At 30.4% G+C, this 72,089-nt stretch overlaps 2 protein-coding genes across 2 annotated transcripts; one reads left to right on the forward strand and one right to left on the reverse strand.

Annotated features, from left to right (window-relative positions):
- The first annotated feature begins 3,538 nt into the window (after positions 1–3,538).
- LOC129615642 (sarcosine dehydrogenase, mitochondrial-like) lies at positions 3,539–12,885 on the forward strand. The gene is made up of 3 exons (XM_055530958.1): positions 3,539–3,819; positions 3,882–4,024; positions 11,902–12,885. The coding sequence occupies exons 1-3, from the start codon at positions 3,616–3,618 to the stop codon at positions 12,818–12,820; spliced, it is 1,266 nt and encodes a 421-aa protein (XP_055386933.1). The 5' UTR covers positions 3,539–3,615; the 3' UTR covers positions 12,821–12,885.
- Positions 12,886–22,840: 9,955 nt separating this feature from the next.
- On the reverse strand, positions 22,841–23,707 carry LOC129615644 (uncharacterized). Its single transcript, XM_055530960.1, has 2 exons — positions 23,305–23,707; positions 22,841–23,046 (listed from the first exon to the last, which is right to left on the reverse strand). Exons 1-2 carry the CDS (start codon positions 23,705–23,707, stop codon positions 22,841–22,843), a joined length of 609 nt encoding a protein of 202 aa, XP_055386935.1.
- Between the last annotated feature and the right edge of the window lie 48,382 nt (positions 23,708–72,089).

The following is a 72,089-nucleotide window of genomic DNA, read 5'->3' on the forward strand; positions in this document are numbered from 1 at the left end:
GATGAAAAATTGTTATTTAAACCAGTTATAATTTGAAAATGTGCTGTAACATTATTTGCACTATTATTTAACACATTTAATGATAAGCTTACTTACAGTAATTATACTTAATATAGCCACTCTCTTCGTTCCTGACTAAAATACTACCATTTCTTACCCATAAAAATTCATATACATTTCTTTTCGCTTCTAATCTCATAACATTATTTCAGCTGTTAAATACTTTCAGTTTGTCAGTTATGGATATATCATTTTTGTTATGTCTTACATTTTCTCCATACATAACATCTGCTGTTAATTTTATTTAATTTCTAATTTTTTTCAATACGATTATTTTTGTATCAAACGATATGAATTTTACACAGACAATATTTTATGCATATCTTTTTTATTTTTAACTTTTTTATATGCATAACATAACTTTTTTTATGCACATTACAAAAAGTCAAAGCCTTAACCATAAACTCCTACAATGTACAACTCAGGTTAATATTTTTATAGCATGTAGAGACTATAGCATTTCTTTAGTCCATATATAAATTTCGTACGGAAAGTCTGTGTCGCTGAGCGGTAAAATAATTTACTTGCCGTTTAAATTTAATTTAAATTTAGTGAATAAAATTAAAATATCATGAATTTAATCGTTTTTATTTTTCAAACATCCCAAATCACCATGTACATTTCTGATTTATTCAAAAATACCTAATATAAGAATATATTTTTTAATTTTCAATACACAGCACCACATGTATGTATTAGTAAATTGTATATTGCCAATTCTTACAAAAAGATTCTATACAACGGTCTTCGTGTAGTTGTACAAAAATTTTGCGTGCCCTTCATCTGCAAACAAAAAAAATTTTGTTTTGTTTAGTTTCTTTTTACGTACATAATATGTGGGCTGTGTCAATCACTCTGGTTGTGAACTAATTGAACTTAATTATTATAAACAAATAAACACATTTGTGTACAGGGTATATTATGCAAGACTCAAAATCATCACATTACAAAACACTATCGTATCATATACACAAATTTTGTGTTTATTATCTTTTGTATTATATTAGACTAATGATACGATAATAATGTTACACTGGCAGCATTTATAAAATCCTGTCTATATTTTTTTTCAATAGGTGTCTATATATATCAATATAATTTATTACATCTATTCACACTTTTATTACACATCTATATATACTTTTACGAATCTGATCATATATCTACGTCTATATACACATTTATTTCCAATAGATGTACATATATCAGTTTGGTTCTAGAAAAAGCATGCAACAATTGACCAAGTATAGAGAATAACAAATATTGTGGAAAGAACAAATATTGTAAAATTTAAGAAATTAATACCTTTGCAATTCGTGGACTTACTTGAATCATACTTATCTGACAGGCTTTTATGTAGATATCGATAGATGTAGACATCGATAGATGTAGATATATGAATAGATGCTACAGGACTACGAGTACTTTACACTAAGGGAAATTAGGGCTGATGAGCCTCAAGGTAGTATTCTGGGTTCTATATTATACCTGTTTTATACAAGCGACTTGCCAATTTAGAAGGTAAAACTTTGTCTACATTTGCCGACGACGATATACCAATATTGAATCAAATGTTGAAGAATCGACAAAAACGTTCCAGGAAGCAAGTAACGCTATAAGAAAATAGACAATATACATGGAAAAAAAAGCTAACTGAATCTGTACATGTGAATTTCAGAAACAAAATTTTATTAAACTCACCACAATTGAGTTTGAATGGTGTTAAAGCATCAATCCAAAACATGGCGGAATACCTATGACTTTGGGTGTCAATAATTACTGATGCAAAAATCTAAATCTGGAGTTCGAGCTGGCCATGATAATGGCCTATTTCATCCGATCCACTTTTCATGATAACGTTCATTTAACAACTTTTGTACATTTCTTCCGCAATGAGCTATCGTGTTGCAATCGTGTTGATGGACTGCTGTATTGCGTACAGCCAATGGTATTTCACAGAGTATGATTTGAAACATTTCATTTAAAAATTGCTGATAGTTTTTGGCACTAACTATGTCTGGAAATATATGTGGTCCAACAAAAGTGTTGCCAATCATCCCAACCAATGCTATGAATCGTGTTTGAGATGATGACATTCTGCTACTGTGTATGTTACTCCATTCTTGTATATTGTAGAAATTTGTCAATCCAGTTCTAGAAAATTGTGCATTATCAGTCCAAAATAAGGAATCCATATAGTTTGGTGTGATTTCACCGTTTATAAGGACACAACGACAAAATTCAACATTTCGAAGGATATCTGTTGGTAGTAGTTTAATGGATGAACAGAAGTGTAACCGATTTAAAATTACACAAACTTTATGTTGCCACGTACTTGGTATGCAATGAGTCTTATATGAACATTGGAGTTGCGTCGAGTTAACGGTAAAATTTCATCAATGATTAATTAACTGTATCTTGCATTCTAAATGGATTGCTAAATGGATATTAAAAACATCTTGAATCAGGAAATCTTCTTGAATAATCTCATACAATTAAACTCTCGCATCATTAAAAAATCCAAAAATGAAGTTCATATCTATGATAGCTCCTGATATGCACTAGAATTCATAATTTAAAAAATGTCTAAACGCTTTTAAACGTAAATACTAAACTTTTATTTTCACAATTTTTTTACTTTTATAGGCTCTTGCAAAAGATCAGCACGGAACCTAATACAGCCGGTACAAATAAATTGCACCTGTTAATGTAACCTATTTGTACCCGCTGACTTTGATTTAGTTTATTTAACTTGTATAATTTTTAACTAGAATAAAATAACGATTTTTCCTGGAAACCGTCCAGTTTTCAATCGAATTAAAATGAAAACAGGGTATCGTGCAAGAAAAATTGTAAGAAATAATTTGAAAACCAACTAAAAATTTTTCAAAGCATGCAAAAGAAAAATTTAAATAGAGTAAATGTTTTAGAAATTGGCCACTTTGCGAAAAATTTGGCAAAAAATTTTTTTTCTTTTTTTTTACTTATTTCCTTATAAGTTTTTGAGTCACGCTTCAAATAACGCGCTGTCTTATAATCAGTAAAATAAAGAGTTACTTTCCAGCTTTCTATTGCATAATAATTTTTTCAAATCAGTTAATAAATGTGGAAGTTATAGCCATTTAAGTCAGTACATCTTTTTGTCAAAACCAAAAAATTTTGACTGGGATTTTGAGGGTTACATACTTTCCTCCACGCACGAATTACATTTCTCTACTAAATTTATTTATTTTGCGGAAAATATATGTACAATAGAATTAAATTATAACGATATTAAGAATAAATTATACTATATGTATGTAATAGCTTCTGCTGCGTAACAGGCTCGTTAAACTTATAAGCAAAACACTAAAATTAATAAGTTCTGCAGCCAATCTTTATATAATTTATATGATATACATGCCTAATCTATTAGGAAAGTAGGAAATAATTTTTGTATTTAATAATCGCGCTATTGTATTTAGTTGGTGTAATATAATAAAGAAAATACGCAATATAGATACAAGTATTTCACATTATGTGTAATTGTATTGAATTTTATTTAAAACTACGCATATGAATATACATAGGTTAGAAAATAATGCGTTTATGGAGGAGAAACAGGGATGGGAGCGACCTGGATTTTTCTTGCGAAAACGGTCTGATGTTTCACACTATGATTGGTACGGAAGCTACAATTTTTTAAGATGCCACAGCTCGACTTACGAAAAATATCTTAATGGAAATTTGAAATATCAGTTTTCTGATCACTATGACATAGTAAGTATAAAACAAAACTATGACAGTTTTCAAATAAACTGTGAGGTTTTTTTTTATTATAGATACGAAACGAAGCACTAACATGTAGAAAACATGCAGTTGTATTTAATATGAGTTATTTTGGAAAAATGTACCTGACAGGCCCCGATGCAGAAAAAGCTGCAGAATGGCTCTTCACTTCTAGTATCAAAAATAAGGAGAACAAGTAAGTTTTTGCGAATAAAGTGATAGCCGTTTCACAATTTACATTATATTTAGCTTACAAAAATTTAATTTTTATACACGTAGGAATTATTTGTGTAGAAAGTGTAGGCAATATATGATTGCCAAAAAATTTTTGAAAAAAGTGCTTATTAGTTTCACTGTGTTTGTCTCTCCGTCTGCCCGTGTCTGTTCACAAATTTTCTACACCCTTGAAGATAGAAACCTAAAATTTTATATGTACATAGATCTTTACTGGAAACAAAATTAGAATAAACATAATTTTTACCTATCTCCCCCCCTCTAAAAGTTATACCCCCCAAAAATCCTAAAATTGCCATTTTTCAACTATTCACTGCAGTAGATCTATTCACATTACTTGAACTTTAAAAAAACAAAATGGCCGTTAAAATTTACCGTTACGTAAAATCCATTTTTTTTGCAAATTTTTGATGTTGTTTTTCTCCTAGAGGCCATGTTGGGGAAGCCTGAAATTTTAGTAGCTTTTAGGCACTAACAAATAGTTAATTTCGTTACAAGAAAATGTTTTTTTATCTCACTCCCCTCTCAAGTTATCGCCTTTTAAAATTTGTAAAATTTGAATTATGACGCCTTATATTTCCGAAACCGCAAGTTTTTTCAAATTCATATAAGCGCAGAAAGCTAACTGTTAATTCCATGACATTAAAAAATATAATTATTTTTCCTAACTCATGCAATTAACCCTTAAAATCGAGCATTATGTTAACTCCTCTTTCAATTAATTTTTGCTTTATTTCAAAAACTGCATAAACTGTTCATCCTAAATATATGCAATCATTGAAATTGTCTCGTATGTGAATGAAAATAATTTTAATAGTGTGGTAAGTATACATCGGTTGTTTTTCAAAGCAATATTTTCACTTGTTGAAGGGAAAAGTGCTACAATACAAACCATTGGTTTGACCCAACTTTATTTATAATGCATTTTTAAAGGCGCATTAAAGCATTTTAAGCTTTTAATTACATTAAAAAAATTTGAGCGTTAAAGTAAAAAAAATATTATACTTTATAAAAATTTTCACAAATAATAAAAATAAATTTTAAAAAGACAAAAAAATATTAAAAAAGTAATTTTATATCGCAATAAATATAATTATTTTAATCTTGTCTTATCTTTTTAAAGTCTTGGCCGAACTGGTAACTCAAGTTGTGTTTTTGCTTGTAAATTCAAAAATAAAGTTTAACTATTACATTTACAAAAGTTATTAACATTTCAAGTCATGTAAGCAAAATTTTTAATTGATTTGAGTGCAGCCGATTTCCAGTCAAGTAAAATTTATATAAACACAAAATATGCTTTAAGTATGTACGCTTGAAGAAGCTATATAGAATGGATTATATCATAAACTCCTATAATGTACAAAACATGTTAATATTTTTATGTTGGTGTCTATAAAATAAGGTTTTAGTGGTTGTACAAAAAATGAGGCTGTAGAATTTCTGCAGTCCACATTTAAATTTCGTACGGGAAGGCTGCGTCACAGAGCAGTAAAATAATTTATTTGATATTTAAAATTTAATTTAAATTTAGTGAATAATCACATTAATTTTTTGTGTTATTAAATAAAATGAAGATTTATAATTTATATAAATAAAAACAAATTAGTAAATTTGTTTACCTTCATATAAATAGAAATGCCCCGAAAGTGCTACGTCGAAGGATGCAGAAGCAATAGTCTACGAGAAGAGGAAAACGTAAGAGCTATATCTATATTTATTTTACAAAAGAACAAACTGATGACTTCGCGGGATAACTAGACACAAGCATTAAACGAAGTATTTTTAATTTGTAAGAGCATTAAATTTTATTCTGTGGAAAATGCCTGTGGAAAATATAATTGAATCAATTACCTATTAGTATTAAGATTTTAACAATTTAAATAAGTAAGTAATATAATCTCTAATAAAAGAAAATTAAATAATTTAGGTAAATACATAGGTACTAGGGGCCCCTGTGGTTTGCTTATAAGCAGCATTATCTGTTGTAAAAACAGGATTGTGGCAATCAATTTTAAAATAAGTTTAGAAAAATTTGTACATATTATGGCATACATATGCAGGTATATACTTGTATATGCATAAATATCATATTGGTTTGAATACTAATGATAAATAAAAGTAATGGAAATATTTTTAATTTAATAAATTTTAAGATGTAATATGTGTCACTGTTAATTACATAGATATGATTAAAATTCAATTTAAGAATTAGTTAACAATTAAGAACGAAAAATTTCCTTATAAACAACGTTATCTGTTAAAATATTTCCATCATTTGTTTGTTATCCATTTTTTAAAAAGAAAAGAATCCGCAATTGGAAATAGTACCTTTCACGTTAAACTTTAAAACCAAAGTGAATGTGAATTAATAAAAAATCAATGCCTCTTTTCTTTATACAGACCTGGCTTGGCTACTTACTCAATTGAAATTTCGCAAGCACACGAAGAATAATTGCCTTAGTACGTAACATTATTCGTGTTCTTATATCTCTCATAATTTTTAGTTTTATTTTTTTTAATTCCATTCCATGTTAAATACAACAACAAAAAATTATTTTACTCTTACTTAACTCATTTAAAATATTTCGCTTCCTTTTGCTTTTTATTTTTGTTTATGGTAGTAAAGCAAAAAAACAAAAAAAATATTACTACCCTTTTTTTATTCTCTTTCGCTTTTCGCTTTTCATTTTTTGTTTTTGTTTTACAGTATGTATAATCAATTGAGTAATGCTTCTACCCAGTATTCTCTTTTGCTATTTTCATTTTTTTGTTTTTGTTATTTATTAGATTATATGTATACCTGTTCATGAACTGGAAAAATCTTGTAAAATATAATATAGATTTATATAAATAAAAACAAATTAGTAAATTTGTTTACCTTCATATAAATAGAAATGCCCCGAAAGTGCTACGTCGAAGGATGCAGAAGCAATAGTCTACGAGAAGAGGAAAACGTAAGAGCTATATCTATATTTATTTTACAAAAGAACAAACTGATGACTTCGCGGGATAACTAGACACAAGCATTAAACGAAGTATTTTTAATTTGTAAGAGCATTAAATTTTATTCTGTGGAAAATGCCTGTGGAAAATATAATTGAATCAATTACCTATTAGTATTAAGATTTTAACAATTTAAATAAGTAAGTAATATAATCTCTAATAAAAGAAAATTAAATAATTTAGGTAAATACATAGGTACTAGGGGCCCCTGTGGTTTGCTTATAAGCAGCATTATCTGTTGTAAAAACAGGATTGTGGCAATCAATTTTAAAATAAGTTTAGAAAAATTTGTACATATTATGGCATACATATGCAGGTATATACTTGTATATGCATAAATATCATATTGGTTTGAATACTAATGATAAATAAAAGTAATGGAAATATTTTTAATTTAATAAATTTTAAGATGTAATATGTGTCACTGTTAATTACATAGATATGATTAAAATTCAATTTAAGAATTAGTTAACAATTAAGAACGAAAAATTTCCTTATAAACAACGTTATCTGTTAAAATATTTCCATCATTTGTTTGTTATCCATTTTTTAAAAAGAAAAGAATCCGCAATTGGAAATAGTACCTTTCACGTTAAACTTTAAAACCAAAGTGAATGTGAATTAATAAAAAATCAATGCCTCTTTTCTTTATACAGACCTGGCTTGGCTACTTACTCAATTGAAATTTCGCAAGCACACGAAGAATAATTGCCTTAGTACGTAACATTATTCGTGTTCTTATATCTCTCATAATTTTTAGTTTTATTTTTTTTAATTCCATTCCATGTTAAATACAACAACAAAAAATTATTTTACTCTTACTTAACTCATTTAAAATATTTCGCTTCCTTTTGCTTTTTATTTTTGTTTATGGTAGTAAAGCAAAAAAACAAAAAAAATATTACTACCCTTTTTTTATTCTCTTTCGCTTTTCGCTTTTCATTTTTTGTTTTTGTTTTACAGTATGTATAATCAATTGAGTAATGCTTCTACCCAGTATTCTCTTTTGCTATTTTCATTTTTTTGTTTTTGTTATTTATTAGATTATATGTATACCTGTTCATGAACTGGAAAAATCTTGTAAAATATAATATAGATATTGAAGTGATAAGATTTATAGGTTTTCTCATCAAATATTACTACTTTTAAGAAAAATGAATAAAAATTTTATTTTTTTATGTAAATATGTTAAGTAGGTAATAAACAAAGTGAATTTAAAAGTTTTTTCTTAAAAACAATTGTCAAATAATACATAAATAGGTAGTAATATTAAAATTATTTCTGCTAATATTTTTTAACAATCTCATAAATGCAAGTATGTAACATTTTTTGGTATAGATAACATTTGACCCAATTGAAATAACCCAGCAAATCCATTGTAATTATTTAATGATTATAAAGATAATATGATGGAAAATTTTATTCATTTTCGCTTAAATGAAGATGCTGCTTTTACAAATTGTATAATTTCGCTTCGGCATTTATGTGAAAATATAGGATTTGATCTCTTTTCTATACAGCCAATACCGAATTCCGAACTACTCGTTTATGCCAAGTTCACTGTAATACCAGCTGCTATTTCTAACAATGATGCTCATGATTTCTGGGAAAACCTAAACGATGCCCAACTGACAGCGGCTTTAAGTATTTGGTCATCTGTTGTCGGAACAAACTTTTTTATACAACGCTTTAATTCAAAAACTCACCCAAAATAATAAAAATACGTTAAGTATTGCGGCTAATTTTCTACCACATGGCATGACTTATCACTCTGCCTTTTCTTTGCAGTTAAACCTTGGAACTCCTAAGTTTCCTCAGTTATCAAAAAAAGAGACAATTTCTGACATCATTCGATTGTTCGATATGGGACAAAGCACTTATGGCACACGCAATTGCTTTGGAAATAGTTACCCTGATTTTTCGCGATTTATTGAAAAATGGTTTCCCTTTGGCAGTAAACTTATAATTTTAGGCGGGGATTTCCGACAAGTACTTCCAGTTGTTCGAGGTGGGAATTTCGCAACTGCTGTAAACACTTCAATCAAAAGTCGTCCCTTTTGGAGACACTTTAAAAAATACTTTGTGAATACATAAGAGCAAAAACCGATCAAAAATTTTCCAGGTGGCTTCCTTTAATTGATGACGGTGTATGCGTTTTGGATTAAAAAGGAAAAAACTCAATATTCAGTAAATATTCCAAACAAATATTTATCAGAAAATATAATAAATGACATATTTGGTGAAGAATTTACTTCGAACGATATAGAATCCAAATCTGAGAGCGCGATTCCTTGACCCAAAAATATTGATGTTCGTCAAATAGACGAAGCAGTACTAAATAAACTTATTGGACAAGAGGTGAACTTTTATTCTATAGATTCAATAAAAAGTGATAAAGATACTGAAAATAATAATTCAGACGTTGGTTTCCCAACAGAATTTTTAAATCCACCCGACCTTCCATTTCACATTTTAAAATTAAAAAAAGGCTCTATTGTAATGCTAATGCGAAAGGAATTAAAATGGTTTATGCAAAGGGACAAGATTGGTTGTAACAGACACAAAAAAAAAATTTAATTAAAGTACGCATTTTTGCTGGAATACAAAAAGGCGCCACTCATTTTAACTCTATGTTATAGAATTTCTTTGGACACTTCTAACGATCCAGCCCCGCCTTTTTGTTTAGTAAGACACCAATTTTTTGCGTATGTAATAACAATTAATAAAGTCCAGGGGCAAGCATTTGAAAAAGTTTGTGTATGTCTTCCAGCAGCTTCTAGGGCAAAAGAGTCCAGTGGATTAAAAGTAAAAATAGGCAAGAGAAATTTGCTGAAGGCAATACAGTAAAAGGCAATGTGATGTACCCAAAAATATTTTTTTAATTATACATGTATATCCATCCGAATTTTACTTATTTCGTTTATTTCTTGAATTAATCATTTATATACATTCATTTCTTAATATTGTTGCAATCACATTGAATATATATGGCTTGAGTGCGATTCGCACTAGGGGCTTCTAGTATGTATATGTACAATATAACAATATGTGAAATTATAATATCTATCGCTTTCATATATTCGAATGTTTTCCCCTAACTTTTATGAAATAAAATATTATGGAAAATAAATTTTGTTTGTATAAAAGTAATGAAATTATTACCTCACTAAATTTAATTTTATTTCATTTTTCTATATTATATTGATACACTCGTTTGTTTACAATACTTTGTTTCTTTCGTGCCTGTACTGCTCTTATTTCCATCTATTTCGTAATAAAAATGGAGAATTTTGAGAATAGTGGAAAACTAACGCTTCGCTTAAAATGTCAAAGAATAAAAATAAGGGTCTATGTATTGGCACATAGCAATGCACTTATATATGAGACAACCTGTATAAATTTCTTAGTGGTATAGTTGAAGGCATAAACGATTTCTTTATAAATGTTACAGAAAAAAGTAATATATCTAACGATCCAATTGTCTACAGAAGAATTTTATTGAATATTATAGAACTACAGAAGAACTTTATTGAATTGAGTTTTTTATAATGCCGTTTCAAAATATGCAGAAAGCGATGAGCGACAATTAAAATTTTCAATTCAGGAAGACTTAAAATGAATAAACGAATGAGTTAAAAAACATCATCTATTAATTAATATAAAAACAGGACTAAAATCCTGGGCTTCGAAAATAGGAGCATCAATAACAATGTCTTGTTTCTTGTTTCTATTTTTTGTTCTTACATCTTATCAAATACAATATACCTTAACCCACTTTGGATAGAGCTCCCCAATCGATCCCAAACATATCTTATTCTAAATAGAATGTTTAACATTCACAATTATAATACAAGGAATAACTCCAATTTTTATTGGAGTCTGTTCAATACAAGCAATCAGAGAAATAATTGTCTAATTGCCATTGTTTGAAGTTATATAACGACTTGACGTCAGATATGAATAATATTTATAGTATAGCAAAGTTCAAAAAGGAAATAACAAATTTTATATTGAGCTAAAATACATAGTATTTAAAAAGAAGTTATTTAGTTTTTTTTATTTGTTTACTTTTTTTAATTTTTTTCATTCGGGTTTTAAATATTTTCAAATCAATGTATTAACATTTTATCAAATCGTAAAATTTACAATTTTATTAGCTTTTAAGATGTAAATATGATATTATTTTTTCACACTAAAGCTTAGTTTTTAATTTACATATAGTGTAAGTTAATTTGTATACTATCTCTAATTTAATTTTTTTTGGATCATATCGGCTAAGCTGGAATCAAGGATTATTAATTTTTCAATGAATGTATTTCTGTATATATGTATATTTATTTTAAGAAATATATACATCATTAAAAACCACATTTTTAGTAATAGTAGAAAAAATTTTTTAATAATTTCATTTTTTTTGTTTCTTTTTACGTACGTTATTTTATCTTCCTTTCCGTTCACTCTTTAAAAAGAAATAAAAATAGAAAAATTTTTTATATGTTATACATAATTCATTCAAACTCGTTTAAGATAAACTCTGTGTGCGAAACTAATATATTTTTTGTTCTGTCGAAAATTTTACTTTGAATGGATTATGTATAGTTTTCGCTTAACCTCAATGGGTTATTTGTCATGATTATTGATTTGTTCAATTTTCCAAAATTATTATGAATTTATTGCATTTTAGAAAAATTACACTGAATATATACATATTTAACGCAACTTTATTTTACTGAAACAATTTCAAGTTTATCGAAATTCTACATTCTATATGTACACATTTCTACATTCTATATATATCTACATCTAAGTACTTTCAATAAACTTTTTTATTTATAGGATAATCTACACATGTGCTTTGAATGACGAGGGAGGTGTGGAAGCTGATTTAACTTTTTGTAAAATTAAAAGTTTTTCGAAAAATTTTAACGAGAACCAAACGAAAGGAAATTGTATATATATTGTTTGTGGAGGAGCTTCAGCAAATTACACATATCATTTTCTTGATTCGGAAATTAAGAAAAAAAATTTTAAAGCTTTTTTACACAATGTTACGGAAGATATTGGAATCTTATCAATCCAAGGTCCGAAATCTCTTTCTATACTACAAAAAATTGTAGATGCCGATATTTCAGACTCATGTTTCCCCAAAAATACATGGATTTTTGGAAACATCAAAACAAGAACACGAAAACTAAAAATAAAAATACTAAGAGTAAGCTTTGTAGGAGAGTTGGGTTTTGAATTGCATATACCTCAAAGTTATTGTTCAGAAATTTATAAATATTTAATGCGGATTGGAAAACAATTTGGTTTAAAAAATGCTGGTTATCGTGCTTTATATTCATTGAGTAGTGAGAAAGGTTATCATTTATGGGGTTTTGATTTAAGACCAGATGACACGCCCGTTGAGGCGAATTTAGCATTCACTTGTAAACGAGAAATTCCATACAGGGGAAAGAAAGTTGTTGACGAACAAAGAAAAACTGGAGTTAAAAAGAAACTAATTTACTTAACTTTAGATGAGCATATACCACTATGGGGCTTGGAAGGTGTATACAGGAATGGCAACCCTATTGGATTTTTACGAAGAGGAGAGTATGCGTATACATTGGGGAAGTCAATAGGACAATTATATTTGGAAAGAAGAGATGGACTTAAAATTGACGATGAATACATAAACGCAGGACATTACGAAATAGATTCAATGGGAAGATTTTTGGAAGCAACTTGTCACCTAAAGAGTCCTCTTAATTAAATTGAAATAAATAAAATAGTGTTAGAATTAGGTTATTGGTTGTAATAAAATTTTTTAAAATTTAATTTTAAAATAACTGGGTGTATTATCTGCAGATATACGAAATAACAAAATAGAAAAAAATTATTCTAATAACGGCTTATTTCTTTGATTTTGAGCCCAATAATTTCAATTTATGTGTTGAGATAATTTTGGACACAAAACATCAAGATTTTGGTTTGCTGAAGTAATGGTCTCAGATATAAACACATTATATGTATTTGTTTTCTTATTAAACGTTAATTTAGATGTTTCAGTACATATTAGAAGTTCAAGTCAACATATGCAACAACATGATACACGCTAAGTCTGAAGCATATGACGCATACGATAACATAAAAGGTGCATTTCATCTCAATGTCCAGACGTTCAGACAATATTTTTAACCAATCAAAGTGTTTAATTATATAATTATTCATTTCTTCAAGTTGAAGAATTTAACTTTTGGCTGAAAACTGAAGAAAGGGCTCTAAGAACCTAAAAGAAGCTGTAAAAACTTAGTCATACACAAAATCTGTATTTTTTCTAATATTGCAAAATAAAATAGTGCTATCCATAAATTTTCTCTCTTCAAATTTTCTAAGTCTAACTTAAAACGTTATACATGATCAAGGAATCCAATAGTTATGTGCTTTAAACTATGGAAGAGTAGTTACGTGCGAATACTAACTACTCGTTATTACAAAACTCGTTACTTCGAGGATTCGAAGTAAGTGGTTCCTCGTAGATCAAAAATACTTGTTACTCAGTACTCGCACATAATCTTTGGTATTGTCACATAATGTAAATAGTATTAATTAGTATTATTATACCCGTGCGAACGTGTGTTCGAAGGGTATACTAAATTTGCCTTACCGTTTGTAACGCTATGAAATAATGGTCTGAGATAGACTCAAGTGTATGTTTTTGATCAGCGTCGAATTCTGAGTTGATTAAGTTGTGACTGTCCGTCCGTCAGAGCGATAATTAATTGAGCTAATTTCACCAATTTTTCACAAAGGATTTATGGTAGTAAGTGCCAGAACCCTTTTTAAATTAGACATGATCGAGGTACTGGTTCGGGTAGCTGCCATACAACTTCAAAATTTATTTAGCTATATCCCAGAAACTAAAAAAGATGTTATATTGAAATTTCCACAAACGAATATATTGGTAGGATCTATGTGTCTCATAAAAGTCGTTGAAATTATTTGGCTTCTTCTGATACCTGCCATACAACATCAAAAGTTATTTGGCTATATCTCAGAAACTATATAAGCTGTGATATTGAAATTTCACACAAACAAATATATTAGTAGAACCAATACGTTTAGTAAAATGCGTTGAAATTGCTTGGCTTTTTCTGGTAGCTGCAATACAACTTCAATAGGAGTTTGGCACACACAGTATTTTGAAAAACACAGTACAGAAATTTTGCATAAATTAATATGGTAGGTAATACGGCAACTTAAAGTCATAGTCTGTCTCATAGTCAGTTATGGCGTATTTATTCGCATATAGGATAACCAATTCATACGGGTATTACAGATTTCAACTCTATTTTTTGTTCTATTATTTTTTCAACTCTATTTTTTCAATTCTCGTTTTTGTTATATAATTAATGAGATAATCAGAATGTGACAGATTCATACTAAAATTGATTCATGTGTTGTTGTATAGGTGTGGTTATTATATTATAATGTTAATTAAAAGGTTCTAAGAAATGGAAAATTTTTTTTGGGCAATGTCGGGCGGGTCTGTATTCAGGAATATGTTTTTTAAGTTATGTTTGTCCAACTTCTCTGGCTCCCAAGATACAAAATTTTCTTACAGAACCTTGCAAATAATTTTTCTAGCATTTAGAAACGAGTGAAAGGTAATGAGTATTGATCAGTAAAATAACGAGTATTACAAAGTATATTACAAAGAATATTACAAAGTAGCTGGATGGCACATTCCTACTGAATACTACAAAATAGACAAAAAAAATTGTATGTTTCATGAACAATATAAGACTATTTATGTATTTTATATTTACTTCAAACGTAAAATAATGAAAAAATAATAATTCTCTTTCAAACAATACGTTATCTTTCGGTTCACAAATCCAAATTTCGGAGTTAATTATTGTCAGTAAAATCGAATATATTAATATTTACCTGCATATACATACATACTTACTCTGAGGCGACGAAATGCAAACAAGACTTCTTATTTCCTCAACTCCTTTTTTGTTTTAAAAAGTATTTCAGGCTTTTCATCATAAATTTTGACGCTATATTATTATAATTTTTAGATAAATTAAAAAGAAATTTAGGTTGTTTGACTTATTATCAAGGATGATATTAGATCGCATATAGTGGTGTCAAATAACTATTAATTAAAGCAAATAACGTTTTTTATTTAAAATGTAACTATTCGTAAAAAGTCAACTACCTATACAAAGAAGTAATAGCAAAAACTTTCAATAGAATATTTTGTGCAAACAAAATTAAATTACCACTTCTTGATTTTTAAAATTCTATATATTACTCGCCGAGCGCACACAAAATTTTATTTATATTTCAGTTACCAAAAAAATTCAATAGACAATATTATAATATATTATTAACTTAACCGTTTAACAAAATCGAAAGTGAGAAAATGTTTAAAGCATAATTATTATTTTTTTTTACAAAAAACAGAGGTTGGTTACTATAGCACAACGGTACACAAAAACGGCCCTTTGAAGAGTTTTGAGTTCATTTGAAATTTTGGGAGAAGTTCTCAATCATATTGAGAGAAAAGTAATGCGAACTTGATATCTGATTCTTTACGATTTTTTTTAATCTTATAAAGTTGGGTTAAACCCATGCTTTTTAAAGTAATTTGTGAAAAATTTGCTTAAAAACAACTAAAAATGCAAAAATGGTCTGTTAAAAGGTTCAGTTCACGCGGCCGGCATGTACTTAAAAGTTGATCATTCGATAACCATGTCAAAGTAACACAATCAAAGTAAACTCATATATAAATTTTATAGTAAAAGGATGTAGTTAATTTACGCTGCTCTGCTATAGAAAAATGTTTTTTCACAGAAAACTCAATATAACAAATATGTTGTATTAGTAAATTCATAATATAATAATTAGTGTAATAGGCACAATACCTATTAATATATATATGTTCTTGTGATTGTGTGTTTCAAAAAGTAGATTGTATGTAGCAGTCAATGTAAACAAATACTTAGTAATCATGTGGATTACAGTATAAGCAATGTAAAGAACATTTGGTCGGCATTTTCTTCATACCTCTGTAGCTTAGTTGGTAGAGCGTCCACCTAGAAAGCGGTAGGTCACTGGTTCGAGTCCAGTTCGAGGAAAAAAATTTTTTAATTAATTTTTCTACCTTTAACTCGTTTCTTTGAATACGTCATCCATCTGTTCTGCAGTTGCATGAAGAAATTTCCATTAAGTTAAAATTATTAGTGTAATAAACACATATTTATTAAATTCATAATATCAATATAAGAAATTTTATGCCATCACATAACCTGCCTTATATTGTCCCCTATAATTGTAATAGTAATGTAAAAGAAATCTCGATATAATTAATGAAAAGTACTAAATTGTTACTTATCTATTGGAACTTTTTAAATCAAACTTCTTTTTACTAAAGTTTTCGTATATGTTAACCTTTTTATTATTACGAGTATATGTTAACCTTGACATCTCAAAGAAAAAAATATTTCCTAAATTTTGACTGAAATAATATTAACCGATACTGCTACTTAAATTAAAATAAATAAAGCATGAAATAAATGTAAATAATATAAATATCGAACGAAGCTTCATTCTTTTGCGTTTTGGTGGAACCTTTTGAAGTATATAGGTGATACGAGTTTAATTATACTTTTTTAGGAAGTAAGAAGTTTTAGGAAGTTGGCCTGAGAAGTTAAGTTACGAGTTGAGGAGTTGTCTGGTTTAACAGGTCATTAATCTTGTTTACAGAATGTTGTTTACCTGTCGAGGTCGTGTATTGCTCGACTAATATAGATTGAAAATATATTTTATGTAATGGGATATCAGGAAAGAATAGAAAGCTAAATTTATTTTTCTATAAAGATGATATGTGGTTATGTAATTATTAGAGGTAAAAAGAAGAAAAAAGAACATGCATGTAAGAATTACGCATAAGAATAAAAAATTCTTGGTGCAATGACATAAACGCATATTATTATTATTATAACGTACTTATATTTATTTTTAGAATCTGAAGAGACGAAAACAAAAAATATGCTTATAAGAGTTGCGCATAAGAATAATAAATAGGAAAAGATTCAGAGTTGCCTTTATAAAGCATTTGTTTTTGTTTTTGTTTTACTGTTCTTGTTTTGTTTTCGCGTTAAAAGAGGTAAAAGAAATAATCTTATGATGCATATACCTACATATTTGAATAATATTTTTATTTAAGGTCAGAAAATTAAATAAAAAGAAAAAAGAAAAAGTGGATGAGGTTTAAAAATATTATGTAATAGAAGAATATATAACATAGAACTGTATTTTTAATAGTAATTACCTGGTTTTGATTATGAAGCTGTTAAGTGGAACATAAAAAATTCTTTATGTAATAATACGCATATATTATTTATAACATACTTACTTTTATTTTTTATATGTAAAGAACCAAAAATAAAATATGATATGCACATATGTATATATTATGTATAATGTACAACATAGCTTAAGACCTAAATATAAGTGAAAAGAACACGCCTGTAGATAAGAATTACGGATAAGAAAAATTAAGATGTAGGTACCTATAAAATTTTTGTACTAATAATTATTATACAACATCCATATGTACGTAGGTCTAGTTACCTTTTATTTTAAATCTGAAAAGACTAAAATGAGCTGTAATAGAAATTCTGAAAAATTTTAAAAATTTTTAAATAACAAAAAACTTCTTATTTATTATAAATATTTTATTTTTATTTTTCATTATACTTAATCGTTACTTATAAAAACTACTTTGAACTTAGTTCTAAATTTCCATGCTTATTTTTTTTAATTAAAAATTTGTTTGAATTTGCCATTTGGCAATATTCTTCTTTTTGTGAAAATAAATTCACATATTTTAACGGCATGAAAATAAAAAAGGATTGGGTGATAAACACCCAATAAATTTTCCCCTTTTGGGATATTTTTTTTTCTACGCCATTTAAGGCGTAGATTTTATCTGTTTCCATTTCCGAAACAGTTATATATTTTTTTGAAAAAAAAATTTGCTGTTCATTAAACGCGTTAATAAACAATAGTTCTGATTGTGATTGTTGGTGTTGTGGTTGTTGTTGTGGTTGTTGTGATTGTGTTGTTGTTGCTGTTGTGGTTGTTGTTGTTGTTGTGATTGTTGTTGTTGTTGCTGTTGTGGTTGTTGTTGTTGTTGTTGTGATTGTTGTTGTTGTTGCTGTTGTGGTTGTTGTGTCATATGCACCTCATGGTGCAGCTTCATTCTTTTGCGTTTTGGTGGAACAACTGTCTGACAGTCCGTTACCACAGCGTTGTATGGAGTAATGACTCCTGCAAAGTAAGATCAACCTCGGTTGGTTCCATTTTGAAAACTGATAATGTTGGTAGCCAATTCTCTCAGTATTTATACAACATTTAACAGGATATAATTATTACATATTTTTGTAAAATTGTAAATTAATTAAAAATTCTTACAAAAAGGTAGATATAGAATACTTGTTTTCTTTCAAGATAGTACAAAGTAATCTATTTATAAACCTACTATGAAAAAAGCCTGCAAAAGAAACAAGTTAAATTAATAGATTTATCATTTTTATAGATCCTTTTTCATTCTCAATTTTTAATGAATTTAATTTTCTCTATGTTTAATGAATTATTTTGTGTATGCAAAATTATACGATTACAGCCTGTGACAGGTAGTATTTTATAATTGTTACAATGTTGAAGATTATTTATAATAGAAACATTGATCGTTGAAATGAAAGTAACATTATAATAAGAGTAAAAACTTCTATTTCTATCATTTTGCTAGGAAAAGTCATTTTAAAAACAACATAGATAATGTCGAAAAAAGTTATTTTACAAAAATTTTTAAATTCGAATCGCTATACAATTGAAAGTGATTATATAACAATTATCAAGCGTTTTAAGGTACGTGGGAGAAAAATAATATTTAAAATAAATCCAATACCCACCAATGAAGACCCGATTACTTGGGTAAGGGAAGCCGTGGAAAAAATCATTAAATATGTATTACAAAACCTGACAAAAAGTGACATGGTCGGGTTGACCTTTTGTGGAGAAAGTTTTCAACACCGCGGTCCTGCGTGGCTTGCTTATAAGCCAGCTGAAAGTTTAAAATTTGAAGACGTATGGGATATAATTTCAAAAATTTTTCAAAGTAATTCCGAGGGTAAGTTGTTACTACATTTTGATTTTGTATTATCTTTTTTATTACATAATTTTTTTTGTTACAGGTTTAAATACGAACAATTTTTGTGTGACAGTAACACATGTCAGTCTACCTGTTGGTAGAGGAAGGCCCAAGAAATATAACAATTTTGTTGAGGAATGTAAGCAACGAACTGGAATAATTAGTATTAACAGTAAAGATAACTTATGTTTGCCCCGTGCTCTAATTACCGCTATTGCCAAAATAGAAAATGATGTAAACTATCAAAAAATTCGACGAGATGTAAATAAGCAACAATTAACAAAAGCCCAAGAATTGGTAAAACAAGCTAACGTCATAATTCCCGTACTCGGCTGTGGAGTAACAGAATTAAAACAATTTCAAAGTTATTTAAATAGTTACAAAATTGTTGTTTATGAATATGGAGGTGGTGGTAGAGATGTGATATTTGAAGGGAGTAATCATGGTAAAAGGATCAATTTATTACATTATGATGACCATTTTAATGTAATTACCTCTCTTACTGCGGCTTTTTGCTCTTCATATTATTGTGAGGAGTGTAATATTCCGTATCATGGAAAGAATGACCACAGATGTTCTCGTATATGCCCATGTTGTCAACAATTACCACAATGCCGATCAAATGGAAACAATATTTTAATGAAAGATTGCAACAGACTGTTTCGAAGCTCTATTTGCTTAGAAAACAATAAAGCATCGGGTCCAAAAAGCAAAAGTATTTGTGATGAAGTGAAAAAATGTTTAAGTTGTCTTAAGACATATAAATCTAATCGACAACATATTTGCGGGGAATCATTTTGCAAAACCTGTAATATTCATGTTAGTCAAGGACATCTATGTTTTATTCAAAAAGACGACAAAGAACCATCATTAAGGAACTTTATTTACGTGTTTTAGTTTAAAAAATTAGTGAAAATGAAAGGCTTCACGAACCAAATTTATGTGTGTTATCTCAAAGATGTGATAGTTGCATCGATGAATCTAAATTGTTGTTTTGCCAAAAATGCAAATTTAGAAGTAAAATAATTAAAGAAAAAGACGTTATTGCCAACTTTGTTTTACATTTGTTAGCATTGAGAAAGCTTTTTAAAAAAATTATTGTTATAGCTCACAATGGACAAGCGTTTGATCATCAGTTCATCTTAAAATATATATTACAGGAAACTGTATTAAAACCTAAATTAATCATGAGAGGAACCAAAATTATAATGATGTTAATTGACAACATAAAATTTCTAAACTCGCTAAATTATTTTCCAATGGCTCTCTCCGAACTACCGAAAACTTTTGATTTACCATCAAATTTTAAAAAAGGATACTTTCCATACAAATTTAACACCATAAAAAACGCGAATTATGTTGGCCTTTTACCAGCAATAGAATACTACGGGGCAAACAGCATGAAACCAAAAGAACGTGACATAAATGCAATGGCATGAAAATCATAAAAATGATGTTTTTAATATACAACGTGATATTATTGAATACTGTATTTATGATGTTGTAATATTAAGAGAAGCCTGCCTTAAGTTTCGAAAATTGTTCATAACTGAATGTAATGTGGAACCGTTTTTAGAAGCCACAACTATAGCATCAGCCTGCAATTTAGTGTTCCGGAGAAATTTTCTTAAGTCCAATACTATCGGGCTGATTCCTAAAAATGGATATAGATATGCAGATAATCAGTCAAAGCAGGCTATACAGTGGCTGGTTTTTAAAGAGGAAAACCGTAAAATCAATATTCAACATGCAGCTAAAGAACGGGAAGCTATAGTGGCCGGTGTTAAAGTAGACGGTTATTGCCAAGAAACTAATCAAGTTCTTGAGTTTTACGGATGCTAATTTCATGGGCACCCCTCTTGTCTACCACAAAAAACGTGACAAACCTTTGTACGATGATTTAAATGATACTCTAAATCACCGCTATGCAAGAACAATTGAAAAAAGTAGCCGATTAAGAAATTTAGGTTACGAAGTTGTGGAAATGTGGGCTTGTGACTTTGAAAGTTTACTAAGTACAAAACAGAAAGAGCATTTAAAAAATCACCCATTAGTAAACTGTACCCCGTTATATCCTCGAGATTCATTTTATGGTGGTCGCACAGGAAATACATTTAGTTACTATAAGTGCAAACATGCAGAAAAAATAAATTATATTGATGTGTGTTCCTTATATGTATGTAAATACGGAAAATTCCCTATCGGACATCCCAAACTCCATATTGGAAATACTAAATGTTATTCATTAAATTTACAAAACATAAATGGACTAATAAAATGTAAAATATTGCCACCTGAACGTTTGTATCATCCGGTTTTACCGCTGAAGCAAAATAATAAATTAATGTTTCCGTTATGCCGTTTATGCAGCGAACAAAGAAATCAAAATAAATTTTGCACACATTCAAATGATGAAAGAGCCTTAACGGGAACTTGGGTTATCGATGAAGTTATTAAGGCTCTAGAAAAAAATTATAGGATATTGGAGACGTATGAAATATGGGAATACGACGTATAACAATATAATAAACTTAAAAACGCTGAAGGATTATTTAGTAAAATGATGGATAAATTTTTAAAAATAAAACAAGAAGCTTCAGGGTGGCCCAGCAAATGTTGTACTAAAGATCAAAAAGAAAAATATATTGAAGATTTTTTGCAAAACGAAGACATACAGCTCGAATATGAAAAAGTTTTGAACAATCCTGGGTTACGATCATTTGCCAAATTGATGTTAAATTCATTTTGGGGTAAATTCGGACAAAGAGAAAACTTACAAAAAACAAACATTATAAATGAGCCATTTGAGTTGTATGGGATGTTAACTAATGCAGCAATAGAAGTATGCCACATTTTACCTATAAATGAAAGAAATATTGTTATTAACTGGCAATACAAAGAAGAGGTAACAGAATCTTTATCAACTGTGAATGTCTCTATTGCTGCATTCACAACCGCACAAGCCCGTCTAAAATTGTACACATACTTGGAAAAGCTAGATAATCGAGTTTTATATTACGATACAGACTCAATATTTTACATAAGTCGTGAAGGTGAATATGAACCCCATACTGGAGAGTTTATAGGGGATATGACTAATGAATTAGGAAGCTATGGCCAAGGTAGTTATGTTACAGAATTTGTAAGCGGTGGTCCAAAAAATTACGCCTATAAGGTTTTTTCTACAAAAGATAATTCTGAAAAAGTGGTTTGTAAGGTGAAAGGAATTCGCTTAAACTACGACGCTTCACACGAAATCAATTCTGAAACGATGAAGGAAGCTGTTTTAAATTTAAACAATTTTGAAAATATTTCCATACTTTCTGACAATATTCGAAGAACAAAAGAACATGAACTCATTACGGTGTCTGAAACCAAAATCCGAAAAGCGAAGATTTTTGCCTGATTACAATTCGTTGCCATTTGGTTATAAAAGAAGAAAAATAACTCAATAAATAGTCATGTAATTTTATAAAACTAAATTTATTATAATAAAATGTACAAGCAATTTCAAATTAAGTCTTTTTTATTAATCCAGCTGTTATGTTTACTGTCAATTCCCAATCACTTTACAAAAATTTTATTGCCCTGTTTTTTTAGGATTTTTTCTACTAAATAGGCGTCAGAATTTTTAACTGGTGTTAATTCAGGTTCATAAAATTTACCAGATATATCATTACTCTGATAGTCATGCAACTCATAAGTAACTGGATATGTATTATGTACTTTAATAACTTTAAAAATTTCAGCAGACCAATTTGCATTATAACCTTTTTCAAATATTCCTTTATATTTACTTATCCTAACATAGTCTCCTACTTTATATTTATGTTTTTGAAAAATTTTAGGCTCTGCATAAAATTTTTTTAAAATAAATTCTTCATTTTCTTTAGAAATTTTTTCAGGTGGTAGCTTGGTTTTTCTATGGGGGGTTGAGTTATATATTTTTAATAAAGACGGTAATATAGTAATCCATTTGTAACTACCCTGTAAGCTAAACTTTCTCAACATCAAATTTTTTAAAGTACGATTAAAGCGTTCTACAATAGACGCCTTAAGATCCGAAAACGTATGGTAATGATTAATTCCTTTCTCCCGCATATAATTTTTGAATTTGACATTAAAAAATTCTTTCCCTTGATCTGAATGAATATTTTTTGGTACAGTTTTACTTCGTTTTATAATTGTTTTAAAAGCTTGTAAAACATTATCAGCAGTTTTATTTTTTACAGGTTCAGCAAATGCGTGCTTAGAAAAGGTATCTATAACAGTTAACATATATTTTTTGCCCTTATTAAACTTTGCATAAGGAATCATTTCAACTAAGTCAATTTGCCATGTATCATTTAAACCTTTTTGTAGAAATCTTCTCCTCTGGTAATTTTTTCGAGCCGGTCTATGAATTTCTGACACTATTTGAGCTCTTGACATATTTTTCGTACCAATTAATCAATTTTGCAACTTCAATTTTGTATTTTTCTATTGTATGGCATTCACAAGTATCAGGTCCAGATGTAGTATCGTCGTACGCCCAAGGGCAAATAGTAAAATGGCTTCCGTGTATCGAACTAGTTAATTGTAATTTATGTTTAAATGTTTTTAAGTAATTGTTTAAATATAAAATTTGATTCTTATGTTCTTCCAAAATAACAGAATCATATACATTTAAAAACTCGTTGACATCCGTTTTTAAAATAAGAAAAATAAAAAGGATTTGATTATTTATATAAGCCGTTGCAGCTTAATAAAAATGAACAAAGTCAGTATTTTTATATTTAAGCATGATTCAAATAAAAAACTTTAGTATACATCAATTTATAATCGTAGCAGCATAACTGTAACGAATTTTCCAGTTTTACTAAAGAAATAAAATGGATACTCAATCACCAAGAGGGGATGGGGTTTCAATTATGTTCAATAATGAAGAAGAACCAATTCAGATACCAAATTCATTTTGCTGGAATTGCTATAAATGTCTTATGCTGTATATGGTATTTTTATGTTTGCTTTTTATTATTTTTATAATTACTCATGCTTTAAATAACACAAAAATAATTTAAATAAAAGAAAAAATAAAATACAAGTAACATAATAGTCTAGTAGCATAGTGCTTTTATTTATTTCTAAATATTTTTTATCTTATTTTTAAGTAAAAACGGAATTTCATAAAACAATCTAGAATAATTACATTGAAAGTTAAATCGATCTAATGGTATATAAATTTCACTTTTTAGTATGATTTCATTGTTTTCTACACATTGTCTTATATATTTCCTTACATAGTCTTTTACACCTTCTTCAGCCTTGTGGTTGTAATCCTTTACCAAATGAATAAAATCAATTAGGATATGAAATTCATCCATCTCTTCGCTCCTTAACACGAAAATTTGTAAATATTTTGTTTTTATTCCAAATTGTAGACAAGAGACCTTGTTATTTATAAATTTTTTTTATACTTTGTTTGAAATTGCTGATAAAATTCCACCCAATCTTCATAATTTACAAAAATTTCCTTTTTTCCAATACGGTGTATTGAAATGGTTGCTTCTAATAATTCTACGTGGAATCCTATTACTACTTTTACAGTATGTGTTTTGTTTAAAAAATAAGTATACGCCAACAACATGTTTTAAGAAACACTGATTAAGTAATGCTGATCTAGTTATCTGTTTTTAAACTGCATTTTAATTGAGACATTTCATCTTTTATATAACATGATTTCTAGAAACACATCTCTGAATATTCTGCTTTCTAAATATTTTGTGAAATTTTCTTAAAACTATTTGATCTTTTTTAATATGGTTGCGTTTCTTAAATTCACGTAAAAAATTATTCATACTTATACCAAAACATCTATACCATGCATACACGCAACAGTATTCTCCACAAACTTCTGAAAAGTTGCTTTGTAATTGTTTGTCATTGAAAACAATACATTTATCTTTTAAAAAACTTAAAATTTCCTTTTTATTTGGTAAACCTCCATAAGAATCAAAGTATTCAACACAACCATATTTTGGAATATATATGGCTAACCAATGTTCGCCAGGATCTTTTGCTTTACTAGTATTTATAATTATAAGGGAAGATCTTTTAAGGTTTTTTGGTATTTGATCTAAAGCAAATACACCTCTAAATTTTTTTCTTGTATATTTATTCCAATTTAAATATTTTATAATATCTAAAGTATTCATAAATTTAATTCACTTAAATCATAAACTGTACTGTTTTCTTTAATGTAATGCGAAATGAAATCTTTTTTGATTTTTCCGTTAGTCAATATCACATTGAATTTTTTTAATATTTCTCTAAGTTCATAGCTTATATTGTCATTAATCAAAGTTCCAAACGAATAGTTTTCAAAATTTTCATATATTAGTTGGAAATTGTAAGAAAACTCCTTTACAATTTTTTTGCATTTTTCTTGAATCCTAACTAAGCAAATATCTTTTACAAATAAGGTATTCTTGTCGTCACAACAAAACGTTATATCAACAAGTGCATAAGACGATGACATCATCTTGAATATTAAAACCATTTATGTAATTGTTCTATTTATAGGTTTGTGAAAATATTTCTATTTTTGTCAATTTCAACACTTGCATCAAATTCTCCATAGACAATAGCAGTCAATACAGATGATTGCGCTTTAGATAACCTTGCCTCAATTCTAATTGTACCTTGATTAAATAGACCCTGACATATCTCATTTCCTGATGCATCTGGTGTCAAATCGAAAGCCAAGATGAAAAATCCACTACTAAACATAGATTTTGATATTTGATGTCCTTTGTCATTATGATAAATTGCTGAACCAGAGAAAAGTGTATGGCATGCACGAGTATGACAATTATTTTCATCTGAAAAACTTGTTTCAATTGCTGTGTTCGGTACTCGTACACCATTTACATACAATACAAACTGGGACATATCAAAATGTCGAAAATTATATGGATTTTTTGATCTTTTTCCAGAGTAGCCAACATTTTCTGTAAGGCAAAAAATTATGGTGTTGGGTAATTGCCCAATGAAGACATTATCAAGTGAAATAGTTGATGTATTAGAAGGAATTTTAAAACTTTTTACTTCAACACGTTTGTAATTGTACTTGACATTAGATTTTTCTAGAACAGCATTATGGGCTAGTAGTACACTTGGGTTTATTGTTACGTGCTTCATAAATAATGTAGCTTCCAAAATTTTTAACTGAGATTCATCAGCATCGTCTGCAAAAATATAAAAATCTGGTTTTTCAAGTGTTAAAGTAATTCTCACATCAACGTTGTTTATTAAAAGAGTCGGTTGGTTAAACATATCCAAATGTAGTTTACCCATTAGCTCTACGATATTGCTGTTGTGATAAAGTTTTTGACGTTCTTTTGATCCATTATTATCTGGTTTTGCTATGTTTGGTTTATCTAAACACCATCCAGCACACTCTAAATGAGTAGTAGCGGCATCCGTACCATAATTTAATAATGATTCAATGTATGCTCTGTAATGATAATTTCCATCTGACGGTTGGGGCAATGTTTTTCCGTCGGCACCTTGACATAATGAGACAAATTCAATAGTTGATGGATTATCTAAAGAAGCAATAGGATTGTATGAAACTTCTTCAGATCTTAAAATACTAGATTGAATTGGCTTTGTTCTAAAAATATCCAATTCTGATTTCATACATTCAATCATAATTAATCAAAAATATCAACTTTTTTTCTTTTGCTATTAACTTTTCGTCGCTTTGAAGCAAAATAGTCGATTTTTTTAATGAAGCGCCCTTTTATAGTTTTTCTTTTTCTTTTTCCAGATCCATGCATTTCGTTTAATTTACGAACTGCTCCACGTCTCACATTTTTTAAAATTTCCTTATCCCGATCCTGAACTACTTCTCTTATATTTGCTCCAGTTGCAATATCAGATAGAGCATTCATACTGGAATTAATTGCTTCATTTTTCAATATATTAGCTCCGAAGACAAACAAAGGTTTCAAATATTTAAAAAGCTCCCCAAAAAACTTCCCAATCCTCGACCTCTTTGATAGGCAAGGGCAGAATGAAGTAAGGGACCGATATCATCAAGCCCTTTACCAGATTGAACTAAATAATACTTATAATACAATCCTTCTATAATATAATAGAAAAATAATATAATTTTTGCTTAATACCTTTTATTTATACTTTTTTGAAATGTAATACAATTTTTGTAGGAATATTACTATTGGAAAAATTTATGTGTTTACCATATTTATCACATAACAAAATAGAAATATTATCAAAAAATTCATTTTCAACTGGAAAATAATGAATATTTTTAAATTCAAAAAAATTATTTTCGTATGTATTCTTCATTATTATTGTTCGTAGACACCTCAAAGTATTGTCACCGACAATTTGTGGTTCTATAATGTCACTGTATACAAACATAATATTTATCTGATTTATTTACTGGTATAAAATATAAGGTTTCTAAATAAGACTTGTACAATTGCACAATTCTGTCTTTATATTTTTTAAAATCGGGGTTTTTTATTAAAATTTGATTAAAACATTCTTTGATAAAAACATCAATTGACTAATTGGTTTTTACACCTATTTTTATGTCAACTTCTGGATCGCTGACACATATTTTAACCACTTCACCAGTGTATTCAGTTGGTTCTCCAGATTTTGTGTAACTTGAGTTCCTTGAAATATAATCAAAAATTTGCCATATAAGTTGACGCTCACATTCCTTTTTTGTATATCCTGCATCCGGTTCTATATTTTGTATGAGTGTAGGTAAAACAAAAGTTTTCCAATCACAATTGATTTGTTCTTTCCTATATGGAATATAAGTTGTACCTATGTTTTCATATTTTTTTTCTGTACTTCCAATCGAAATTGCAATTCTTTTTTCGTCGTTTTCTCCGTAAATGGATGATACATAATCATTTACATACACTTGTGAAATTCCAACTTTCCATTTTTCATCAAGGGCAAATTGTTTATTTAATTTATTAGTAAAAGCTGCCAATGTGTTTTCAGGATAATAGTTAATTTACGAGTCACTTAGTAAAGTTACATAAAATTCATCATTTACCTGTAAGTTGTCCATGTGCTTGTCGATTTACTTTTACGTATGGGAAAATCAAGCTGTGTTTGTGTGTCACCTGCTTTAGCTGATCGTAAAACACGTCTTTGAGATTTTTCTGCGCTTTTGCTATTTATAGTTTTTTCTTTTTTTGTAGGAGGACTTGGACTGTCTAGAGGAACCGTTATACGTTTTCTAAGACGTTCACCAGCTGATGCAGCAGAAAGCGCTGTCGTAAAAACATTTTCATGCAATTCATTATCAAGTACATCGTCTGGTTCTTTTTCGAATATTTCCTCCTCGGGGAACTGTATTTTAGCATCCTTAAATTCCACAAAATTTGTTTGGGTGTCTGTGTTTTTAAAAACAGTTTTTGGACGAGTTTGAGTACTCTTTGTTTCTGTAAGTTTGGACTCGTACGACTGTGCTGTAATGTTTTGGGGAACAGTTCTACTTTTGTCCCTTATTTTAAACAGGTTTTGACGATATAAATACCACTTTTGGATATCAGTCAAATTTTTATTCAGTAGAATATTTTTCATCTTTTTATTTAACTCATTTAGCTCGACATCAGAATTTTGTTTTAGTTTTTCATAAATTTCAGGTTTTATTATTACCATTTTATTGAACATTGCGCTATTCATTTTAAGAAACGTCCTATTATTCCAGACAATATGGCTCCGAGAAGGCTTGGTAAAAATCCCCCTTTTTGAATAATTATTTTTGGTTTATTATTTATAGATTTTTTATTGGAGGCTAACCCCCGTAACTCTTTTTTATACTTCCTTAGTTGATTCGTTATTTTTTTATTAAGATTGCAATTTCCTTTAATATATTCAAAGCTATTTCACAAAATGTTTTTATTACTTCTGGTTCACAATGCTTAATTATTATTTTTTGAAACCTTGGTTTAGAATTTTTTAATAGGTGCAATATAAGTCGGTTGGTTTTCAAACGTCTCATATTCTTGTGCTAATTGCTCTAACTGATCTTTTGTACAAAAACATGAATTTAGGCCAAACAAATCACTTCAAAATCTAAAAAGATCGTTGACTTCTTGAGTGAGATCTAATAATATATATCCATATGGTTGTGATGTTACCTCATTATATACTTTTTCGAATTCTTTAACCTGATTCGGATATATTTGTCTGGCCAAAGGTAATATTTGTGATTTATCTCTAGGGTTTTTGAAAAGTACTAAATATTTACAAATTAATGAAATATCTCTTGAAAATTTTCCTTGATGAAACAGATTTTGTGTTACAAAAATTACAGACAAATTTCTGTGATGTGAACCTCTAGTAAATAACTCACATATTCGTTTGTCCTGTGTACTTAACATCATATCGTCTAATACTATTAATATAGGTTCATGATTATCATTTATGTCTGGAACAGTAACATAATGCTCAAGCCGTTCTATATTTTTGGGAACAGCATTTTTATCAGGATTACACCAAATTATTTTTTCAACACAAGGTTTTATATTGTTTTTATTATTTTTTAAGAGATTATGTATAAAAGTGGTTTTCCCACAGCACGATGGACCGGCCACCATCATTGTAAATGGGTGAAAAAACATAATGAAAATAAAAGTTGATCTTGTAACCTACATATATTTATAACATAAAACATGTCAATTGGTCAAAATATTATATAAACCTAGTAACCTCTTCAGTACTTTTATTTTCATTTAAACTTTCATTGAGGACAAGCACTTGTTTTCAATATGAGCGGACAGATTTTTATTGTCGACCTTCAATTTGTACAAGGAAATGAAAAACACTATTTTGTAAAAGAATTAGCTTTACTTGAAAAAGGAAGCATGATCCCCATGGTGTATTATTTTAAATCTCCATACTCTGAACACGAACTTACCCAAAAATCAAAATATAATGTTCAATATTGTGAAGATAATATAAATGGATTAAAGTGGAATAGCGGAAATATAGAATATTCACAAGTACCACATATTATTAAGCAAATTTTACGATCAGCTGAAAAGATTTATGTAAAGGGCATTCAAAAAAAGGTATTCTTACAACAGCTCATTGACAACTCCAAAATAGAGGATTTAACAGAAAGTATGCCATCATTATTACAAATTGAAAACTATAAGTCTTTATGCCCTATTGCTGCACATAATGGAATTAAAAAATTAAGATGTGCTGTAAAAAATGCAATAAACATTTACATACATTTGATAAAGGAAAAAATACTGAATTAACTACATAATAAAAATATGAAAACAAAAGTTCACTTTAACTTGAAATTAAAAATTCATTATATGTATGCATGGGATTTTGCTTACAGAATTGCTCGAAAAGGAATATACGATAAGCTTGCACGAGATAGGAACCGGTTTCAAAGACGTATACAAATATTTGAACCAGTGATATCTGCAATTCTAACCTGTAGTCATCGAAAAAAAATATTTAAAGAAAGATTCCAAGAACAAATATGTACTATATATAATTATATTAAAGAAAAAGTAAAAAAAAAAAATGTGTTTTGTAATTTATAGGTATATACGTTCTATAGAACATTCTACTTTAAGAAAAATACAAATGCGTAATGTATTAACAACTAGACTTTTTTTGATTAACCAGTTTTTTTTTTTTTTGTATTTAAGTACAATCAAAGAAAATGAAAAAAAGAATTTGCTTTTATTTTCAACGCAACTTGCATCAACAACAACAAATTTCATGCATCTTGTTTTTCTTATGCAAAAGTAAGCAATAAGACATTCCTGCTATTTCTTAATTATGCATAGTAAAAACAAAAACAATGCGGTGCACAAGCAACTAGATACAATAACAGGAACTAAGGTAGAAGGAAAATAAAAATTATAGGTACCTCAATGTAAATAAAACAAGTTTTTTCCTTTTTTACTATCAAGGTAAAATTAAAAATACGTACTTTCTGATATTTCTGATTACCTAATACTATTTTTAAAATATTTAATTTAAATTTCCTTATCTGCTGGACAACTCCGGCAAAGGAAATTCACATGTAAACAAATCATGCAAAGTCTCAAGTACGCTGAACTCGGGCAAGTAAACAACTTGCTTTGCAACCTTTGACCTCATTGACCTGGCGGCCACCTCAGCTTCGTACATTCATATGTACATGGGTCATGACACACTCAAACAAGTCATCTACCTATACCAGGAAATAAACGACCCGTTATACAGGTCATGACACACTTTAGCAGGTCATCTACCTATACCAGAAAATAAGAAAGTGAAAGTGGGTCGTGCGATATGGGCTGATTTTTTCCCATCCCAGAGTGCCAGAATACCTACTTAGATTTTTTCTAATTTTAAATACCTTTTAACTCATTTTCATTAGCATCCTAATTAACTCGTTCCCTGCTGAGCTTCGCCCAGTTAAATTCAGTCGTATTTTGAGCCAGTGAGACAATTACTGTGATTTCAGTTTACTTCTTATCCGAATTACAGGCCTAGAGACGAAATTGATAGCTACAATCAGTCTTTTTAATTTTTTTTTTTTAAATCTGTAAAACGATGTTTAGAGAAGAACGTTGTTACGATACTTCTTAATTCCTGATCAGGCTGAAATAAGAGTTATATCTATAACCTAATCACTTTTATTATAACTAATTATTATAATTAAAGTTATTAAGTTATAGATAAAACCTAATATTTTTAATTAATAACTGTAAAAATAACTTTAATTATAACTTATTTAACTTCAGTTATAACCAATTTAGGAGGCACAGGTTATATCTATAATCTCTTGTCGATTTTTAATTAGAAATGTGGTTCTAAAACTCACTCTTATATTCACATCGCTCACGATGATGAGGTCGGTAGCGAGAAATGGCTGCTTGTCCAAAATCTTCATATTAATGGGGGGAACCAAACCCCCAAGTCTTAGAGCAGATATGCTCAGGCACGCCAGAAAATACTCTCAAGATCCTCGAGACGCACTGCAGTTTATTACTCTAAAGAGGTTACTTTTGATATATATATGTATCTATGATCTTATCTTATCTCATAAAACATCTAAAAGCATCTTGTATTTTACCATCCTCAGTTCGAATTTTCTCCTGCTAGTTCCTGAGCCAGCACTATATTTTCTTGGCTCATTTGTGAACGCAGAAGAAGCGCAGCCAAAACTATTTTAGAGCCTGATATCAGAATCATTACTGCTCCTGTTTCTTATAGGTAAAATATTTAAATGTTTCAACAAATTTAAAGATGAAGTTAATATACCTTTCCTACATATAACTCTAATGGCATGTTTCTGCAATATAAGTAGTGGTTTTATTTTATTTAAATATGCCCCACCCCAACAAACCAACCCATATTGGAGTTTGGAGTTAAATAATGCATAGTACACAGAAGTGGCCAATTGCTCTGAGCTATACAAACGGACATGATAAAGGTTCCTTATAATTTTTTTGAAGTGTAGCTTCAAATGATTAGTGTGGTCCCTTCAGTTCAAATTTGAGTCAATAAACAATCCGAAATATTTAAAAGTAGACACACATTCAATCCTAAAACACTTATGAGAACAGTAACCGAAACAGTCAAACTTTACCAAACAATTACTAACAGGAAATTTTTTACAAGAATGGGAACGGTACCATAAATCGAAATCAGTCTGTAATGAGTTCCCAATAGTAAAATTCATATACTTAGTCTTTGAGCTTATAATCAATCTATTTTTGCTGAACCAATGGCGAAGACTATTTAGATCATAATTCATACCTGCAACAACATCAAAATAGTTTTCGCACCCATAAGTAAAAACGATATCATCTGCGAAACCAGTAACAACACCCTTAAAAGATTGAGAAAATAAAGAATTAATGTATACAAGAAACAATATGTGGCCCAGAACAGAGCCCTGAGGCACTCCACAGCTAATTGAAAGTTCGTCACTAAGAGCACAACCAATCTTAATCCTTTGTTTCCGTTCCGACAAGTAAGAAGCGAACCAGTCATACATAAACCCCCTAAAACCTGCATTGGACAATTTATTTAATAGCAAATTATGATCAACCAGATCAAAAGCCTTAGTCAAATCAATAAACAGAGCAGACGTAGCTTTCCCCATATTTAAAGAGTGGTAAATTTCCTCGCAAAATTTTAATAATGCCCCCTCTGTAGATTTACCACTCAGGAAACCAAATTGATTTTCACTAAGAAAAGCATTTTTATTCAAAAAGTTCACAACTCTGGTCTTAATAGCTTTTTCGAATATCTTTGAAAAAGTCGGTAAAATAGAAATAGGTTTGTAATTGTTAATGTCTAATTTATCACCTTTCTTAAATAGTGAGATAACTTCGGCAGATTTCAAACAATCAGGAAAAGATCCTGAAAAGACACACTTATTGAAGATAAGAGCTAAAACATCAATAATCGACCAAGATATTTTTTTTACAATTTTATTAGTTATCCCATCTGAAGTACCAGAATCCGAATTATCTAAACCATTAATTATTTTGTGTACTTCCAAAGCAGTTATCGGTACATAAAAGAAGCTATTTCTACTATAAACCTCATCAAAAATAACAGAATTATCAAAAAGCCAACTAGAGTTCGGTTCACCATAAAGTAACGGCGCCCCCACAAAAAATTCATTAAATTTTTGAGCCAAAAATGACTGATCACATATTACATCACCATCAATATCAATTTTTATTTCACTATTGGAACGGTCCCTATTTAGAAGATTGTTAACTAACTGCCACTCTTTCTTAGAATCACCTTTAGCACTATTAAATTTACCCAAAAAGAAATTATCTTTTGACCTTTCAACAGAAGTTCTTATGCTTTTACTAAGTTTTTTTACATAGTCCCTCAATCTCGTATTATCAGGACACCTTTTTAAAATTTTGTAAATTTATTTCTTCTTCTAATATCTCTAATCATATCAGAATTTACCCAAGGCTTTAGAGTTTTAAATTTATTATTCCTATAAGAGTAAATGGAAGAACAGGTTGAAATATGTCCACACAAAATATTAATAGATTTACTAAAAGCCAAATTCGAATCAGGTTCATCATACACAGTATCCCATGCCTCATACAAAAGCATTCCATTTAATTTAGCAAAATCTATACTTTTAACATTGTTTTTTTTTTAAAAATGGATTATTGACAGTATGCTGGATACCTAAAAAAGAAAAAAAAATTGAAAGATGGTCAGACACATTCAAATCAAGAACTTCACAATGTAAATCAAAATTAAAATTTTTCTGAAACCGCGTAAATAGGTGATCAATACACGTTGAAAATGTATTGCACACCCTCGAAGGCTCATTAATGCGAGACTCGAAGCCATTTGCAGATAATAAAAAAGAGTAATCATCTACATCACTAGAATTACCAAGCAAATCTATATTAACATATTAACATCACCAAGGATAACGCAGTTTTTGTTTTTTACCGATTCAATAAAATGACCAAATTCATTAATAAACTCATTTACTTTGAAAAACTGCAGTCTATATAAGCAAACAAAACATATTTCATATCCATTAATCACACAAACAATAACACAAATATCAGCCGTGTTCAAGCTAATAGATTTAAGATTAATAATTTTCAAATCATCTCGCAAGAAAACACCTACACCACCAGCAGCATAATTATTGTTACAATTTGCATAGAAATTGTAACCAGGTATACTAAAATTATCTTTTTCACTATCATATAACCAGATTTCACTAACAAACAACATTTCAGGTAATTTTTTAAAAGCTAACAAGTTTGCAACAAAGAAATCAAAATTTTTACGAAGACTTCTAATGTTTTGGTGTAAAACAGAAAAATTATTTACATTATCAAAAATACAATTGTAAGTAGAACTAGTGGATGACAAATTAATATTAATATATCTTTGTGTGATAAGCGGTTTAAATACTACGAAAAAAAAAAAATTACTTAGACTCGGACTCGGACTCGGCAATTCTGACCTATTAGGTCTCGGACTCGTCGAGTCTGAAGAAAACCGAGTCTTCCCAAACCCTAATCAGAACACAAAATGCGCTTTGAGAATATTTTTGCTTAATTTAATGATAAATATAATTTAATTGATTTTTAAATATTTCGCATTGAATTATATTTAATATTGAATACTACATAACAAAATGAATACAATAAAATATAAAAATCTTTAGATTTATTTATACAATAAATAAAAAATTCTTAGAAAGAAAATAGTGGTATTAAAATTGCGACTTTTAGTTTATAAGTTATATGAGAAATAAAACTAAATTTCTATCTAATATTTTAAATAAAAATTTTTTTAGATGTTTGAAATATGTATATATATTATGAAATATATTACATTTGAAATATCACATACATACCATATAATTATACAGCTAGCTCTCTCGTATTAATTTTTCTCGTATTATGGAAACAAATACTTGCAACAATCTATACATGTCACGATATAAAGTTGCATGATATATTCACAAACAATATTTGTTGTAGCAGCCATTACAGTAATATTTCGTCGATTGATATTAAATGCAACATTTCGTACATAGCATCTATAACTGAGATACATTAAGCAATAATTATTTTTAACACATCACATAAAGATTTTTATTTCACTTTTTCTCTTCACATTATCGTCATACAAAGTACCTACCTATCATATAAAAAAGATAAGTAGAAATTTTTTATGGTGTACATACGAAAGCGAAAAATAGAAATTTTTAAATCTTCGTAATGAGTAAAATTTAATAAAAGCTTTGAGAAAAAATTGAAATTGAATATTGAATAATATTTTGGAGACTTAATATTGCGCGTTAAGTCCTGAAGATTATAGGGAGAAATTTAATTTAATTTTTTTTTTTTTAATTTTTGTTATTGCCCCAGCGGATGGAAGTGCGAAAAACCCGCAGTAGGAATGCTTGTGGTAAGAGTCCAATACAAATCCAGAAGCGTCTGATCCAGAATGAACGGCTGTAAAGTTTGCGTCTGATCACTGAGGGATAGCAGAAATTGGGTGTGCTGCCTTGCACGATGGATTAATTCCCAAAGGCTATGAGAAGTAAACTCCGAAATAAAACAAAATCAATGCAATGAACTAAACAAAAAAAATTTATACCCCAGGTGGTAATTTAGTAAATCTGGAAAACCCACACTCTTTGGAGGCTGGTCTCACGGATTCTGGTAGAGAACACCTCAGGTCATGCGAACAGCACCATGTGGTAAAACCAAAGAAAATATGTCCAAAGTCGACAAACAGAAAAATACCAATATGGGTTATTTAATGATGTAAAAGATCAGAAAACTGATAACTACCACTTAAATATAAGAATAAGTGAGCTAGAAGCGCTCTGTAAAGAATTAAAAAATTAAATGTAATATATCAGAGAGGAAAATAACAAGCTAAAATTGGAGTCAAGCAATGTAAATACAATAAAAGAAATAAATACGGAAAAAGTTACGACAAACAAAATGGAATGTTCCACAGATGAGGAGGATCTGGGTCGGGAAACCGATTGGATTCTGAAAAGAAAAAACAAAAAGCGAAGCGCAGATATGTCGCGCAAAATTGAAAAGTCTATGCAGATAAATGCACTGCAAGAAAGATCGAAAACTACTAGAAAGATCAAGCCCCCTTTCGTAGGGGAATACCCAAAAATAATGAAGATACTAAAAGAAGCCAAAATAAACTATAGGGCCAACATGATGAATAATAATCATTTTAAAATCAATGTTGATCAAGAACAAGATTACAGAGAATTAACAAAAAAATACATATATCTAAAGTAGAGTGGCATACCTACGAAAACAAAATCACAAGACCCATCAAGGTCATGACTAGTTGCTTGCATCCTTCGTGCCATCCTAAAGATATTAAGAATGAGCTAAAAGAGAGGGGTTTTAAAGTTCTTGAAGTCGTTAATAAAATTAGAAATCTGAATAAAGAAAACAAGATCACTATGATCGGACTTCCTCTCTTCGCGTTAATCTTTGAAAATTCGGAGGACATAAATAAAATGTATAAAATAGATGTCCTTCAGCACATGAATATTAAAGTTGAGTCAATAAGGGGGAATAATTTAGTTCCTCAGTGCAGAAGGTGTCAGAGATACGGACACAAAAAGGGGTTTTGCCAGTATCTAGCTCAATGTGTCAAGTGACCAAAAAATCAAACCTCCAAAGTTTGCCAATTGCTCTGAGACACAACCTGCGAATTACAGGGGTTGTATAGTGAAGGAATTACAAAAACGGAAAAATAACCAAACAAAACATAAACAAATAAAAATAAAATCAAAAATACTCCTAAAACTCCAAAAACCCCAAAAACAACTACACTGAGTAAAAGAGTTCATGGAATACAATATGCCCAAGTGGTGAGGGGTGAAACATATAACCACACCTAAGAACGAAGAAATTTATCACCTCAAAAACCTACTAAAAGCAATATAAATATAATGCAAATGATGCAAAATATGATAAAAACTATGAACGAAAATAACATAAGAATTGCGACGTGGAACGCAAATGGCGTTCTCAATAAGAAGCGTTTATTAGAAATATTCCTAAGGACATATGTTCAGTAACGGAGACGCATTTAAAACAGCAAACAGATATAAAAATAAATGGTTAAATAAAATATAACGTGGTGCATCCTAATAATAAATCAAAAGATAGTTGCGCAATTTTTTCAAGGAATAATATAAAACATAATGCAATAAGAAAGTAGAAAGAGACAATAGCCAATTTATTGCTGCACGAGTCTCATAAACAAAATTTCGATGTTGGTGTACTTTACTGTTGTCCGGGACGTGTTACAAAGAGTGGTTCATTCAAAGATCTACTAAATCTCCTTAAAGAAAGGTTTATTCTGGGAGGTGACTATAATGCCAAACATATTGATTGGGGTACTAGATTGACCTCAAAAAGAAGAATAGATCTAAGCAAAGCGAGATTGGTTGTCACTACCAATCCACTGGTAGACCAACATACTGGCCAAGTGATAGAACTAAAATACCAGATCTGCTAGACTTCTTTATTGTCAAGAAAATCTTGCCAAATTTTATTAGTTTAGAAGATAACTATGATTTGCATTTGAGTTAAATTTACATATTAAATTTAACTGAAGAGTTACCACGAAACAAAATAAGCCCATGTTGATTAATAAATCCACCGACTACTAATTTTAAAGAATAGATAGAAAATAAAACAAATTTAAGAATCAAATGACGAACCCGAGATGATTTATATTCTGAGAAATAGAATTATACAAAGCGCTGCCTGGAATAATACAACACAATATACTGAATATAAGCGAAAAGAGAAGAGCTAGACGCAGATGGCAAAACTTACGAAATACAGCAGATAAAACTGCACTCAGTCGCCCCACTCAGAATTAAATTCACTCAGAAATAAAGAATTTAAAGTCAAGAAAAGCACCGGGTTATGATTTAATTACCTCTGAGATACTGAAGCAATTACCAAAAAAGGGTATAACAATGTTGATTTTTTTAATGAATTCTGCATTAATGTTAAAATATGTGTCTAATACTTGGAAGGTGGCAGAAGTTACAATGATCCCAAAACCTGTTAAATCTTTAAATGAAACCAAGTCTTATAGATCAACTTCCCTGCTACCAATTTTGTCGAAACTTTTTGAAAAGTTATTAATAAAAAGAATGGAACTTATAATTGAGGAGGTCATTAATTCCGAACCACCAATTTGGGTTTAGAACAGCACATTCAACTACTGATCAAATTCATAGAATTACAAATATTAAACAATTTTTGTAGACGTGGCAAAGGCTTTTGACAAGGTTTGGCACGAAGGATTAATATACAAGTTAGAAAAATATTACCAAAGCAATATATAGATATTCTCTATCTCTCTTTCTATTTCACCGACAGATTATTTATAGTCGAACAGGAGGGGGATTATTCCGCACTTAGAGAAATAAGAGAGGTTGTGCCTCAGGGCAGCATTTTGGATCCAATACTATATCCTCTCTTTAAGAGAAGATTTGAGCTTGATGTATCTCAAAAGATGTGCCTCAAATATAAAACACAATTGTGGCTACATATGCTGACGATACTACAATTATGGTAGTAGCATCAAATATTAACGACGCCACAAGAAAATTGCAGCAGGCAAACAATAGTTTTGATGCTTGGACCAAAAAATGGAAAATAAAAGTAGATGAAACTAAGTCTGCACAAGTAAATTTTACAAATAATGTTCTTGTAAATTCCCCACATATTAGTTTACATGGGGTAAATATTGCGCAGGAAAATGCGCAAAATATCTTTTAATGACACTGAATATCAAGCCAAAATGGAAAGAACATTTAAAGGAAAAAATAAACAGATAAAGAATTAAAATATAATGAAATGAATTGGCTCCTAGGCCGCAAGTCAAGGTTGCCGATACAGAATAACTCCTTGTTATCCGGAATTCTCTCAGAAGGTTAAAGAGGACTTTGCCTTAACGAAAGGGCGGTGAGACATAGAGCTCATCTTAAACAACATGTCAATGTAGCGGCCTCTCGGCTCCTTGTTATCAGAGATTCTCCTGGAAGGCTAAAGAGGACTTTGCCTTCTGATTTAACGCAAAATGCGCTTCACCAAATCGAGGAGCGTTGAACCTCTTTCCATCTATATTAAAGAAAATTTGATGGTTGGTCTAAGGGTACTAGTATTAGAATATAGGGAGGAAGTTTGGGTGGTAAAACACATAATTAACTATAGGTTGCCAGCAAATGGCATGTTAGTCGCATTCATGCTTTTCTCCGTCCCTCGATGAAAAAAAAAATATATATACATATATAATAATCTAATTATAGTCAGATTTGTGATAAAAAATAAAGAAAAAAAAAGATAATATAACAAAAAAGAAAATAAAAAAAATGTGCTCTCAATATAATGTATGTTATGTATATCGTATTCGTATTATCGTATCATATAAAATGTATACAGATTTTGCTCGCAAATTGAATAAGTCTGCTACGCTGTAAAAGGAATTACATATTGCAAGTTCTTAAAATTACGTTTGACTTTTTCGAAAATTCATTTTTATTTTAGTTTTTAAATGAAGTTTATTCGTTTATTAAGAGCTGTCAGAACTGAAAAAAAAAGTATTTTTAAAAATGAAGAGCTTTTCTAGCAGTAATTCGAGTATTCCCTGAAGGCAGCTTTTATTTCGTGCGAGTTGAAAATTTGTTTCTATTTCTTTTTGTTTACAATGAGAAATATCGAAGAATCATTGGAGTAAATTTTAGAGGCAACAAAAGAAAAAAAATTGTTTTGTGGAGAATTTATCTTAAAAAAATTAAAAATTTGCGAACATTTTTCATTTAACCCGGATGAGTGAAGCAAGATATTATTAAGTCATTAAGAAACATGTTAACAACTTATAAAACAACAAAAACCAGATTAAAAAATATCGCAGAAATTATATGCAATAGGAATTCTACGATATGTTTAACTGAAGATCATTATGTATAAAAGACATCCAATCGCATGTAAAATTTTTCGCCAGAAAAGAAACAGTGTTATGTGTTTCACATTTGTTTACTGAGCTTAAATGGAACATGTATAACACTTATCCAATTTATAATCAATGCTATTCATTCTTAAAGAAGGAATGGAAAGGAATTAATGAATTTTGTTTATAATTTATAAACAAAAGAATTGAAAAAATAATGAAATTATCAAAACAATTTTTTTCCTTTCCTTTCTAAATAAAAATTTATACATAGCAATAATTAACAATTTGTTTGTAAATCTTGAACAAGTGTTGGTTTTATTTCTTAATCTTCAATATTCTTATTTAAACTTTGCTGAAACACTTGCTTTTTTAAGAACATGAAAAAAAATCTGATGTGATCAGCATATAAACGACCGCAATGTGTATTTTCTAGTTAAGTGAAAATGTTACAGAATACTATAAAAATGTCTGTTAAATACTTATTTCCAATTTTTAGGGCATTTAGTAAGCTTATAGTTAACATACCTAGAAAAATGTAAATCTGACTCTTAGTAGAATTTCACTTTGTGTTACCCAAATTCCCTGAAATGTTCGCCCGTTAGTTTCGGTAACAACCAGAACTCCAATATCAAATTTCAAGAAATTCCATCAATTCGTTCCGTAGATATGGTGAAAAATGTAAAATCGCCCCGCAAATCAATTTTCGAGCCCAGATCTTTCCAAAAAATTTATATGTTCATTGTTTTAATACGAGGAATTCAAATATTAAATTTCAGTGAAATCGGTTCATTATTTCTCTTTATATACGCATAAACAAGCCCGAGTTATGTACAGTCCACTATATAAACTCATATATAATATAACTTTCCTACACTATTAGCATATAATATAAATTTTCTATACTATAACCAATCATATTAAATCATATTAAATCATATTACAATTATTTTCCCAGACTATGTATTTTAACAGCCAATTAAAGTCACATGTTCTAAACATATGTATTTAAAATAAATAATTATGTTCCCATAAATACTTTAAGTTATATATCATATTGTATTATTGTTTCTCAAAGATTTTTGTCAATTCTAAATATTGAAATTACATACTGTTACCTAATTTTATAATTTCTTTGTTAAACTAAAACTGCTGAACTAACATAAAATATGTATAAATACTGTAGAAATAAAACGATTAGAATCAGAATAAATCTTAAGTTAGTGAATTAATTAAATCTTTGAATAAAGTGTATTTTTGATAATCTAAATTCGAATTTTTTTTCCTACCTGCGTTAATACGATACGTAATTCCCGCTAAAAAGTGCAGTTCCCGAGGTCTGGCATATCCCAAAAGTTGATCAACCCGTGCCATGGTCGAAATAAACTTGCATATAAAATTTCACCAAAATCAGTTCAGCCGAATTTGAGATACACGCGTGCACACACAGACCGACAGACCGACGGACCGACAGGTTGCTAAAAATAGTTTACTTACACTTCCCTACTATGGAGAAGTGCATTCCCACCGAAAACTCGATATGCAAAATTTGTTGCCATCATATAACCTACCCATTGTATACACAATACGGTCGTTAAAAATGTATGTTATTCTTCAATCATTTGGTTCATAATGTCATTTCATTACTATATAACGGTAACGCACATATAAAAAGTAATTTTCCAAAGGAAAATATTAGGATTTCTCTACATAATCTTTTTGAAGAATCTTAAGAAAACCTTGTTAAAAGAAGTTCAAGCTTTGATTTTAAAACGAATTATTAATCTAGAAAAATATAATATGATTCTTTCTAATAATTAAATAATTGAAAAAATTTAGTAAAAATTTTCTAAACCCACATATTATAAAGTTTTTTATTTTATTCTGAGATATGTATTCATGGCAAAACTATGAAATATGTATGTATAATTGCAAAATAACGTTTTTTGTTAATTAAAAATATATAAGTATAGTGTATTTGGTACCTTAGTTGTTAGCAACTGTAAAAAAGTATACAAAAAACCGAAAATGCTATATTTTTAATTTTACGAATGTGATCCTATAGAAGGATGGACTGAAAACAAAATTGTACGCACATATTCATCAAAAATCATAATTTTTAACATTATGCTTTTATTGCTTCTTTGCAAAGAGAAAATGAAGAGTAGATTATACATTTGTACATTTATAGGTAAATACAGCCCCGGATTTATCATACATGCAAAGTATGCATTTGCAACGGGCGATAAAAAATAGGGGCGCCATTGAAAACTTAAAAAACCCCTAAATTTAAAAAAAAAAAAATTTTCACCCAAAAAAAAGGATTCCAAGTTTTTTTTTATACATCAATTTATAGCGAAATTAACTTAATAAAATCTACCTACATGCAAACATAAACATAATATTTTGTTCCTACACATATTTTCTATTTGCACCATATAACAAAAAATGTTCATAGAATTAAAGTTACTCATACATTTCTTTACTCTACACTACTCTTTCATTCTTATTTTTTATGTACTGTATATGCCTATAAACACAGAATATTATTTCACACAGCTATATACATTCAATCGTTCATATATATAAGTGAAATCGTCTCATATAATATACATACATATATAGAAGCAATGTACGCAACAAATAAAAATATTCAAAAATACACATGTACACATAATTTATATTGTCTAATATGAATAAGATCAACACTCATGCGTACACATATAATTATCTCATAAAGCAAAATTTTTATTTTGCTGAGATTGCTCCCTATCAACACTCGCTCGTACACATATAATTATATCACAAAGCAATGTTTTTATTATGCTTAGTGGCTACACTCGTTCGTACACATTATATTTAAATTGTTTCATACATGCAAAATTTTATTTTTGCTTAGTTGTCGCCCACTCACCAAACAAACAAACACATTATTATAATGTATTACTTTTCTGTATACTATTGCATTAGTAAACAACAAGAACAAAACAAAAAAAACACGAATTAAGAATGAGAATAGAAAGAAATTAGAAAAAGAGAATGAGAGCAATATTCTTAAATGATGCAAAGCATAGCTTGATGTTGAGATTGTGTATATCAATATTTTGTTTTTGTTTAACAACAAAAAATTTAGAATGAATTTTAAAATTACATGATCGTTATGAATTTCTACTACTATGTTCTGCTTTCGTTTTTGAAAAAACTGTTATCAATCACAGAATTAAATTTTAATTGATAAAATCTGCTACTTATATTGAATTGAAAAATGTTGTTTAATAATCAAGTGAATGTTAAGAATTTTTATGCTGAATTGATGTATTGTAAGTCATCCAAAAAATAAGAGTAAAATGAAATGGCGCATAATTTGCTTCACACATTTATCTCCAAAATTAAAACAGTTAAGCAAAACGACATTCTGAAATTTCAAAACCACGAGCCTATAAATACCAGTAAAGGCATTTATTTTAATAAAATCTAAAAAATATAATGAACAGTATAAAAGCTTATAGCTATGTACATGAAAAGCTTAGTTTTTAAGTCACAAATTTTAGAACGAAACTTTGATTTTCCTTAAATTTTTGAATGCAAGTCGAAACTTTTTTTATACGCTGCTTCATTTCTCAGGCGATTTGTGAAATAAAAAGCCAAATTTTACGAATAAAAATAAAAATAATTATAAAAATAAAAATAAAATTACGAATAAAAATAAAAATAATTTTTTACTTTTTTTCATATTCAAATAAGCTTTGAAAAAGTTCATTTGATATAATTTTCATAGAACCTTTTACAATAAGTTTCACTTACGTCAAAAAGTAAATTTTTTGGTTGTTAAAATCAAAAAATCAAGTTTAAGTGATTGATATAAATCTGATCATAGCTTCATAAAAAAACGTACAGTTAAATAAATTACCTTGTTTTTGAATTTATAAAACAAAAAATTGAAAGTTTAGTTCCAGACTTTAATTCTATAATTCAGCATAATAGGGTTACAAGAAAGTGCTTTATGATGCACAATGTGCAATGGCCATTAAATTTTGTTCACAGTAATAAAATAAGTGAAAAGGTTGAAGGGGGGGGGCGCACTTTTTAGGAACCGCTTAGGGCGACGAATACATCAGAACCGCGCCTGGGTAAATAATAACGTTCTTGAAAGAAAAATGAAAATAAAACAGTTAAAGCAAAAATGATAACTTCTTGACCAACTGCATTAGTTGAAAAATAAGATCACAATTTTTTTTCTATAAGATATTATAGGCCTTTTCATAAAAACAATTTATCACAATATATAGCGAGAACAGAGCTATTTTTTTGTTCATAAACGAATGTTGCTAAACAAGTTTGTTCATAAACATTGTTAATCTGTCACAAAAAAATTTAAATTATCATGACTAACAGAGTTAAAATATTAGCTGTACTTTTTTTTACTGGTTTTTGCAATTTAGTTTATTTACTAGTTTTTGCATTTTTAATTGTTAATATTGGTGTACTTAAAAATAACAAAAATTTTTTTTGTTTCAGTTTTCTTTTTTTTGTTTTTCTTAATTTTTATTTTTCCTGAAATAGAAATTTCCACTATTTGCCGAAAATAAATGAATTTTTTTTTGCTAACGACATTTTTTGTTCATAATACTAAAAATTCAAAATAGCAAAAGTTTTTATACAACTGTCAAAAATATATTGCGGATAATTTCTCTACTTTTTTTTTCTTCATGATTATTTTTGTATAGCTTTCTACCAATAATTAAACTAATAAATTGAATATCAAATAGAAAATTTCCCTTTTTATACCCTGCACTTCGTGAAGGGTATATTAACTTTGGTATGGAGTTTGTAACTACTTGAAGCAGTCACCTGCGGTATGGACATATATATATATTCTTGCTCAGCGTAAGATTCTGCGTTGATTTAGACATGTCCGTCCGTCCGCCCGATCGCACGATAACTCAAAAACGAATAATGCAATCGACACCAAACTTTTACAAGTTGCTTCTTTTGTGCCAAGGACGAACCCTATTGTTATTGGACCAATTCGGACAACGGGTTCGGGTAGCTGCCATATAACTCAAAGAGTTTTTTTTAATTATTTCAAAAACTAATAAAGGTACAAATATAAAATTTTGTATACATGTGTCCAATTATATTCTACATATGCTCTAAAAATTTTAATGAGATAGCTGCACCGGTTCGGGTGGCTGCCATACAACTCCAAAAGCAAATTTTTTATAATCGGCAAAATAATAAAATCAGATTCATGAAACTTGGCAGTCGTGTGTCCAATTATAGGTCAAAGATATTTCTGAAGTTTTTGTAGAATTGCTTGACAGGTTCGAGTGGCTCCCATACAAGTCCAAAAGCTTATTTTAAATATTTGGAAAAATAATAAAGTCAGATTCATGAAACTTGGCAGTTGTACGTCCAATTATAGGTCAAAGATATTTCTGAAGTTTTGGTGGTATTGCTTGACAGGTTCAAGTAGCTCCCATACAAGTCCAAAAGCTTACTTTAAATATTTGAAAAAATAAAGAAGTTAGATTCATGAAACTTGGCCGTTGTGTGTCCAATTATAGATCAGATATACCTGCGAAGTTTTAGTGGAATTGCTTGACAGGTTCGGGTACCTGCCATACAACTCCAAAAGCTAATTTTAAATATTTTGAAAAATAATAAAGGCAGATTCATGAGACTTGGCAGTCGTGTGTCCAATTATGGGTCAGACATATTTATAAAGTTTTGGTGGGATTGCTTGGCAGGCTCGACTAGCTCTCATACAAGTCTAAAAGCTTATTCCTAATATTTGGAAAAATAATAAAGTCAAATTCATGAAACTTGGCAGTTGTGTGTCCAATTATAGATCAGATATATTACCGAAGTTTTAGTGGAATTGCTTGGCAGGTTCGGGTACCTGCCATACAACTCCAAAAGCTAATTTTAAATATTTGGAAAAAAAATAAAGTCAGATTCATGAAACTTGGTAGTTGTGTGTTCAGTTATAGGTCAGACATATCCGTGAAGTTTCTATAGAAGGATTTCACAGGTTTGAGTAATTGCTATACAACAATGAAAGGTGCAGGGTATAATTCAATCGGTTTATACCGACTGAAACGTTTTTACTTGTTTATACTTACTTACTATACAATTAAAAGGAAGCATATCAAACCACGACAAATAATTTAGTTGCCTCTCCAGAAACTAAAACTGATATGGTGTTTGTGTATACAGATAAAATAGGACCTCAACATGTTGGGGATACAATGGCAATATGTACGGGAACTATTAATACAACAAATCCATATACAAATTTCGTAATACAATTTGATCAAGTTCAGTATTACAATATTGAAAGAAAAAGACAGTTTTGGAAGCATTTCAATTTTTCTACGTGACAAATATGAATGTAATTTAAATTTTTCGAGAAGCAACGTGCCAACCAAAATAGACGAGATTGGACCTTTAATGCACTCAAACGTGCAATATCAAAGAGGTTGCGGACTAGGAAGTTTCTTTGGGGGATTTATAAATCCACTAATATCATCCGGTTTACATTTAGTAAAAAAAGAATCAGACACTGGCGTTATCTGATATTATTTCTAGAGCGAATCCAAAAGAAGTATTGGAGCACAGAGTGAAAGAAATATAAAAAAATATAAGACGTTGAGCTGTAAACAAACTAAATGAAATGAATGGAAGCGTTATAAGAAGAAGGGGGGCTATAAAAAGAAGTCATTCAACTACATTAACTCATTCCAATCAAAAGAAACGTAAAGCTAAGAATAAGCAGAAGAAATTCAAAAACTAGATATATTTGATTAAACTCTAAAATGAGGGAATGTATGAAATCACAGTTGTACACCAATACAAGCAAGTATTTTAAAATTTGAGGAGATTTCATTAGTCATAGGATATTCCCTCAACAATGGAATTAGTTTCATTAGGTCATGGCGATACATACAGGGTTTCGTCTTCAACATATCTAAAGCTAAAAGTTCAATTTTCAAAAAAATATGGAACACCATGGTATAATTATAAGGGCGCAGATGGAAAAATACTTCAACAATCAAGTGGAGTTAATAATCCATTACAGTCTATAATTAAGCAGTGCAATTTACAACTCAATGGCAAAAATATCACTCCGTCAGATGGAAATTACCAATATCAAGCTTATATTGAAGCACTGTTAAATTACGAAACTGATGGCTGGATTTTATATAAACCGAATATAGCTATAACTGATAAGAATATCGATTCAAAAGAACGTCAGAAACTATATCATTACAGTAACGTTGTTGAACTCATGGTAAAACTCCATGTCACTATGTTTAATCAGTCCACACTTTTAATGAACGATCTTGATATTCGAACTCTATTTACATTAGAAAAATCAGATTTTTCCTTTTTTGCGGATGGCTCATGAATCGCAACTAAAAACTGTAGAAGCCAATTTATTTATGAGACATGTAACCGTAAATCCTAGCGTATTACTAGCCCATAATGCAGTTTTGGAAAATTTCACAGTTCAATAGATATTTTGAACAGCAACAATCTCAACTTTAATGAAAAAACGGTTGCGAAATTGCTTTTAAAGATTTTTAGACCTTAAAAAAAGAACTATTTACAAATATACAAGAAACCGATTTTGCAACAGTGCTAAGTTTTACATCAAGAGTATAAATACAAAGTTCTGAGTAAGGAAACAATTACTCAGTTTTAGTATTCTTATTCCACAATGCCGTTAAAAAAAAACATCTCCATCACAAAAGCCAACAATAAAAGAAACAGTAAACTCAATGACGTAAGAATCTGGTTCATGGTTATTTATAATATTGTGTACCAGCTCTATGTTCCCCCCAGGAGCGAAGTAGGAATAAAAAAAATCAAGATATACAATTTTTTATAGCGCAACGTTTTCTAAGATTAATTTCTATTTTATATGATCTTTAATCTGTCTAAAGGCGGTATTTTTCCATCCAAATTAATAACCTGGGATCGCAAATACTATTCTCTAGAATACGGGGGTATAAAGTAGTATAAATTAGCGATAATTGAGTGGTTATGAATTCTAGCTATGTCCTCTAGATAAAGTTGATTATCGTTTTCGAAAATAAATTGCAGATCAAGTATTAACACATTTTCCGCCATATTTCTTGTGTTTATCTAAAAATAAGAATGAGATTCTATTATCATAAACTAACTCATTTGTAACTATTTCCTCTCCAAATTCCTTCCTAAAATTTAGTGTTGCGGTATTTTTATTACCTTTTATTACCTGGTACTTTTATTCCTTTACATTTTATAATCTCACTATATTCATTTGTGACAGAATTATAATAACCATACACATTTTTTCTAAACATGCAAATTCCTATGAAATTTCCTATAATAATAACCAAAAGTTTTTAAGTGTTTTAAAGTAAAATTATAAAAAATATAACAATAAACATTACCTGTTCTCAGTTTACATTCATCTTCTTCAGCATTTAGTACAAATAATGTCTTTATATCTAACAAGTCCCAATATTCAATTTTTTTTACGAAATATTACGAATTTTTGGCTTCGTTCCTGTTTTTTTCTTTAAATGCTACTGATCGTGTCATATTTCTTATTATTTTTTTCTTTTTATTACGTAAAAAAGAGTTTAATATTTTAAAAAATCTCAGGATATTATACACATTTTTTAAAAAGCTTCCCATTTAAATTCTATTGCACGAAAAAGAAAGAAAGGTAAGAGGAAAGAAAAAATGAAAAAAAATTTCAAATTCATATTTCAGTATGGTTTCAAATGTTAATGAGGAAGGATGTATGATTTTTTATGCACATTTTGTATTTCCCAATAAGGTAAGTTGAGTAGTGTCGGCTAACAAAAATGTTAATAAAAGTAATATAGGTTTCCACATTTCAACAATTTGAATTATCTCATTTTGGTTATTTATACGTTACTTATAAAATTGTTTCAAATAATTTCAGTTAGTTTTAAGTTATTAAAAATAAATATGTATGTACCTACTTGCAATAATTTTTTTTTAAATAATTATTTTAAACAATTCAAACATGTTATATTGAGTGCTTCAAAAATTTTGCTGTGCTCTTTTTTCATATTTTATTAACAGGTAAACAAGAGCAATCTATTTATAAAATGTCCCTGCATGTGTATGTATGACCTATCTTAATTCTAAACAGAAAGAATTTTAAAATACCTGAACAAAAATTTTAAAAAACCTGTTATTTTACAGTCGGAATTTTTGAGTCATTTGGTAAAATACCATTTACTTCAAAAATAGAAAAATATTCAAATCCGGTCATAAAAATATATGATTGTTTTTCCAAACATTTTAAATATTTTTTTTTCTTAGGTAATTGATATAAATGATAGTAAGTTTTTAATATTTTTTCAAATAAAAATAGAGGTAAAATTTTGAAGTTTATATAAAATTTGTATTTAACAAATAATATTTTAATTGTATTTTAGATATTATTTTCTAATTCCCTCTTCAAATTTTTTCTTTACTATGTATTCATATCAATATTTAATAATTATCTTTCATTAATTATATTTTCAACTTGACACCACAGTTATCCCATATCTTGAGTTAACTTACCCTATGAGAAAAAAAAGCTACTGCTTTAGCCACTACGATAACCACTTTTGCTGACGATACTGCAATATTGGCAGTAGGAGCAAACATTGGCGATTGGCGAAGTTGAATGAAGCAAAATCGGTTCACATAAACTTCACCAATCGGAAAATAGTGAATCCACCACAAATTAACGTAAATGAAACGAACGTAGCGATCCATAACTCAGCAAAATACCTAGGAATGACTTTAGATGTGAAGCTAAGGTGGAAAGAGTATATAAAGAAGAAACACATAGAATTAGAAAATAAATATAGAGAAAATTATTGGCTCCTAGGTGGTAAGTCCAATTTGGCAATTGATAATAAGATATTAATATTAACCAAATCATTAACCCAATATGGCGATTTTTTTAATGTCAGTCTTCTTGTGCCAAGAAGACTCACATTAAAAAAATTCAAACCTTCCAGAATAAAGTTCTGCGGGGCATGGTAAATGCGCCAGAAAGAACAACGAACAAGACCATTCGATTTAACACGAAATACCAATTTCCTTATGGAAGGTATTTAATTCCTGCACGGAAAAACCAAGTTAGCGCGGAGGTTATAGTTGGTCTGTAGGGCCAGTTTTACCCGTTCAGAATTTAGATGATTTTTTAGGGTAGGAGTCACGCTCCCCCACTGTCGGAGGAAAAAGGTAGATAGAGCCGTCCTTCTTCGCCTTTCGAGATTTTTTCACCTAGTAGAAAAAAACAAGAATTTAAATGGGAAGCTTTTTAAAAAATGTGTATAATATCCTGAAATTTTTTAAAATATTAAACTCGTTTTTTACGTAAAAAAAAGAAAAAAATAATGAGAAATATGACACGATCAGTAGCATTTAAAGAAAAAAACAGGAACGAAGCCCAAAATTCGTAATATTTCGTAAAAAAATTTGAGTATTGGGACTTGCTACATATAAAGACATTAATAAAAGTAATAAAAGTAGCTTTTAAAATTTTATTACCTTTCATTATTGGAACAATTGATTTATTTTAAAGCTATGATAAATTGACCATCATACTTTTTAAAATTGTGTGCAATACAGAAAATTTTAATAGCAGAATCAGTAGTAATTTTGAATAGGAAATCTACAAATTTAGTTATATAATTTTCTTGAGCACTATTTTCAAAAACAAGTGTTCGTTTTTTACATTTAACATATTGAAAACTATTTTCGTTTTCTTTTTAGCACAATCCTCAAACTGAATCCGCCACACATCAATTTTCTTCATGTAAAAAGGCAAAATTTTTTTTGCATTCTTGAGTGGTTTTAAGAGCATTTTTGTTATATTTTCGACTAAAACACAAATGATCCTTATCAACAAATAGTGTACATGTTGCACAATATTTTTCATTGCTAACACATTTTCGCTTTTTATACCCTGCACTTCGTGAAGGGTATATTAACTTTGGTATGGAGTTTGTAACTACTTGAAGGAGTCATCTGCGGTATGGACATATATATATATTCTTGCTCAGCGTAAAATTCTGCGTCGATTTAGACATGTCCGTCCGTCCGTCCGTCCGTCCGTCCGTCCGTCCGTCCGTCCGTCCGTCCGTCCGTCCGTCCGTCCGTCCGTCCGTCCGTCCGTCCGATCGCACGATAACTCAAAAACAAATAATGCAATCGACACCAAACTTTCACAAGTTTTTTCTTTTGTGCCAAGGACGAACCCTATTGTTATTGGACTAAGTCGGACAACGGGTTCGGGTAGCTGCCATACAACTCCAAGAGTTTATTTTAAATATTTCAAAAACTAATAAAGCTATAAATATAAAATTTTGTATACGTGTGTCCAATTATATTCTACACATGCTTTAAAAATTATAATGGGATAGCTGCACCGGTTCGGGTGGCTGCCATACAACTCCAACGGCAAATTTTTTATATTCGGCAAAATAATAAAGTCAGATTCATGAAACTTGGCTGTCATGTGTCCAATTATAGGTCAAATATATTTCTGAAGTTTTAGAAGAATTGCTTGACAGGTTCGGGTACCTGCCATACAACTCCAGAAGCTAATTTTAAATATTTGGTAAAATAATAAAGTCAGATTCATGAAACTTGGCAGTCATGTGTCCAATTACGGGTCAAATATATTTCTGAAGTTTTGGTGGAATTGCTTGACAGGTTCGAGTAGCTCCCATACAAGTCTAAAAGCTTATTTTAAATATTTGGAAAAATAATAAAGTCAAATTCATGAGACTTGGCAGTCGTGTGTCCAATTATAGGTCAAACATATTTCTAAAGTTTTGGTGGGATTGCTTGACAGGTTCGAGTAGCTCCCATACAAGTCTAAAAGCTTATTCTTAATATTTGGAAAAATAATAAAGTCAAATTCATGAGACTTGGCAGTCGTGTGTCCAATTACGGGTCAAATATATTTCTGAAGTTTTGGTGGAATTGCTTGACAGGTTCGAGTAGCTCCCATACAAGTCTAAAAGCTTATTTTAAATATTTGGAAAAATAATAAAGTCAAATTCATGAGACTTGGCAGTCGTGTGTCCAATTATAGGTCAAACATATTTCTGAAGTTTTGGTGGTATTGCTTGACAGGTTCAAGTAGCTCCCATACAAGTCCAAAAGCTTACTTTAAATATTTGAAAAAATAAAGAAGTTAGATTCATGAAACTTGGCCGTTGTGTGTCCAATTATAGATCAGATATACCTGCGAAGTTTTAGTGGAATTGCTTGACAGGTTCGGGTACCTGCCATACAACTCCAAAAGCTAATTTTAAATATTTTGAAAAATAATAAAGGCAGATTCATGAGACTTGGCAGTCGTGTGTCCAATTATGGGTCAGACATATTTATAAAGTTTTGGTGGGATTGCTTGGCAGGCTCGACTAGCTCTCATACAAGTCTAAAAGCTTATTCCTAATATTTGGAAAAATAATAAAGTCAAATTCATGAAACTTGGCAGTTGTGTGTCCAATTATAGATCAGATATATTACCGAAGTTTTAGTGGAATTGCTTGGCAGGTTCGGGTACCTGCCATACAACTCCAAAAGCTAATTTTAAATATTTGGAAAAAAAATAAAGTCAGATTCATGAAACTTGGTAGTTGTGTGTTCAGTTATAGGTCAGACATATCCGTGAAGTTTCTATAGAATGATTTCACAGGTTTGAGTAATTGCTATACAACAATGAAAGGTGCAGGGTATAATTCAATCGGTTTATACCGACTGAAACGTTTTTACTTGTTTATACTTACTTACTATACAATTAAAAGGAAGCATATCAAACCACGACAAATAATTTAGTTGCCTCTCCAGAAACTAAAACTGATATGGTGTTTGTGTATACAGATAAAATAGGACCTCAACATGTTGGGGATACAATGGCAATATGTACGGGAACTATTAATACAACAAATCCATATACAAATTTCGTAATACAATTTGATCAAGTTCAGTATTACAATATTGAAAGAAAAAGACAGTTTTGGAAGCATTTCAATTTTTCTACGTGACAAATATGAATGTAATTTAAATTTTTCGAGAAGCAACGTGCCAACCAAAATAGACGAGATTGGACCTTTAATGCACTCAAACGTGCAATATCAAAGAGGTTGCGGACTAGGAAGTTTCTTTGGGGGATTTATAAATCCACTAATATCATCCGGTTTACATTTAGTAAAAAAAGAATCAGACACTGGCGTTATCTGATATTATTTCTAGAGCGAATCCAAAAGAAGTATTGGAGCACAGAGTGAAAGAAATATAAAAAAATATAAGACGTTGAGCTGTAAACAAACTAAATGAAATGAATGGAAGCGTTATAAGAAGAAGGGGGGCTATAAAAAGAAGTCATTCAACTACATTAACTCATTCCAATCAAAAGAAACGTAAAGCTAAGAATAAGCAGAAGAAATTCAAAAACTAGATATATTTGATTAAACTCTAAAATGAGGGAATGTATGAAATCACAGTTGTACACCAATACAAGCAAGTATTTTAAAATTTGAGGAGATTTCATTAGTCATAGGATATTCCCTCAACAATGGAATTAGTTTCATTAGGTCATGGCGATACATACAGGGTTTCGTCTTCAACATATCTAAAGCTAAAAGTTCAATTTTCAAAAAAATATGGAACACCATGGTATAATTATAAGGGCGCAGATGGAAAAATACTTCAACAATCAAGTGGAGTTAATAATCCATTACAGTCTATAATTAAGCAGTGCAATTTACAACTCAATGGCAAAAATATCACTCCGTCAGATGGAAATTACCAATATCAAGCTTATATTGAAGCACTGTTAAATTACGAAACTGATGGCTGGATTTTATATAAACCGAATATAGCTATAACTGATAAGAATATCGATTCAAAAGAACGTCAGAAACTATATCATTACAGTAACGTTGTTGAACTCATGGTAAAACTCCATGTCACTATGTTTAATCAGTCCACACTTTTAATGAACGATCTTGATATTCGAACTCTATTTACATTAGAAAAATCAGATTTTTCCTTTTTTGCGGATGGCTCATGAATCGCAACTAAAAACTGTAGAAGCCAATTTATTTATGAGACATGTAACCGTAAATCCTAGCGTATTACTAGCCCATAATGCAGTTTTGGAAAATTTCACAGTTCAATAGATATTTTGAACAGCAACAATCTCAACTTTAATGAAAAAACGGTTGCGAAATTGCTTTTAAAGATTTTTAGACCTTAAAAAAAGAACTATTTACAAATATACAAGAAACCGATTTTGCAACAGTGCTAAGTTTTACATCAAGAGTATAAATACAAAGTTCTGAGTAAGGAAACAATTACTCAGTTTTAGTATTCTTATTCCACAATGCCGTTAAAAAAAAACATCTCCATCACAAAAGCCAACAATAAAAGAAACAGTAAACTCAATGACGTAAGAATCTGGTTCATGGTTATTTATAATATTGTGTACCAGCTCTATGTTCCCCCCAGGAGCGAAGTAGGAATAAAAAAAATCAAGATATACAATTTTTTATAGCGCAACGTTTTCTAAGATTAATTTCTATTTTATATGATCTTTAATCTGTCTAAAGGCGGTATTTTTCCATCCAAATTAATAACCTGGGATCGCAAATACTATTCTCTAGAATACGGGGGTATAAAGTAGTATAAATTAGCGATAATTGAGTGGTTATGAATTCTAGCTATGTCCTCTAGATAAAGTTGATTATCGTTTTCGAAAATAAATTGCAGATCAAGTATTAACACATTTTCCGCCATATTTCTTGTGTTTATCTAAAAATAAGAATGAGATTCTATTATCATAAACTAACTCATTTGTAACTATTTCCTCTCCAAATTCCTTCCTAAAATTTAGTGTTGCGGTATTTTTATTACCTTTTATTACCTGGTACTTTTATTCCTTTACATTTTATAATCTCACTATATTCTTTTGTGACAGAATTATAATAACCATACACATTTTTTCTAAACATGCAAATTCCTATGAAATTTCCTATAATAATAACCAAAAGTTTTTAAGTGTTTTAAAGTAAAATTATAAAAAATATAACAATAAACATTACCTGTTCTCAGTTTACATTCATCTTCTTCAGCATTTAGTACAAATAATGTCTTTATATCTAACAAGTCCCAATATTCAATTTTTTTTACGAAATATTACGAATTTTTGGCTTCGTTCCTGTTTTTTTCTTTAAATGCTACTGATCGTGTCATATTTCTTATTATTTCTTTCTTTTTATTACGTAAAAAAGAGTTTAATATTTTAAAAAATCTCAGGATATTATACACATTTTTTAAAAAGCTTCCCATTTAAATTCTATTGCACGAAAAAGAAAGAAAGGTAAGAGGAAAGAAAAAATGAAAAAAAATTTCAAATTCATATTTCAGTATGGTTTCAAATGTTAATGAGGAAGGATGTATGATTTTTTATGCACATTTTGTATTTCCCAATAAGGTAAGTTGAGTAGTGTCGGCTAACAAAAATGTTAATAAAAGTAATATAGGTTTCCACATTTCAACAATTTGAATTATCTCATTTTGGTTATTTATACGTTACTTATAAAATTGTTTCAAATAATTTCAGTTAGTTTTAAGTTATTAAAAATAAATATGTATGTACCTACTTGCAATAATTTTTTTTTAAATAATTATTTTAAACAATTCAAACATGTTATATTGAGTGCTTCAAAAATTTTGCTGTGCTCTTTTTTCATATTTTATTAACAGGTAAACAAGAGCAATCTATTTATAAAATGTCCCTGCATGTGTATGTATGACCTATCTTAATTCTAAACAGAAAGAATTTTAAAATACCTGAACAAAAATTTTAAAAAACCTGTTATTTTACAGTCGGAATTTTTGAGTCATTTGGTAAAATACCATTTACTTCAAAAATAGAAAAATATTCAAATCCGGTCATAAAAATATATGATTGTTTTTCCAAACATTTTAAATATTTTTTTTTCTTAGGTAATTGATATAAATGATAGTAAGTTTTTAATATTTTTTCAAATAAAAATAGAGGTAAAATTTTGAAGTTTATATAAAATTTGTATTTAACAAATAATATTTTAATTGTATTTTAGATATTATTTTCTAATTCCCTCTTCAAATTTTTTCTTTACTATGTATTCATATCAATATTTAATAATTATCTTTCATTAATTATATTTTCAACTTGACACCACAGTTATCCCATATCTTGAGTTAACTTACCCTATGAGAAAAAAAAGCTACTGCTTTAGCCACTACGATAACCACTTTTGCTGACGATACTGCAATATTGGCAGTAGGAGCAAACATTGGCGATTGGCGAAGTTGAATGAAGCAAAATCGGTTCACATAAACTTCACCAATCGGAAAATAGTGAATCCACCACAAATTAACGTAAATGAAACGAACGTAGCGATCCATAACTCAGCAAAATACCTAGGAATGACTTTAGATGTGAAGCTAAGGTGGAAAGAGTATATAAAGAAGAAACACATAGAATTAGAAAATAAATATAGAGAAAATTATTGGCTCCTAGGTGGTAAGTCCAATTTGGCAATTGATAATAAGATATTAATATTAACCAAATCATTAACCCAATATGGCGATTTTTTTAATGTCAGTCTTCTTGTGCCAAGAAGACTCACATTAAAAAAATTCAAACCTTCCAGAATAAAGTTCTGCGGGGCATGGTAAATGCGCCAGAAAGAACAACGAACAAGACCATTCGATTTAACACGAAATACCAATTTCCTTATGGAAGGTATTTAATTCCTGCACGGAAAAACCAAGTTAGCGCGGAGGTTATAGTTGGTCTGTAGGGCCAGTTTTACCCGTTCAGAATTTAGATGATTTTTTAGGGTAGGAGTCACGCTCCCCCACTGTCGGAGGAAAAAGGTAGATAAAGCCGTCCTTCTTCGCCTTTCGAGATTTTTTCACCTAGTAGAAAAAAACAAGAATTTAAATGGGAAGCTTTTTAAAAAATGTGTATAATATCCTGAAATTTTTTAAAATATTAAACTCGTTTTTTACGTAAAAAAAAGAAAAAAATAATGAGAAATATGACACGATCAGTAGCATTTAAAGAAAAAAACAGGAACGAAGCCCAAAATTCGTAATATTTCGTAAAAAAATTTGAGTATTGGGACTTGCTACATATAAAGACATTAATAAAAGTAATAAAAGTAGCTTTTAAAATTTTATTACCTTTCATTATTGGAACAATTGATTTATTTTAAAGCTATGATAAATTGACCATCATACTTTTTAAAATTGTGTGCAATACAGAAAATTTTAATAGCAGAATCAGTAGTAATTTTGAATAGGAAATCTACAAATTTAGTTATATAATTTTCTTGAGCACTATTTTCAAAAACAAGTGTTCGTTTTTTACATTTAACATATTGAAAACTATTTTCGTTTTCTTTTTAGCACAATCCTCAAACTGAATCCGCCACACATCAATTTTCTTCATGTAAAAAGGCAAAATTTTTTTTGCATTCTTGAGTGGTTTTAAGAGCATTTTTGTTATATTTTCGACTAAAACACAAATGATCCTTATCAACAAATAGTGTACATGTTGCACAATATTTTTCATTGCTAACACATTTTCGCTTTTTATACCCTGCACTTCGTGAAGGGTATATTAACTTTGGTATGGAGTTTGTAACTACTTGAAGGAGTCATCTGCGGTATGGACATATATATATATTCTTGCTCAGCGTAAAATTCTGCGTCGATTTAGACATGTCCGTCCGTCCGTCCGTCCGTCCGTCCGTCCGTCCGTCCGTCCGTCCGTCCGTCCGTCCGTCCGTCCGTCCGATCGCACGATAACTCAAAAACAAATAATGCAATCGACACCAAACTTTCACAAGTTTTTTCTTTTGTGCCAAGGACGAACTCTATTGTTATTGGACTAAGTCGGACAACGGGTTCGGGTAGCTGCCATACAACTCCAAGAGTTTATTTTAAATATTTCAAAAACTAATAAAGCTATAAATATAAAATTTTGTATACGTGTGTCCAATTATATTCTACACATGCTTTAAAAATTATAATGGGATAGCTGCACCGGTTCGGGTGGCTGCCATACAACTCCAACGGCAAATTTTTTATATTCGGCAAAATAATAAAGTCAGATTCATGAAACTTGGCTGTCATGTGTCCAATTATAGGTCAAATATATTTCTGAAGTTTTAGAAGAATTGCTTGACAGGTTCGGGTACCTGCCATACAACTCCAGAAGCTAATTTTAAATATTTGGTAAAATAATAAAGTCAGATTCATGAAACTTGGCAGTCATGTGTCCAATTACGGGTCAAATATATTTCTGAAGTTTTGGTGGAATTGCTTGACAGGTTCGAGTAGCTCCCATACAAGTCTAAAAGCTTATTTTAAATATTTGGAAAAATAATAAAGTCAAATTCATGAGACTTGCCAGTCGTGTGTCCAATTATAGGTCAAACATATTTCTAAAGTTTTGGTGGGATTGCTTGACAGGTTCGAGTAGCTCCCATACAAGTCTAAAAGCTTATTCTTAATATTTGGAAAAATAATAAAGTCAAATTCATGAGACTTGGCAGTCGTGTGTCCAATTACGGGTCAAATATATTTCTGAAGTTTTGGTGGAATTGCTTGACAGGTTCGAGTAGCTCCCATACAAGTCTAAAAGCTTATTTTAAATATTTGGAAAAATAATAAAGTCAAATTCATGAGACTTGGCAGTCGTGTGTCCAATTATAGGTCAAACATATTTCTAAAGTTTTGGTGGGATTGCTTGACAGGTTCGAGTAGCTCCCATACAAGTCTAAAAGCTTATTCTTAATATTTGGAAAAATAATAAAGTCAAATTCATGAGACTTGGCAGTCGTGTGTCCAATTATAGGTCAAACATATTTCTGAAGTTTTGGTGGGATTGCTTGACAGGTTCGAGTAGCTCCCCTACAAGTCTAAAAGCTTATTCTTAATATTTGAAAAAATAATAAAGTCAGATTCATGAAACTTGGCAGTTGTGTGTCCGATTATAGATCAGATATATTTGTGAAGTTTTGATGCAATTGCTTGACAGGTTCGAGTAGCCCCCATACAAGTCTAAAAGCTTACTTTAAATATTTGGAAAAATAATAAAGTCAGATTCATGAAATTTGGCAGTCGGATGTCCAATTATAGGTCAGACATGTCCGTGAAGTTTCTATAGAATGGTTTCACAGGTTCGAGTAATTGCTATACAATAACGAAAGGTGCAGGGTATAATTCAATCGGTTTATACCGATTGAAACGTTTTTACTTGTTTTAAATTAAAATATTTCAAACATTTTTTACAAATTTGAATTTGTGAACAAACCGTAAATTTATCATTTTCTTCGTAAACATAATTTCTTATGATTGTCAAGGCAGATTTGCCCTCTAATCTCTCCGCGAATACAATCATAACATATTTATACAATCAGTGTTGATGAAATTACAAGAGGGAGTTGTAAACATTACTTACATTTTAGTGGGTATACATTATGTGGATTATGCTACATAAATTTTAAACAAAATTTACTTTCGTTAGATTTTGCAAAAAACGTGCACATATTTATTCTAGTAATAAAATGTTTGATGTGTTCCAAATACAACAAATAAATTTTTTAGCACCAAAATTTTGAAATATAATTCTATCTTTAAAATCTATTTCAAACTTACATATGTATATAAAATTATATCGCAATTTTTCAAAACATTTTTAAATTTAAAAATATCCCCAACGTTACACCCATTCTTTTCCCTAACATTTACATTCACTCTATCACATTTTCACATTGGTATTAAGAATTTTTGAATTTTTTCCCAAATATTTTTTTTTAAAGTTGCGCTTACCTGATCAGCGAGAATTAAATTTTACCAATTCATATAGCTCTCGCTAAGCATTTATTGTCAATAGTTTCACCTTTGTCGATTATGCTTTTTTTTTGTTTAGATTTCTGTATCTGTTCAATTGTTTACTGAGACCCTACCATTTCCAGAAGTATTTTTACTATTCTAATGACTATTTCCAATAAGTCCGTAATTGTTGTATTTTTATTATCGTAACTATTTCCAATATGTCCGTAGTTGCATTATATTGGAAAATTGAAGAGAATAAGTCTAGAATAGCGTCTAAATCTAATTCCTACACTGTCTTAAAATTTAATTGGATTGATTTGGCATTTTCAAGCTTGGAATACATATCTTTAAACCAATTAAATCTTGCTTTTCGATTTGTTATATTTTTAACCAAATGTTTAAAGCATTTATTCAAATGGTCAAGTACCGAACCATTTTTTTTTCAAACTCTCAAAGTTTAAAAACTGTTTCCTTTGCTACAACTCCAAATTTTTATTGAATTTTTCTGTTTCTTAAATTATTTTTGTAAGGGATTAACCCACGGCTTGCTGAATTGTTATATCTTCGTTAGAAAAATTCACTTCTGTAATATTATTTTCATTATTAATTGCGGCGATTTCAGTGGCGTTATTTTTATACCCTTCACTTCGTGAAAGGAATATTCACTTTGGTATGGAGTTTTTAACCATTTGAAGGAGTCGTTTCAGGTATGGACATATATATATTCATGTCCGTCCGCCCGATCGCACGATAACTCAAAAACGAATAATGCAATCAAAACCAAACTTTCACTAGTTGTTTCTTTTGTGCCAAGGACGGCTGCTATTGTAATTGGGCTAATTCGGACAACGGATTCGGGTAGCTGCCATACAATTCAAAAAGGTTTTTTAAATATCACAAAAACTAATAAAGATATCAATATCAAAGGTGTGTCCAATTACACTCTTCATATGCTCTGAAAGTTTTATTAGAATAGCTGCACTGGTTCGAGTAGCTGCCATACAACTCCAAAAGCTAATTTTAAATATTTGGAAAAATAATAAAGTTAAATTCATGTAACTTGACAGTTGTGTATCCCATTATATATCATATATATCCCTAAAGCTTTGATGATATGACTGGACAGGTTCGGGTAGCTGCCATACAACCCCAAAAGCTAATTTTAAATATTTGGAAAAATAATAAAGTCATATTCACTAAATTTGGTAGTCCTATGTCCAATTATAGGTCACACATATCCCTGAAGTTTTGGTGGAATGGCTTGGCAGATTCGGCTAGTTGCCATACAACTCCAAAAGCAAATTTTAATGATTTCGAAAAATAATAGAGTTAAATTCAGGAAACTTGGCAGTGGTATGTCCAATATCAGCCCACTCATATCCCTGAGGTTTTGATGAAATGGTCTAACAGGTTTGAGTTCCAGGCTACCATGGAAGTCCAAAAGCTAATTTAAAATATTCAACAAGATAATAGAGTTAGGTTCATGAAACTAGGCAGTTGTGTGTCCAATTATGGGTCAGACATATCCATGTTTTTTCTATAGAGTGGTTTGTCAGGTTCGAATACTTGGTATATAACAATGAGAGCTAATTCTGGAAATTTCAAAAACAAATTTTAAACTAAATTTTAAGCCAACGTGCAGGATATAATTCGGTCGGCTGATACCGACTAAAACGTTTTTACTTCTTATTATTGCTATCATTAATTTTATCGCATAATGCTGCTTTCAGGAATTTTTACTTGTTCTGCAGTATTTCGTAATCTTCACGTTAAGTTATTTGTCAAAATCGTTGCAGCTCAGAAAATTACGTTAACCAATCTTCTACTATACCTATTCAAACAAAAAGAACAAAAACTATTATATCGCAGCACAGTTTTATTCGAGAATCTTAAATTAATTTTTAGTCTACCTGATTCATTTTTTGTACAAAGTATAAAATCAATATTGCTTGTATGTCAATTTAATGAGCGGTTTTAAAAATTATGAAAAAAATATCTGTTTTAATAAAGTTTTTAATAGAAACTTAAAAAATCTGCGTTCTAAAAAACAATAAGTAATTAGAGTTTTTGTTGATTGATAAATGCACAATTTATGGCTTTTATGTAGAAATTCAAAAATATTTCCTTAAAGCAACAATAAATGAAGCGGAAAATGTTTTAAATTTTTAGATGGACTAATTATCTTATGTTATGATACGTATGGGGCGAATTTAATCGGCACCTCCACCATACAGGTCCTTTGTGAATCCCCGCGCCAGATCATTAGCACTCAAGATAAAGGCTCCCGATAAATTTTAACAGATTGACCAATTAATTTTTTGCACGCCACAGCTCCGAAGCGCGCCTTTCCAAGCAGCCAGTTATTACCTGGTCAAGACACTTCACAGAATGGCTCACGCTCGGACCAGGCCCGATTAAGTAGGCATTTACCCCAAACTTCGCCAGATAATCGGCCTCTTCATTTCTAGGTTCTCCTGTATGGCCAGCAGCCCACATAAGATTGACTTTTTTACTTCACACTCAGCTTTTCCAGATTTTCGAAGCAACTCCAGAATAGCTTACAAGTTAACAATTAATGATTTTTCGGAAACTATAAAGATGGAACATTTCCGCGAGGCGCCACACAAGCACCGCATAGCACATACCTCGATGGTGAAGACCTCGACCAGAAAAGGAGGGAGCTTCGCCAAAGGCGCATAGAACCTATAGTTGCGGCCGTATACACCAACCTTTGTATACTGTTAAGGACAGTTGGGGCTCCCGCCTACCGCATCTTGGGACACCATACAAAAGCAGCATACGTTACTATTGGCCGTACCACAGTCTTGTACAGCCAAGTCACCAGTAGGGGACTAAGGCGCTAGGTCCTCCCGAATAAGGACTTGCAGACAAAGTACGTCAGGTACGTGGTTTCCACATACATGATGTGCGGGTTCCACGTTATATGCCTGTTCAACATCACCTGTTGGTGAAAAGTACACACTTTACCTTTTGCGACCTTACCTGGACCATCACAACCAGGGCGTCAATATAGCTAATGCATCTGAATCCTGATTGTTCCAATATCAGAAATAGCTGGTCTATAAGAGAAGCCACAAAAGTGCGGAAAGAAACCGAGCCCCCTAGTGACCACAACCATCAGTTGTCAGTACCGCCTCGATTCTTTTACCCCTGAGCATGCCAGTGGTCCATTCAATGATGGAGGAGCAGATGTCCCACGACGTCATCGCTTGCTCAATGACCCAAAACTGGTCAATATCCATGAAAGTACCCGCCAGTATCTAATTATAGCGCAGCGTACTTTCAACCTTATTTACAAGCCCATGAAGAGCGGTTTCCGTGGATTCTCGGTACTAATAGGCATGTTGGCCGGGATGTATTGGATGTGTGACGAGATATTTCTCCCTGAAATAACACCTTTTTCATAGCCTTTAGTAGAAAAGATGTCAAGCTGACAAGCTTGTATGATCCAGCCTCGGCTGCGTCCCTTTTTTCCGCTTTCGGGATTAAAACGACGTTAACGTGCCTCCAAATAGCCTTACGAACGTACCCTAGGGCCAGACTTTCTCTGAACATATTTGTAATATGTGGCAAAAGAATATAAACAGCTAAACGAAAACATAACAAAAAATTTATATTATTTAACAATATTGACAGAAAAATTAAAAGAATACTTATGTAAAATGAAAAGGTTAAAAAGAAATCATACAAAATTTAAGAAAAAAGTTATACTCAGTTATAATTCAGCGTAAAAATTTATCATATCAAGCTCAAATAGTATTCATCGATTTTGCTTTTCAGAGCTCGCAAAATTTGTTGTTTTAATTGTACTGAAAGTTCATTATATAACTTAATAGCAGAATTATAAATGGATTCATTTTTGTTACAAAAGCTTCTTGCTTCATACCTTCTTCATCAGGCTCCATGAGGCTTTGCTGACATTTCATTGTTATGAATATTTTTATTTTATTTGAAATTATGTTTTCGCTTTTATTTTCACGGTTCCTTTCTATTATGCTTTCTGATCAAAGTTGCAAGTTTGCATTGCAATTTATTTTGTTGTTTTTTTTTACGGTTCCTCACTTATGCTTCTCACTAAAAGCTTTGCAAATTTTTTTTATTTTTTATTGCTTTATTTTTGTTTTCATTGGTTATAGCTTTTTTATTCGTATATTCCTTTGTTTGCAGAAGTTCTAATTGTAAAATGCCTTTCATTCACTCACATTATTTATTATATTATTATTTCTATAAAAGAAGTACACTATTTACATACCTGGTCAATTATGAAAGATATGTGTGGATGCCGTGGATCCATAAACTCCTATAATTTACAAGCTTGACATTACAAAAAATCAAAGCCTAGACTAATGTCTTTATATCTAGCATTGGGACAATGCTCAGAGAGAAACTTAAAAGCACGACCTTATTTTATATGGTTTTTTTTAAATCGAAGTGGCTATTTTTTGAGAAGAAATATTAAAATAAATTCACACTTATTATAAAGCAGGTAAAATTTAGAAAATATATTTGAAAAATAAAAAAAAATAAATTAATATTTTAATTCATAATTATTTTAAAATTCTTGAAACAGCGGAAAAACAACAAGCACGACCTTCGCCTTCAATTTTTTATATGTTACTGAAAGCATTTCATTATTTTTAAGTGAACAGCTTTTTTTTCTCATAGGGTAAGTTAACTCAAGATATGGGAAGTAACTGTGGTGTCAAGTTGAAAATATAATTAATGAAAGATAATTATTAAATATTGATATAAATACATAGTAAAGAAAAAATTTGAAGAGGGAATTAGAAAATAATATTTAAAATACAATCAAATATTATTTTTTAAATACAAATTTTGTATACACTTCCAAATTTTACCTCCATTTATGAGAAAAAATTTTAAAACTTAATATATTACCTAAGTAAAACAATATTTAAAAGGTTTTGGAAAAGACAATTATATATTTTATGACCGGATTCGAATATCTTTTTTATTTTTGAAATAAATAGTATCTTAGCAAATGACTCAAAAACTGCTATTGTAAAATGACAGGTAGTAGGTACTGATATCCGTAAATTGTAGTCCGTTTGCGTTTACTATTAAGATTCATACACAGGCAGGGCCAATTTATAAATAGATTGATTGAAAGAAGTGCACAACACAATTTTTGAAGCACTCAATATAACATGTTTGAAATAGTTTAAAATAATTATTTAAAAAAAATTTATTGGAAGTAGGTACATACATATTTATTTTTAATAACTTGAAAACTAACTGAAATTATTAAAAAACAATTTTATTAGTAACCGAAATGAGATAATTCAAATTGTTGAAATGTGTCAACCTATATTACTTTTAATAACATTTTTGTTAGCCGACAGTACTCAACTTACCTTATTGGGAAACACAAAATGTGCATGAAAAATCATACATCCTTCCTCATTAACATTTGAAACCATACTGAAATATGAATTTGAAATTTTTTTTCATTTTTTCTTTCCTCTTACCTTTCTTTCTTTTTCGTGCAATAGAATTTAAATGGGAAGCTTTTTAAAAAATGTGTATAATATCCTGAGATTTTTTAAAATATTAAAATCTTTTTTACTTAAAAAAAAAAAATAATAATGAAAAATATGACACGATCAGTGGCATTTAAAGAAAAAACCAGCAACGAAGCCAAAAATTCATAAAATTTCGTAAAAAAATTGAGTATTGGGACTTATTAGATATAAAGACATTATTAAAGACATTTCCTGGACACACCTTTTTTTTTATTTAATTATTTTCTAATTTAATATTTAATTTTTATTTATTTTCATATGTATGTATTGCGAAATGACATTTTTGAAGAATCATTTTTGAAAAATGATGATTTTGACCTACTTTCATATTATATAGTTTCCTGTACAAGAAGTTTATTAAAACCTAAAAATTTTTATAGTAAAATGAAATATAAAATTTTCTGAGCAACATATCAAAAATTCAAATTTCAACTCAAAATTTTAAGTATTAATTTTGATAAATAGATTTTCATTGTTTGCCGCCACATCAGGCAATATATCTGAGAGAATTGAGAGTGAAAAATGATAATACACTGAATAAAAAAAAATTTGTAGTTACATATACATTTTAGTCTAAATATATTTTAAAATTAAAGTTAATTAAACTTTTATTAGATTTAAATTTAGAATTTAAATTTGTAATTATTTGATTTTAAGTTTAATAGTTATGACAGTGTTTTTATAATTTTATAATCATTATAAAAAATGCGTCGTTTCAAGTTTTCTCCTATATAAAAACAAACATAATAAAAATATTATAAAGAAACTTCGATTTTTGGTGTTTCTGATGCGGTTAAGTTTAGTTTAGGTAAATCAGTGAATTAGACTTACTAACAATGTAATAACAGAATAATATTTTCTAATATAACTAAAATCAGATACTTAACTAAAAATAATTATATGGGCTCTTAATATGAAAAGAATACACATATATATGTATTAATTTTTATGAATTATGTAGCATATTAATTTAATAAATATAGTATACACATAAAATAAATTAGAAATAAGCACCTTGTAATAAGAAGGAAAAATAAAATTTATTAAAAGTACATATTAACATAATTTTGTTTTTTATTTTAAAAAAACTTCTTAACTTTTTCAGATTTTCTTTTCACCGGTTTTATTTTCGGTACATACATACATACATATTTATTAGGTGTTAAAACAAAAAGTAAGTAAATCTCATACAAACGAAAACATTAAACAAGTAAAAACGTTTCAGTCGGTATGAACCGATTGAATTATACCCTGCACCTTTCATTGTTGTATAGCAATTACTCAAACCTGTGAAATCATTCTATAGAAACTTCACGGATATGTCTGACCTATAACTGAACACCCAACTGCCAAGCTTTATGAAAATGTCTTTATTATTTTTCCAAATATCTAAAATTAGCTTTTGGAGTTGTATGGCAGGTACCCGAACCTGCCAAGCAATTCCACTAAAACTTCGCAAATATATCTGATCTATAATTGGACACACAACTGCCAAGTTTCATGAATTTGACTTTATTATTTTTCCAAATATGTAAAATTAGCTTTTGGAGTTGTATGGCAGGTACCCGAACCTGTTAAGCAATTCCACTAAAACTTCAGAAATATGTCTGACCTATAATTGGACACACAACTACCAAGTTTCATGAATCTAACTTCTTTATTTTTTCAAATATTTAAAGTAAGCTTTTGGACTTGTATGGGAGCTACTCGAACCTGTCAAGCAATACCACCAAAACTTTATAAATATGTCTGACCTATAATTGGACACACAACTGCAAAGTTTCATGAATCTAACTTTATTATTTTTCCAAATATCTAAAATTAGCTTTTGGAGTTGTATGGCAGGTACCCGAACTTGCCAAGGAATTCCACTAAAACTTCGCAAATATATCTGATCTATAATTGGACACACAACTGCCAAGTTTCATGAATTTGACTTTATTATTTTTCCAAATATTTAAAATTAGCTTTTGGAGTTGTATGGGAGCTACTCGAACCTGTCAAGCAATACCACCAAAACTTCAGAAATATCTTTGACCTATAATTGGACACACAACTGCAAAGTTTCATGAATCTGACTTTATTATTTTTCCAAATATTTAAAATAAGCTTTTGGACTTGTATGGGAGCCACTCGAACCTGTCAAGCAATTCTATAAAAACTTCAGAAATATCTTTGACCTATAATTGGACACACGACTGCCAAGTTTCATGAATCTGACTTTATTGTTTTGCCGATCATAAAAAATTTGCTGTTGGAGTTGTATGGCAGCCACCCGAACCGGTGCAGCTATCTCATTAAAATTTTTAGAGCATATGTAGAATATAATTGGACATATGTATACAAAATTTTATATTTGTACCTTTATTAGTTTTTGAAATAATGAGAATAAACTCTTTGAGTTGTATGGCAGCTACCCGAACCCGTTGTCCGAATTGGTCCAATAACAATAGGGTTCGTCCTTGGCACAAAAGAAGCAACTTGTGAAAGTTTGGTGTCGATATCATTATTCGTTTTTGAGTTATCGTGCGATCGGACGGACGGACGGACGGACGGACATGTCTAAATCAACGCAGAATTTTACGCTGAGCAAGAATATATATATATGTCCATATCGCAGGTGACTCCTTCAAGTAGTTACAAACTCCATACCAAAGTTAATATACCCTTCACGAAGTGCAGGGTATAAAAAAGTGAAGACACAATGGTTTTCGTTTCTTTTACTAATTTTGCTTATATTATATTTTATCCATACACAAAATTTATTCATTGCAGTTATCTTATTCTACAAATAAATTTATTGAATATATACTATGAATTCGTTTTTTTATTTAAAAACAATTTTTTTTTCATATCAAAAACATACAGGGTTTTTCAGATTTTCTTCAGATATATATAAATATTATTCAGGTATTTTCTTAATATTCGTTTACAGTTCTAAAAATAAAACCCAACGTCTTATTACAATAATTATTAATATTCGCAACATTGTAATGCGTTTTCTGATAATAATATACTTTCTATAGATAATATTATCATCATTCGACTTTAAGGAAAAAAATAGATACAAATGCTTTCTGTCACTACTGATAACCTGGTAAATCAAAATATAAACATAATGTACTTTAAGTACGTACATCTAACTGCTCTTCAACAGAACTACGGCAAGACTAATGAACTCTTATTACCTTCTTCTAATAAACTTTACCGAACTTGTTCGGCGAAGTTTCAAGGGTAAAGAAACTTCCATGAACTTAACTTACAACTAACTACTCTTCAAGTACTCACTTTAACTCCCTCCTTCGATGGCATTCCACTTTGCTGTGGTGAAGAAGCTGAAGTAGGGTCAATGATCATGAGAGCGATGTCGGCGCATACCACGAATCAGTGGTGTCTGCAGGTGTAACCATGCCGACAAGGTCGAAAGTGAGGCCTGAAAACTAAGAGAATCTCTTGGGCGTGAAGTAACGCTGTAAGCTTACCTTCAATAAGTCCCCCCCACCCTCAATCCAGTGGCTTTATACGACCCTTTGCTTGTGGACTAGTTGGTAGGTGGGGGTATACTGGCTACCACGAACGGAGTCTCTCTGATACCGGATCAGTGAGTATTTTGACTTTACTACGTCATGCGGAGCTCTGACGTAGCGGACTACTCTCTACCTAGCTATTCGTGGGACCAAAACATGAATAAGGCTCAAAAAACAAAAACAAGAAAATCGACACGACCGCAAAACTTCGTCATGGTCCCGTCGAAGACGCCAAAACGAAAAAGGAAAAGATTGCAAGGGAAATGGAGACTAATATCCGTGATACCCTTGCAATAACGAGAAAGGGAGGACTGGCATGGAGAAAGGTCGGAGCAAGCCCTCCGCATCCTCGCAGACTATCGGTGTGGAGAGCAAACCTTCCAGGATTCACCTTGGGGGCAGAAGGAAGAAGCCCTCCTATCAGCTATCACTGGTTCAACCTGGGGGCTTGGATGATCCGAAGAGACGAGGACTCAGCGATGCAGGTATCAGATGGTACCTGCGCTTCCTGGAGCAGGGAAAATCACCTGATGAGGCCAGGCAACTGGCGGAAAAAAAGAAGAGGCCTATTAGAGACGTACTTTCACTGGCTCAGGGGGGCAACCGCGGACCAGAGTCCTCAAAGCTGACCAAAAGAAGGAAGACAGCTGAAAAAAGGAAAATGCGAATGCACCCCATGCCCTCCACCTCGAAAACGGCGCCCAGCACTAGCTATGCTGCGGCCGCCAAACTTGTGAAGGTGACAGTTTTGTCGAGGGAATATCCTCTATAATGCTGACCCAGCAGGAACTCACCCAGCTGGAGGAGGCGTTAATCGACGAGGTAGCCAAGGGCAATTTGAAGGAATACACTACATCCAATTTGAAGGAATACACTACAAGCCCAGGATGGTACTCATCGATTGTGCAGATGGGGAGACAGCGGAATGGCTAATCCACCGGGTGCCAGTTCTGGGCACATGGAGCGGACCGGAATTGATAGCAAGGAAAGGAGATGACATCCCTAAGCCTTGCGTAATCACCATGTTCGTCCCCAGGGGGGAGGCCCAAGAATGGGAAAAAACACTGGCCATCTTCTAGGCCCAGAACAGGTGAAGACACACCCGGGTCTGAAAGCTATTGGGCAGAAAGAGGAGGGTAACGGAAAGGTTCCCCGATTAGGGATCGATGACTCTTCCGCCGAAGTCATCAGGCGGGGCCGTCACATCTGCGGTACCGGTTCGGGAAAATCCCTGTACGCAGGCTCATAATGGGGCAGCCCGAAAGAACAAAGTTGGTGGAGTCCTCGGCGGGCCGGGTAGAATCGCCGTGGGAGACCAATGGTTCCAAAAAGGAATCGGCGGACGTGGGGGGTCTTTCCAAAAGGTATGAAACTCCGAAGGAGGGGCGTCCCCCTTCATTAACGACGAAAGAGATGGTGGAAGACCTGGAGCTAACCCACCTGAGTCTTAGGGAATCTCTCCAGGAAAATGACGTCCCGATGGCAGGAGAAGATCACCCTGCCAGTAAACTCAATAACCGACGGACAAAAGTCACAACGATCGCACAGGTGATTGTCCATAACACCAGAGCAGCTTCGGCTGTTCTGGCAAGGATGTTCACTAAGGAACATCTGGGTATAGCCATGATACAGGAGCCCTGGATATACAGGGGCAGATCAAAGGACTGTGAATTAGATATGCACAGGTAGTATGGAATTATGGTCAGGACCGACCCAGGACCTGCATTCTAATTAGAAAAAATATTAACTTTATTTACTTTCAGAGTGCTTGACAAGGGACCTCATACCTGTCAGGGCCGCATTTATATTGGAGGCAAGGACTTGGAGATGGTGCTCGCATCAGTGTACTTTCCGGGGGATGGAACGTCCCTTCCACGCCCGGAGGTACAGAGGCTAGTGGAGCAGTGCAATAGGAAAAGGTGGCCACTCATTATTGGGGTGTGATGCGAATGAGGTAAGTCTTTATTAGAATTCGTAGTTAAAGAAATATTTAATGTAAGGAATGCCCCATCTTTTATAACTAGGGTTAGAGAGGAGGTACTGGATATCACATTCGGCAGTCAGACTAGAAAGTGTAAGGGAGGTTTCTATGTTAGATCATAGAATCATCCAGTTTTGTCTGGGTGGGTTGATGGAGAAGAAATCTTCCTTCAGAAATCCGAGGCGGGAAAACTGGGAGAGATACAGAAGAGAGCTAGAGGCAAAACCGTCGAGGGTCTCGGTTAGAACTGTGGCCAGGCATCCCCTGATGTTGGA

This window comes from Condylostylus longicornis, unplaced genomic scaffold (assembly GCF_029603195.1).
Source record: "Condylostylus longicornis isolate FDR11 unplaced genomic scaffold, ASM2960319v2 ptg000141l, whole genome shotgun sequence".
In the NCBI taxonomy this organism is placed as follows: domain Eukaryota; kingdom Metazoa; phylum Arthropoda; class Insecta; order Diptera; family Dolichopodidae; genus Condylostylus; species Condylostylus longicornis.

Bases quoted from the DNA above. Each gene is read 5' to 3' on its own strand.
- LOC129615642 (XM_055530958.1), top strand. From the start codon at position 3,616: ATGAATATACATAGGTTAGAAAATAATGCGTTTATGGAGGAGAAACAG. The intron at 3,820-3,881 runs GTAAGTATAAAA...TTTTTATTATAG, and splicing joins TTTCTGATCACTATGACATA to ATACGAAACGAAGCACTAAC. The intron at 4,025-11,901 runs GTAAGTTTTTGC...TTTTATTTATAG, and splicing joins ATCAAAAATAAGGAGAACAA to GATAATCTACACATGTGCTT.
- LOC129615644 (XM_055530960.1), bottom strand. From the start codon at position 23,707: ATGTCAAGAGCTCAAATAGTGTCAGAAATTCATAGACCGGCTCGAAAA. The intron at 23,047-23,304 runs GTACTTTAAAAA...TATTTGAAAAAG, and splicing joins TATTGTAGAACGCTTTAATC to GTTATAATGCAAATTGGTCT.